Here is a 72,089-nt window from a genome sequence, read left to right on the forward strand (position 1 = left end):
ATGTACTTGCAATACTCCACAGCTACAAAGAGAAACTCTGCACACTTTCAAGGATAGTGTGGTCAAATACTACGTCAGTCTGTCACTTAGCATAAGGTTTTTGAGCATTAAGATGTTGACAGTCGCTCTAATATCTCATCTGCTTTAGAGTGCAATAGTTAGGAAACAAGATGTTTTCCATAAATGTATTTTCCAGGTAACTGGGTATCAACCTCAGCACTGATTTTTTCATTCCGATTGTTTAAAATTCTTTTTTTATGTTTATTTGTTTTGAGAGAGAAAGTGTGTGCAGGCATGCTCACACATACAAGCAAGGGAGGGGCACAGGGAGAGGGAAAGAGAGAATCCCAAGCAGGCTCCCCACTCAGAGCCGAGCCCACGCAAGACTCAATCTCACAACCACGAAATCATGACCTGAGCTGAAATTAAGAGTCGGTCGCTTAACCCACTGAGCCACTCAGACAGAGGGTTCACAGAGTTGTACACCCATCACCACAATCAATTTTAGAACATTTTCGTCACTTCAGAAAGAAACTCCATACCCATTAACGCTCTCTCCCCAACACTCTTCAAGCCCCAGACCTACATAACTGCTAATCTTTCCATTTCTATAGATTTGCCTATTCTGGACATGTCATATAAATCGAATCATGTATGTGGCCTTTTGTGACTGACTTCTTTCACTTAGTATGTTTTCAAGGTTCATCTGTGTTGTAGCATGTATCAGAACTTTATTCTTTTTATGGTCGGATAATATTCCATTGTACAGATATACATTATCTTTCTAGGTATCCTTCAATTTTGTCTTTCTATGTATCCTTCAATGGTTGTTTTGGCTGTTTCCACTTTTTGGCTATCGCAAATACTGCTGTTATGAACATTCGTGCATATATTTTTATATGGCCCTATATTTTCATTTCTTTTGGGTACCTACAAATGGAATGGCTGGGTCATGTGATAACTCCATGTTTAACCCTTTGAGAAACTGCCAGACAATTTTCCAAAGTTTCTGCACCGCTTCACATGCCTGACAGAGACGTGTGTGAGGGTCCCAGTCTCTCCCCATCGTCGCCAGTACTTGTTATCCGTCTTTTTATTTTAGCCATCCTGGTGGGTGTGAAGTGATTTCGAGTTGCATTTTCCTGGTGACAAATGATGTTGAGCGTCTCTTCATGTGCTTATTGGTCATTTGCATATCTTCTGGAGAAATGTATGTTCACATTCTTTGCCCATTTTTTAATTGGTTTATTTGTGTTTTTGTTATTGAGCTGTAAGAATTATGTAAATTAGTCTGTTCTTGATGACCTAGAACCCTGTTATGAGCATCAATGACTGAGGGTCACTGAGCATGGGTTATGGACCCCTGCAAGGCTGTCTGCCCTATTTTAAAGGGCAACATGGCATGGTCAGGAGGAACTAAAAGCAGTTACAAGAGCATGCCCTCATATATTTATGTTTCTTTTTTTCTTACTCTCTGCCATCACCCCTTATTCTCAAAGGAGATAAATAAAGAAATATTTATTATTACTCTAGGTAGAGGCTGAGGATGACTCAGTTTATCCCATGTATGAGGTGCCCATCTTTGAGACAGCATTCTGCTGTGTTTTGGTTAATGATAGTTGCCAGAAATTTGATTTCTGGAAGAATTAGGTGGCATTTTACATAGGCAGAGGTAAGAAATTGAATACGATGGGATTAATTAGGGCAGGGTTTGGGGGAGGTGAGTCTTCAGTGAAATCACTAAGGTAGTGATAATAACCTGGTAGAGAAGAGGAGATCCCTGCAGGAGGGACTTTGCAAGATGTGTATGGGAAATGCATCATGGGTGCAACAGATCTTGGTAACTATGGTGAGAAGCAATGAAGAGGAAGAATGTCCTTCAGAGTGGTGAAATTTGCCCGAATTCAGCCTTTGCACTCAGTAGTAATAATCGGTTCTGACAGGTCAATCATCCTCTTCTGCTAGTGTGAGGAAAAAAAAAAAAAGATCACTCCTCCCTGTTTCCGCTCACCAGCTTCCCCTCCTCTGCGGACCCCACCCTGCCCCCAGCTTGTGGCTAAACTGCCCAACTGCCAATTAAAACCCACACTTCTCAGCATGCCTTGCACAACCCAGAAGCCCCCATCCCCACCATTCATTCTGTTCATCAGCTGAAAGCAGCCGTAGCAAATCAGCTTCCAGATTCAGGGCGCCTACCACAGGGCCTTTCGCTCTCTGGGGGCCTCTCCTCACTACCTCCCCTGACTGTGGCTGAACCTGCTACCACTTGATAGCAAACCACACTTGACACAGGAACAGGGAGGAGAATGGGGCCCATTGCTCTGCGCCTCTACAAAATCAACAAAGTTGTGCTTCTTCTCCTCCCACAACAGGCTGCTTCTGAGCCTTCCGCCCTTCCTTCCTCTCTCCCAGGGTCTCAGGAGGCCTGGCAGGGCCCCCAGTGGTAGTCTTCTTTTTGACATGTAGAGCTTCTGGGGGTGGGTGCGTGTAAAATGAATTTGAGAGCTTTTGACTGGTGCTCTGTAGCAGTTTGTATGTGCTTTGCCCCACGCCAAGGTCTCTTGGGTCTCCAGAACCAGCACTTTCTTCTCTCTCTGGTGCTCCCTCCCTTCTAAGGAACCCGCTTCTTGTCCTACAGCTGACCTCCAGACCTGAACCCTCCCTGTTTGAGGAATCCCACCACCAATTTTTTTTTTTTTTTTTTTTGGATTCTTTTGCTTTCCTGAGCAGCCAGGACCTTGTCTCATGCTTAGGCCTTTCCTTCTCCTGGCATGCTAGATTGCCCTAGCTGTTGGGAAACACGGGCAGACTGTGGAGCAAGCCAGGCTTCAAATCCTGACATGAGTCCACCATTCTGAAATCTCTGAAAATCAAAGGTGTTTTTGTTTGTTTTGCTTTGTTTGTTTGTTTTTGGTGTCTTTTGTTTTGTTTTGTCTTATTTTGGTGAGTTTGGCACAAACTTACTGGGTTGCAAAACCTGACCTGAACTGACAAAACCCTATTTTGCTCACTTTATCGTTTGCCCACTTAGTATAAATATTCATGTTTGTTGAAAAAATATTAATTTGTTGATTTCGGGGTGTGGTTCTAGACCCTGTTGAAAGAATTAGCTAGCATATGCACTGTGTTACCCTTGTAAATCATGAAAGAGCATGATTTTTTGAGACACTTTTGGCCCCAGAATTTTAGGATGGGTTATTTTGGACCTGTACTATAATGCCACACAGAAGAGGACTGGATAATTGTAGACATCCAAGTGAGAGAACACCACAGAGCTGATCAAAATCACAGCCATGAAAACTTAAGGGTATAGGAAAATAATTGCAATGCATTGTTATAAATTATTTATGTAAATTTTTAAAAGAACACATGGAATCTGAACTTTATATTTATTTCTGAGAGAGAGAGAGAGAGAGAGAGAGAGAGAGAAGAGAGCGTGCACAAGCGGGGGAGGGGCAGAGAGAGAGGGAGACAAGGAATCCAAAGCAGGCTCCAGGCTATCAGTACAGAGCCCCATGCAGAGCTCAAAGCCATGAATTGGGAGATCATGACCTGAGCTGAAGTCAGTTGCTTAACTGAATGAGCCACCAGGTGCCCCTAAACTTTATATTTAAAAAAACATATTACTTATGCATAGAAGAAGCTTGGAATGCAACATACCATAATGTTAATAGAGAGTTGTCTCTGTATTGTGCCTCCATGGTTGATTTTCTTCTTTTTAGCGTTTCCAGTGTCTATGTAATGCTGTTATAGTCAGCAATTTTTTTAAAAAAAACCACTAACTTACTAAAAACAAGTTGGTACTAACACTTTTTACTTTGTGGCCTTGGGCAAGACATGTGACCAACCACATGACCCCAATTTTCTCTTCTGTAATTTAAGACTATTAGTACCTGCTTCACAGAGTTGTTGAGGGACAATGTATGTACCTAGGCAGGTGGCCATGATTTTTGGACCTCATGTCAAGGTCTGCTTTATCCTCCACCAGGCGTGGGCTGCCCATTGTTTTCTTACAATAGCACAGGGCAAGTTCCCCACACCTTGCCTGCTATGACTCCTTGTAAGCAGGGATGATCAATCAACAGTCCATTCAGGTCTGTCTGTCAGTTGCCTTGCCGTTGTTGTAGTCTTCTTCTTCTTCTCCTTTTTCTTCTTCTTCTTCTTCTTCTTCTTCTTCTTCTTCAAGTTTATTTATTTATTTTGAATGAAAAAAAGAGAGCAGGAGAGGGACAGAGAGGGGCCGAGAGAGAGGGAGATGGAATCCCAAGCAGGCCCCATGCTGTCAGCACAGAGCCCAATATGGGGCTTGAACTCACAAACTGTGAGATCATGACCTGAGCTGAACTTGGCTGCTTAACCGACTGAGCCACCCAGGTGCCCCACGTTGCCTTGACTTCTGCCACACGCAGAGGGTTTTCCACTCTGCCAAGTCTTATGCCAGTTGTGGACTCGATCCCATCTCTGTTCATCTCGACCTGATCCCTCTGCCAGGGAAAATAGATATATTTATATGACAACGCATGCTTTGCGAGAGATATTCAGCACTGACCCTTCCTTTCTTTCATTACCTTATTTCTTGAAAGAGCAGTTGTCCCTCCCTGTGTTTATTTTCATATGCCTAGGCACTAATTAACCAGCACCCTGGCTCCTGACCCCACCCCTCTACTTAAAAACTGCTGCTTTGAAGATCATTCATTCGCTAGTCCACGTACACATACAAGCACCTGATGTGTGTCAGCAGTGAATAAAAGTTCTTTCCTTCAGGGGCACCCAATCTAGTTGGAGAGGCAGACAAGTAGTGAGTACATTTATAAGATGTTAGCCAGTGACATGAATTTAAAAATGTTATGAAGAAAAATTAAAGTAAGGGAAAAGAAAGTGATGCAGGGGTGCCCTTTTAGATGCTATGTTCAAGGAAAGCCTCCTTGAGGAGGTGACATTTGAGCAGAGGCCTAAAGGAAATTAGGGAGTGTGGTGTTTGGCTATCTGGCGGAGGGAGAGGGCATTCCAGGCCTAGGAAAGAGCAAATGGCAAAAGCCCTGAGACAGAAGCCTGCTTGGCTCAAATGAGGAGCTATCAGGAGGACAATATGCTCTGCGTGGAGCAAATGAGGAGGAAAGTGTTAGGGTATGAAATCAGAAGGACAGAGAGGGGACCTGTAGGTTCACAGCCCTCCCAGGAGGGTAATCTGAAAGCCCTCCCTTGTGTAATCTGAAACTGGCCCCTGTACTCAGAGGGCAGGGAGAGACCTAAGAAAGGGCAGGCTGCTCAGGGTTGGTAGGTGGCAATGTTAATAATAGGTACGGGAACTTACATACAAGTCTTGTCCTGAGCAGCAGCAGCAAGATGAATGGATCCCTGCACCTGCCCTCCAATCTGAAAAGTTTATAAGGAGGACCCGACTGGGCACATAGATACCATGCAGGTGTTTTCAACATCACATCACCATCTCAAGGCTCTGTCCTTGGAGGAGACTCTGGGAGTGGGAAAGGAAAGTGGAACCCATATTCCAAAGGACAGGGGAGGGAAAGAGGAGCCTGTGAGTGCCTAGGTCCAGCTCATGGGTCTGTCAGTGATCATGTCTTTTTTGATCACATTCCCCAACAGAACCAGATCACGCAAGGCGTTGAGCCCATGATAAAGACTGAGATTTATTTTATTTTATTTTATTTTATTTTTTGTTATTTATTTTGAGAGAGAGAGAGGGAGAGAGAGAATCCCAAGCAGGCTCCACCCTGTCAGCACAGAGCCCAACGTGGAACTCGATCACGACCCAAGCCAAAATCAAGAGATGCTTAACCAACTGAACCACCCAGTTCCCCTGTAAGGACTCAGATTTATATTCATCAATTGTGAAAAAGGATTTCTCAATGACCAATAAGTGACTTTTCTTAAATCTTCAACCTCTCCAACTGCTCTAGAGCAAATGACACTTCAACCTTCATTCATTTAAGAAATTTTCTGTTGCTAGAGGCACCTGGGTGGCTCAGTAGGTTGAGCTTCTGACTTCGGCTCAGCTCGTGATCTCACAGTTCTTGAGTTCAAGCCCCATAATGGGCTTGCTGCTGTCACACTGTCAGCACAGAGCCCACATTGGATCCTCTGTCCCCTTCTCTCTGCCCCTCCCCCACTTGTGCTCTTTCCAAAAATAATAATAATAAACATTAAAAAAAATTCTGTTGCTAAAAAACAAAACAAAGAAACAAAGGTTCCCTGGATGGTTCAGCCCATTGGGCATCAGACTCAATTGGGCTGGGGTCATGATCTCACAGTTCATGGGATCGAGCCCTGCATTGGGCTCCATGATGGCAGCGCAGAGCCTGCTTGGAATTCTCTCTCTCTTTCTCTCTCTCTCTCTCTCCCCCCACCTCTCTCTATGCCCCTCCCTTGCTCTCTCTGTCCCTCTGAAAATAAATAAGCATTCAAACAAACAAACGGAAACAGACTCATGCAGAAAACAATCTGGTGGTTGTGAGAGGGAAGGGGTGGGGCGATGGGAAAAATAGGAGACGGGATTTAAAAGGTATAAGATACATCAAGGAGATGTAGTGCACAGCATTAGGGAATATAGTTAACAATATTGTAACAACTTCGTATGGTGACAGGTGGTAGCTAGTCTTCTCACAGTGATCACTTCTTAATGTATGTAGATATTGAATCACTATATCGTACCCCTGAAACTAATACAATATTGTATGTATTGTTCGCCAACAACACTTCAATAAAAAGAAAGAAAGAGAGAAAAACCTTTGCTGGGCACCCACTAGGTGCTAGACCAGGTATTGCTAGGGATGCATACCAATGTGAACAAACCATAGTCCCTGCCTGCCAGGACCCCTACCCCCGGAAAGGCAGAAGTGGAACAAGAACTGCCCATGTGCAGCACTGGACAGAAGAACCTTGATCAGACTCCTGCAGACGTGCAGAGAGATGCCATCACCTCTCCTACAGTCTCTCCTTGGCATGACTTTATCTCATGCATCACCTTCCTGATCTCTCCTCCGGTCTTTGACCCCACACCCAGTCCCATCTTGTAAGCATGCAGTTCAGACACTGCCTTTTCCACAAAGCTTCCTTTGGAGTCACCCAGTAGTCATGCACCTTTCTCCCATGACTCTCCCAGCACCTGTCTTTGCATGATTCATTCCCTCCCAACTCTGCCCTGAACTGAACCATGCCTATTGTGTGTGTCCCTCCCCATCAATGTCACAGTGCTAGCTGCACCTTGGCACTGACAGGATACTTCTGCAGGAATCTTGTCATCTTTGCACCACACGAAATCTTTGATCATATGTTGATACTGTCAGTATTTCTAGAAAAGGAAGAGGCAGGGGCAGGGTCCACACGGAGGTCAGTTACTGGAATTAGTGGCTGAGTGAGGCCATGGGCTCATTATCCTAGGAGAGCTTTGTGAGTTGTGTAAGTCCCCACCTCGTGGGCAACAAGGAGCAAGAGGAGCTGACCTGAGGATTTGAGACTCACCCCCTCCCCCAACGATTACAGCAGAGGAGTAAACAAGCCAAGAAGGACCTTCAGCCAAGCCACCCTCCCTCACCCTCAGTCGTTGCACTGAACCCTAAGCTTTTCCAGGACTGGCATCATGAGGGGTTGAGTGGTTCCACTGTGGGCGGTGGCCTCTCCTCTTTCCGTTTTTGACTTTTGGTTCTTAAAAACTACATTCCAAACGAGGGAAATGAAACTACTGAAGACTCTCCCCCAGCAGCCGGCTGATGTGGGGCAAGAGAACAATTCCCAGTTAAGGCCCCAAAGGAAATCCCCTCCCTGTCATGTGCCGAGGCCAGGAGAAGTGGGGGAGGCACCAGCTCATTGCTTGGCCAGGCCCAGCTACCAAGGTATAGGGCCAGATGGAAGGGCTGCCCTGTCTGTGGTTGGGGCAGAGAACCCAAGGTGGACTAGAAAACACCACAGGGAGATCTCGGTGGGGAGGCTTTGCAGAGGAGGGGAACCCAAGCAATGCCTTGGGGATGGGGAGGGTTGGGGTAGGCGGAGGAGAGGCCATTGCAAATAAGAGAAGCCTCTGACAGAGGGAATACAGAGTGGGGAACATTTGTTCTGTGTTTAGGGAAATTGTGAGCAGACCAGATTGGATGAACCCACTCTCTTCACTGAAAGGAAAGAAGGCTAAGAGGAAGAAGGTAGTCCCAGCCCCTGCTGTTGTCAAAACTCAGGAGGCCAAGAAGGTGGTCAATCTCCTGTTTGAGAAAAGGCCCACAAGTTTTGGCATCAGATAGGACATCCAGCCCAAAAGCGACCTCACCTGCTTCTTCAAATGGCCCCACTACATCTGGCTGCAGAGGCAAAGGCCTTTTCTCTAGAAACGTCTAAAAGTGCCTCTCATGGGGGTGCCTGGGTGGTTCAGTCTGTGGAGTGTCTGACTTTGGCTCAGGTCATGATGTCTCAGTTTGTGAGTTCAAGCCCCGCAGTGGGCTCTGTGCTGACAGCTCGGAGCCTGGAGCCTGCTTTGGATTTTGTGTCTCCCTCTCTCTCTGCCCCTCCCCCACTTGTGCTCTGTCTGTCTATCAAAAATAAATAAAATGTAACAAAAAAAATTTTTTTAAGTGCCTCTCATGATTAACCAGGTCACCCAGGCCTTGGACCGCCAAACAGCTATTCAACTGCTTAAGCTGGCCCACAAATACAGACCAGAGACAAAGCAAGAGAAGAAGCAGATATTGTTGGCCTGGGATGAGAAGAAAGCTGCCAGCAAAGGGCATGCCCCCCCTCGGTGGCCACCTGTCCTTCAAGCTGGGGTTAAAACTGTCACCACCTTAAGGGAAAATAAGTCTCTGCTGGTAGTGATTGCATATGATGTGGATCCCATTGAGTTGGTTGTCTTCCTGCCTGCCCTATGTCATAAGATGAGGGTCCCCCACTGCATTATCAAGGTGAAGGCCAGACTAGGGCATCTTGTCTACAGGAAGACCTGCACCAATGTTGCCTTCACACAGGATAACTTGGAAGACAAAGGTGCTCTGGCTAAGCTGATGGAAACCATTAGGACCAATTACAATGACAGAAATGATGACATTCACTGTCACTGAGGAGGTAACGTCCTGGGTCCAAAGTCGATGGCTCACATCGCCAAATTGGAAAAACCAAAGGCTAAAGAACTGGCCACCAAACCGGGCTGAGTGTGTGCTGTTGAATGTTCTGTACATCAAAGTCATAAAGAGTTCTCTTTCAAAAAAAAAAAAAAAAGACTGGTTGAAACCCACTTGTAGACACATGTTGAAGTGTGGGAGGTAACAATGACGAGAGGCTGGAGGCAAGATCAGGCTACAGGAGGCACCTGGACTTTCTCCCCCAGTTGACAAGTGTCCAGCTTCTTGCTTTCACCTCACATCTCCTCGGAAACCCTGGTGTCCTGCTTGACACTAAATTTGGCTTTGTTACAGTTGAGCAGGAGATGGGTACAAACTCACATATGGAGCAGGCTCAAAGAAAAAGGCTCAGAGTCCCCCAGACTGTCACCATCCCAAGGAGGGATGTGCTTGGCTAGGGCAGGGCTGGATGCACGGTTGAACTCCAGAGGAAGTACCCTGATCCCTTCTGCCTCGACCAGCCTGCTTGGGAAGGGGTCTAATCCTGGGCTCTGCAGCCAGGGCTACAGCCTTGCTGGCATGAAAAGTGATCTGTCTTCAGCTGCAAAGCAACATTGGTTTCAACTGGAAGTCTTAGGTCCTTCCAGCTCGCTCTAGAGCTGTTGGTGCAATTTGCCAACAGACTGGCCTGTCTCCACACATCCATGAAGACCACTGGTTTTGTAACCGTTTTTGTTTTTGTTTTTTGAGGGGGTGGCCACTGCCTTTCTTAAGAGAAATTCTGTGAAGAATCTCAAAGCATAAAACATTTAAAAGTGGAATTGTTTGGGATGAGGAGATAATGAAATGCCCGGAGTCCCACCAAGCAGTCCTTAGGCGCCTCTGAGGAACCCCTAAACTCACTGAACCTGGTTTTAAGGTAAGAAAGGCAATGGCAAGCCGTGAAAGTGCTTTAAGCAGGAAGTGAGATGATCGGATACACATTTTAGAAAGACGCCTGTGGCAACTGGGTGGAATCTACATCGGAGACAGAGAGCCCTGACAGAGAGACAGGAAGCTACTGAAATGATCCAGACAGGAATTGATGAATCTAGACCCAGGACAGTGGCAGAAAGGATGAAGAGTAAGTTTGGATTCCGCGTTAGAATCAGTACGAATGGGTGGCCAATTGGCTGTGAGGGGTAAAGTCTTCCCATGAACAGTGACAGCCAAACAGGGAGAGAAACTGGCTGGGACAAAGGATAAAAATTCAGTTTAGGATATATTGCGTTGCAGCCACTATGGGAGGAGTTGACTGACCAGCAGACAGTTAAAAACAAAAGTCTGGATCCTATTGGGAAGATCTTGGGAGAGAACGTTGGAGCTGGAGATTGTAATTCAGGAGTTATCAACATACAGGTTGACACAAAAGACACATGAGTAGAAAATGCATCCCACAAGAAGAAAAAGGCCTGGAAGAGAAACTTCGTTCTCTTCCATTTGACTTTTATTGAGTTTTTTCATTAATGTCATCATTATTACCATTATGAATGAATATTTTACGGAGCAAAGACAATTTTCTGGGTATTTGGAGAAGGAACGACTTACTCTTGTTCTCTTAGGATGGACATTCCAAGAATAATAATGCCATACAGAATCACAAATCAACAGGCTACAAGAGATGAGAGCCAACCCTCCAGGACACTTTAACCCTCTAGCTCTGATGGGAAAGAACAGAACTAAAGATCCCTTCCCTGACTCCTACTGTGGTTGCCTGCATTTCTCACTTGGGATGCAGCAGACACTATAAATATTTTGCCTTCTCCACTAGATTCAAGTTCCTCGAGAACAGGAGCAATGAGGTAATGCACAGAAAGCTCTCAGCGTAGTAGTGCCTGACAGCCGATGGTGGCTATTATTAGCTCAATTATTCTTTTGACCTCTTGGCAAGAGCTAGCAGGGAAATTTGTACATATAAGGAAAAAAACACTTAATCAATGCAACCTATGATCAAGAAGTTCATGGCACTTGATGGGGAACCTGGTGGCTCAGTCTTTGGCTCAGGTCATGATCTCACAGTTTATGAGTTTGAGTCTTTGGCTCAGGTCGTGATCTCGTGGTTCATGAGTTTGAGTCTCATGCTGGGCTCTGTGCTGAGAGCCTGCTTAGAAGTCTGTGTCTCCCTCTCTTTCTCTCTGCCCCTCCCCCTCTCACATTCTGTCTCTATCTCTCACAAAGTAAATAAACATTAAAAAAAAATTTTTTTTAAGTTCATGGTACTCAAAAGTTCACCACAAAACAATTTCTGTGTCTTTTTCTTTTTTTGATATGTGGGACACATAAAAGGAGATTATTAATAAACTATCTGAGTGGATGACTCTTCCAAAGGTGGACTCTCTCCTGATCGGAAAAAAATGCATATCCTACCCATATCCCAAGTCTGCTCCTGCTTGACCCTGGGCTATAACCATGGGGAAGAGTTTCTGGGTCAGCAGAGCTCATAGGAATTGGTTCACCACCCCTCAAAATCTCTAAGGCAAGAGAGTCAAAATGGATTAAAGACCTAAATGTGAGACCTGAAACCATAAAAATCATAGAAGAGAGCACAGGCAGTAGTTTCTCTGACACTGGCCATTGCAACGTTTTTCTAGATAGGTCCTTTGATGCAAGGGAAACAAAAGCAAAAATAAACTGTTAGGACTATGTCAAAATAAAAAGCTTCTGCCCAGCAAAGGAAACAAGCAACAAAACTAAAAGACAGCCTACTGAATGGGAGAAGATATTTGCAAATGACATCTGAAAAAAGGTTAATATCCAAAATATATAAAGAACTTACACACCTCAACCACCCAAATAATCCAATTAAAAATGGGCAGAAGACATGAACAGACATGTTCATCATTACTTATCAGGGAAATGCAAATCAAAATGACAATGAGATATCACTCATATCTGTCTGAATGGCTAAAATGAAAAACATACGAAACAACAAGTGCTGGCGAGGATGTGGAGAAAAAGGAACCTTTGTGCACTGTTCGTGGGAATGCAAACTGGTGCAGCCACTGTGGAAAATAGTACGGAGTTTCCTCAAGAAGTTAAAAATAGAACTACCCTATGAGCCAGCAAAATACTGGGTATTTACGCAAAGAATCCAAAAATACTAATTCAAAGGGATGTATGCTTCCTAATGTTTATAGACGCATTATTTACAATAGCCAAACTATGGATGCAGCCCAAGTGTCCATCAATTGCTGAATGGATAAAGATGTGGTATATATACCTAATGGACTATTACTCAGCCATAAAAAAGAGTGAAATCTTGCCATTTGCAACCACATGGATTAAGCTACAAAGTATAATGCTAAGCAAAATAAGTCAGAGAAAGACAAATACCATATGACTTCGCTCATATGTTAATTTAAGAAACAAAACAAATGAGCAAAGGGGAAAAAAAAGAGGGAGAAGCAAACCAAGAAAAACACTAACTATAGAGAACAAACTGATGGTTACCAGAGGGGAGGTGGGTGGGGGAATGGGTGAAAATAGGCAATGCGGATTAAGGAGTGCACTTGTGATCACAAGGGTGATTAAAATAAAACTAAAAAAAAAAAAAAAAAAAAAAAAAAAAAAGGCTTTAAGGCAAAAAAGCCTGGGTAACCTTGGTTAGCAGTCCTGGGAGACCCCCCAAAATAACCAGACTCGTGGCTAAAGTGCAGGCGGCCTGCGCGGGGTGGGGGGCCCTGCGCAGCCGCCCTCTCCCATCCCCCTGTCAGCACCGCAGGGCAGTTCCCTCTAAGATGCCTGCTCTTGCGAGTGCTGAGTCGCTGAGCAGCTTGCTCTCCATGTGACTTCAGTTTCCGTCCGTTCCTTCCGCAAGTGCTAAAATAATCTGATGCCCCAGGGAGAGGAGGCGGCCCAGCCCCGCTTTCGGCTGCTCTCGAGGAGTCCGAAGCCCCGGGAGAGGATGCACCCCGCGGAGCCGCCTGGGCCTGCGGGAGCCGTGAGTATTTCCTGCGGGACGGCCCTGCTGGGGTGGGCGAGCTGGCGCGCGGCTGGGTGGTAGGTCAGCGTCCGTGGCTCGCAGCTCGGGACTGACCGGGAAGTTGTGGCTTGCTGCATCCAAACGCCACCGCTTTTGTGCTCGGTTTGGGGGCCACAGCTCCGGGTAGGTGGAGAAACCTCCCTCTGGGAGCACTTACAGCCGAAAAAGGTGGTGTGGTGCAGTGAAAGCAATGAAGGCTTCGGATTCCTCCTTTGGGGGTTTGAGTCCTGGCCCTCTGGGGAGAACACTTGAGCCTCAGTTTCTTCATCTGTGAAATGGGAACACTAATGCTCCCTTCCTGGGCTGAGTGACTGGAGGAGGTGATAAGACTCTACTGTGAACACTCAACATGCTGAGTGCTTGGACGGATCTCCTTTCCTGTCCCACGACGTGGATTGAGAATCACCATTTCATAGATGAAGGCACTGAGACTCATTTACAGCGACACATATTTATGTATGTCTTACATGTGTCGGTGCCTTCAAGGTATTGGGGATAGAACTTGAATAAGACAGGCAAAGCCCATTCCCCAGAGTTTTTGTCCTTGGGAAATTCTGTAGGGTGTTGTTACTCGGACCCACAGCTAGTAAGTATCAGAGGGAACCTAGATCCCAGGCTTTTCTGGCCTCTTGTCCAGTGCTCTTCTGTAGTAGCCCTGGTGGCCTATCCATGTGGGCCAGATTATAGAGGTTCAGCTTGTATCCCTGTGCACTTAGGAGCTGTCATAAGTAAGGAGCCACTGACCAGGCTTTACCCCAGAGAGAAGGTGGCCACGTGCCCAGCTATGGCTGGAACTATAGGAGGCTGAGCAGGATCTTAAGAATGGAGCCCCTGGAGAGGGCTAGTCCTGAGTGGTGCACTTCCAGGGGACCCCACTGGAGGTTTCTTCCCTGATGGGTGCAGCCTATTGGAGTCTGATAGGAGAAACATTCAGTACACAGAGCCGGCCCTGCGAGCCCCCATGTTGTGCCCCCTTCACCTACTGGCTGTGCTGCAGTAGGCGCTGATGGTTTGCTGGGTTTTATAGCCCTGAGACTTATTTATTTTTCTTACACGCCCCATAGGTTTGTATATGTATGTCTGAGAGTTCCTAGGGTGATTAGAAAATCATGGGCCAAGAAAAAAAAAAATAGAACAAAACAAAACCTTGATTATTGCCTTTAGGTTAAAAGAAAACAAAACAAAAGTCTGTTTCACAAAGAGGGTGCTTCATCTAGTGGGCGCCCTTATAGGAACTTCATGAAAACCCATATAAACCTGATCCCACGTAGTGCTTAAACCATTCATTCAAGAGCAGGGACTTCCCAAACAGAAGGCAGGGCCTGGGGTCTTTGGCCTGAGGCCTTTTTAGGAATGCACTGGCCTCTGTCGCTGTATTGTTTCTTCCTCACAGAAGAGTGATGCCAGTACCCGTTACAATTTTCATTCTGACTGCAGTGTGCATCCACACCACAAAGTGTAAACTAGACTCTTGGATGGACAACTAGATGTACCTCACGCTATCCTCAGACCCACATTATAACCACAGAAGTTAGGGGACAGTGGGCTTTCAACCATGACTGAAAAACCTTATCTTGCTCAGGACATGCTATATGCTCAGTGATGCTTACTGACATGACTGGATATTAGTGACGAATCTTTTTTGCCTTTGATAGAACTTCTTTATTATACTCATTTCCCACCCCTCAAACTATTCTTCGCAACATCACTGATAAAATGTCATGTGCTCAATGTGTAGGGGCTTCTGGGCTAGGTGAGGGGATGATCTCTGAAAGCTCAGAGAGGAGAGGAGAGGGAAAAAGGACACTGGCACTTGGATCTTGTCAAGCTTCACAAGCAACTGTAAACCTGAGTTCAGCGGTCTTTTAGTTAGAAATGACAAAAACCTAACTCAGCCTGGCTTCAGGGAAAAAAAAAAATATTGTTTCAAATAAACAAAAAGTCTGTGTGAAATAGCTTCAGGCATGGCTGGGTCCAGGTGCTCAAACACTGCCAGCTTTGCCTTTTCCTGTTATTAGGCAGGTCCTAAAGTTGGTGGCAAAGATGATCCCATTCCTCCATGAATTCAAAGAACTACAGCTCCAAGCTTAGTTCCCACAAGTTTGGCATCTGAAGGCAAGAACAGAAAGCCTCTTTCCCAATAGTTCTAACAACAGTCCTTCTCTTGATTGTCATGGGCTTGTCATCTGTGAGGTACCCAATGTAAACCCATCACTGTGGTTAGGGAAATAGGGGGCTCTGATGGGCCTGGTCTGAGGCCTCGTGCATAGGCCCCTCCTTGGAGCCAGGGATTGAGGTCAAACCCAAACAAATGTGGGCTTCTTAAGAAAGGAAGGGGGTTTGTTGCATGACAATGGAAATGTACTTAACACTATTGAGTTTTACGTTTAAAAATGGTTAATGGGGCGCCTGGGTGGCTCAGTCAGTTGAGCGTCCAACTTCAGCTCAGGTCATAATCTCCCAGTTCATGGGTTCGAGCCCCGCATTGGGCCCTGTGCTGATAGCTCAAAGCCTGGAGCCTGCTTCAGATTCTGTGCCTCCCTCTCTCTGTCCCTCCCCACCCGATGAATAAAATTTAAAAAAATAATAAATAAAAATAAAAATGGTTAAGATGGTAAATTTTAGGCTATGAGTATTTTACAATTAAAAAGCAACAAAATAAAAAAGGAAGAAAAAGGAAGAGGTGGTTTCCTCAAAGGGGAATTGAGGAGATGTTACCAGAAGGAGAAATGAGTGTGGGTAGGAAAAACCAACTGATTTCCAGAGCAAATGGAGTCAGGTGCTGACACCAAAGCACATGTATCTTCTTGCTCTAATGCATGAGTGATTTCAGACCAACAAAGGGAATAAAGGAGGAAGTAGAACCCTGTCGTGTTCTCACCAACGAGGTAGGCATAAGGAGCAGAGCTAGCGCCTATGATGGGCTGAATGTGGCCACAAAGCCCTGTGAGGACACAGGGATGCCCCACATCCAGCCCCGACCCAGAAGGTCGCTGTAGTCAGGTGCTAGCTGTGTGCCCCAAGAAACTTTCTGCTGCCACCTCCAAGAAAAAAAAAGAATCAGGAGGGGATTTCTCCACAGAAGATAGCACTTGGGGCTCTGTCTTTTTCCCTTGACTCTGTCCTTTTACCTTTTTACCTTGGGGCTCTGTCTTCTCAAGCAGGACCTAAATGTCTGAGGCAGCCCAGCACCCACAGTGCCGGCAGGGGCTCATCTTGATGTGCACATCATGTTCTCCAGTAACTTCATGTCACTCCTTTCTAGATGTCAGGCTGGACACTGGTTCCTTCTGGTCCTTCCTGTTGTTACTCCTCGTCTAGACCAGCTATGGTCCCTTGGGTCTCTCCTGCCTTTCCAATGTCTCCTTGGGGGGTCCTACCAGATGCCAAGGCTGAGCTCTCTCTCTCAGGTCTTTCCTGGGTTGGCCCTGGGTCACCTCCTTCAGCTTTCAGACACGCTAATGGTCTCCTTATCACTGTCTAGGCTGACAGCTGTAGACCTCCTCGTGGGACTCTCCTGATGGCCTTTCTCTTCTAGGTTCTCCAGACTTTCCCCAATCCCTGAACTGAAGCTTCCATTATATTTAGTAATACTGGCTTCTTGTTTCCTTCTAAATTCCCAGGTTTTTCCCAGGCTTTGTAGCTCCTTTTGCAAACCTGTAAAGGCCTTCACCTTTGTCATAGTTACACTTCATGGCATTGACAGGTGACCCACAGAAGACCATGGCCCCATGAACACTCAGGGGTACTTACTATTCAGAATATCAAACACTGCATGGCAGAGGCACTGACCAATCGGAATGGACATTGTCATTAGAAGCAGAATCCTGGGGCCCATGTTGGGTCAGGTGTTAACCTCCCTGGCTGCTCGATCATGGTGGGGCCTGGCAGTTCCAAGAGAGGGGCCAGGCTCATGGGATACCTATTTGCCAACAAATACAAACCTGTGCAACCCAGCTGAACATTCACTCAACATATATTCGTCCCAGGCAGGTGCACATCCAGCACCTCCTACCTGGGCCAGAACTTGGGTTTTGGCTTGTTGAACAATTGATTTGGGTCTTTCTGAGCCTTGGACTTCTTATCTATAAAATGGAGATAATAAGCAGGGACTTGAACATAGATTTTCATTCCAGTATTCATAGCAGTCTTATTCACAGTGGCCAAAAGGTGGAAATAACCCAAATGTCCATTGATGGGTGAATGGATAAACAAAATGTGATCTATACATACAATGGAATATTATTCAGCTATAAAAAGGAATGACATTCTCATACATGCTATGACATGGAGGGACTAGAAACCTGATGCTAAATGAAATAAGCCAAGCACAAAAGGGCAGATATTACATGATTCCACTTACACAAGGTACCTAGGGTAGGCAAATGTATAGATAAAGAAAGGACTGTGGGAGTACCTGCGTGGCTCAGTCGGTTAAGCATCCGACTTTGGCTCAGGTCATGATCTCACGGTTTGTGAGTTCAAGCCCCGTGTCTGGTTCTGTGTTGACAGCTCAGAGCCTAGAACCTCCTTCAGGTTCTGTATCTCCCTCTCTCTCTGCCCCTCCTCCACTCATGCTGTCTCTGTCTCTCATAAATAAATAAACTTTAAAAAATTTTTTAAAAAGAAAAAGAAAAAGAAAAAAGAAAGAACTGTGGTTACCGGGAACTGAGGGGAGGGGGAATAGAGAGTTCCTGTTAAGTGGGTACCGAGTTTCCATTTGGGATGCTGGATAGGTCTGGAGAAGGATTATGGTGAGATCGCAGGGCAAAGTGAATGTATTTAATGCTACTGAGTTGTACACTCAAAAAGGTTTAAAATGGTAGCTTCTATGGGTATTTTACCACAGTGAAAATGGAGACAGCAATGCCTATTTTATAGAACTGTTGTGAAGTACTAAACGAGATCCAAGGTCGGTAAGAAGACTTTGCAACTTCATGCTGTTATTGCTATTATTATTCAATAGTGTTAAGTTATAATCCAATTGTTTTGGCTTTATCCAAGAATCCCCCAAGAATCATTGGTATTGGGCACCTAGGTTGTTTATTCAGTGAAGGTCTTGGTTTCGGCTCAGGTCATGATCTCACCGTCCGTGAGTTTGAGCCCTGCATGGGGCTCCACGCTGACATTATGGAGCCTGCTTGGGATTCCCTCTCCCTCTCTTTTTGCTCCTCCCCTGCTTGCGGATGCACTCTTTCTCTCTCAAAATAGATAAACTTGAGAAGAATATTATTTTAAAAATCATTGTTATTTTTGGCGGAGGGGATTTCTTCTCTTAAAATCACATTATTCCCATTCCTCTGTGAATTCAAATAAGTTGTAGTGAAAAAAAATCAGCCTTAGAACAGGCAGCCACCTTGTCAGTGCAATTTGGGGGATTTTGAGAAAGACAAAAATCATCTCCCCTACCGTCCTGAACCTACACCATGAAAACTTTATTATATTTCATCATAACTGATATAAAAGAGCCTTGTATTAAAGAGCATATCCATGTAAAGAGCTGTGAAGTATAAGATATCCATTAAAGAGCAGTGTATTAAAGGGATATCAGTCACTTACACTGCAGTGTAGACAGCTTTCCTCCTAATTCTGAGGACTCTAAAGCAGTGATTGTCAAATCTTTTTTTTTTTTTTTTAACAAGACAAACTTTTCTCCAAGTAGCTGACTTTGCAATCTCGATTAAATTAATTGGATTGATCTAGAAGGTTGAACAAGTAGTAGCTTCATTTTTTGTTAAATCGCTCGATATGCATTCTAAAGTTTTTAGGGGGAAGTATACTGATGACTGCAATCTATATCTTTTTTAAAAGTTTGTTTATTTATTTATTTACTTATTGAGAGAGCACAGGGGAGGGACAGAGAGAGGAAGAGAGAGGATCCCAAGCAGGCTCTGCACTGTCAGCACAGAGCCCAATGCAGGGCTCGAACTCACAAACCATGACATCATGACCTGAGCCGCAATCAAGAGTCCGACGCTTAACCCCAGTGAGCCACCTAGGCGCCCTGACTGCAGTCCATTTATAAATGCATCAAAAAATGAGATGACTTGAGCTCCTAGGTGGCTCAGTCAGTTAAGCATATGATTCTTGGTTTCAGCTCGGGTCATGATCTCACAACTCGTGAGTGCCAGGGCCATGTCGGGTTCTGTGCTGGCAGTGGGGAGCCTGTTTGGGATTCTCTGTCTCCCTTTCTCTTTGCCTCTGTCTCGCTTGTGCTCTCTCCGTCTCTCTCTCTCTCTCTCTCTCTCTCTCAAAAGTAAAAAAACAAAAGATCTTAAAAAAAATAAGATGGATTGAAGGCTGGATAGAAGGATAGGTAGATCGATAGCTATGTGATAAAAACAAATATAGTAAAATGTTAATAGCACAATCTGTGTGATGGGTATACCAGCAATCACTGTCAAATTCTTTCAACTTTGCTGTGTGTTAAAAATTTTCACAATAAAATATTGGGGAAATGTCAAATTACTCACAATACCTGGTAACTGCTCATTTTGCTTTTCATAAACATAAAAATCAAATAACAAAAATATCAAAAAACTTCAATAAGAGCTGTAACTCTATGATATATTATTATGTTATATGGATTATTGGATCATTGCTCAACTGAACTATTAGAATGAGATGAGGAGGTGACATATGCACTGGGCCTTGAAGGATGAATAGGAGTTTGGCAGCTGGAGAAGACCAGAAAAAGGACCTTTCCCACAAAGGAAACAGTGTGTGAAAATATACAATTTAGTCATGGATAGCAAGTATCCCGGGTGGCTGGGGCTTGTGGCATTGGGTTGAATTTTGCTGGATTCACAGACTAGGTTTGAATCGCAGCTCTGACATTCTCTAACTATATGGCCTGAACCTTTGTGAGCCTCAGTTTACCATGTGTAAAATGAAGATGATAGCATTTATCTGCTAGGATTTTGTGAGGATTATTATATGTAAAGCACCTGGCATAGCGCTTATCCCAAGGTGAACCCTCAATAAACATTAGCTATCGCAATTGAGAGCCTGGGAAGCAATTTGACAGCTTGAATACCACCCCATTAAGCTGGTCCGTTGTCTGGAATCTACATCATTTCTTTCCTCAGTTGGGCTCTTTTTCAAGGGAACCAAGGTTGGAGGGGCGGAGGCAATATAGTTCCACTCTGGGCCATAAGCCTTGGTTCTCACCTATAACCCCTTCCCTGCCTATAGTCTCCCACAGACTTTGGGTGCTCTCTCCTCTTCCGAACATCTCCAGATCCACACTCCACAGCTCAGACGGATGGGAGAATGTTCTGCCACTCTTCTGTTTTATTTATATCAGTATGAGCTCCCTGTTTGCACAGAGGAATTCTGCGTTTAATTCTGACATGACCTTCTCTTGCTAATGAAGTCTGCAACATTTCCTTATATTGACAAAGTTCTTCACACACATTCTCTCATTCGGTCCTGAAATAACCCTGTGAGGTCAGCAAGGCAGGTATTATTGTCACCTATGACCACATTGGAGTGTGAGAGAGAAACCTGTGATATTGAAAGGAAATGACAAGTTTGAAACTAATGCGTTGTTGGTAGGGTTCCTGTCCACAGAGATTACGTGGGTCTCTCCTAAACGAAGGTGACAACACATGCCCAGTACCACTAGCCATGTAAGAGCAAGGTGTTATGGCCCCAGTGGGAGCATATTTGCATTTTTTAAAACCTGTGGTCATGGAACAGGACAGAGCGAACTGACCTCCATTGGTTCTAAAGGGCTGACCCTGACCACATAGGGAAGCCGGCTGACTCATTTGTAGCCCTGAGGCCACAAAATCTGGCAGGATAGTGTTTAAGCAGCATTCCCTCCACACCGGCTGCCAGGAATTGGTTATAGGTAGAGCCCAAGAGAAGAAAAGCTGCTGTGGCCTCCAGCCTCCCTCCAGGCAGAGACAGAACCTAAGCCATTCCCAGATGAAGACCCTTCCCCCAAGAGTGGGTAAAGCTTGGCTGATCACGTGTGCTAGGCTGTGGTACAAACAAGAGATCTATCTGTATTTTAAACCAGTGCTTGGAAACCACTGCATGGTGTTCCCTGTGGCACCTTGTCCATATCATCCCATCTCTCTGGCCTGAGTGTTCTCATCTCTAAAATACTGGCGGGTAGTTCCTTCAGAAATGCTACAATTCTCCTGAAGAAAAAAAAAAAAGTCAGTTACTAGATTTGAACGAACATGCACGTGACAGAAGAGTCATGTGCAACAGAACTGTCCTTTCTCACATAAATTCTTGGGGCCACACATCCAAGGAGCATTCTAACAAATTCAAATGATACTCCTCGCTTATTTGTGCAGGGGATCACGAGTTCTAGAAGTGGGATCCGAGTTCTGGAAGCAAATGCAAGCGGAATTTGCACAACCAGCTGCTTACAAAGCAGTGAGCTCCCACCTTGGGTGTGTTTAATGCCACAGGCAGGTTGATTACCTGCCAAGGATGACACTTTAAAGATGACAAAGACTATTTTTGAACCTTCTTTTAAAACTTACCTTAATATAGTAGCAACCCTACCACACAGGCATTATGATTCCCATTTTACTGGGGAGGAAATCGAGGCCAAGAAATTGAGTGATGTACTGAAGGTCAGAGCCAGGCTTTGAACCTGTTCCATTTGTCCCCTTAGCCTGGACTCTTTCTTCACCCTTACAGTCACCTTTTTAGAAGCTGGACTAAGAACACACAGCCCAAAATCTAAATCCCTGAGGCCCTCAAAAAGAAAAAGAATTTCTATAAAACAACTTAGTTATTTTAGTTATTAGTCAATGATATTTTTCCTCCATTAACTCCAAATATCCCTTTAAGCACACTTACAATAATTTCAATTTTAAGCACCTATAAGAAATTCTCTATTTTTGTGATATTTGTTAGGCTCTGATTATAACATATATTTGAATTTCAATTAATAGTATATCGATTCTATTCTTTTAAAACTTGTCTTGGGGCACCTGGGTGGCTCAGTTGGTTAAGTGTCCGACTTTGGCTTACGTCATGATCTTGTGGCTTGTGAGTTCGAGCCCTGCATTGGGCTCCATGCTGCTTGGGGATTCTCTCTCTCTGCCCCTCCCCTGCTGTCTCTCTCTCTCTCTCAAAATAAATAAATAAACTTAAAAAAAACTTGTCTGGATATAGTAATTGAAGTTGATTGTTGGAGAATTAGAAAACACTAAGAAACAAAAATACAGATGTGGAAAAAGTAAATATTAGGTGCAGTTCTCTCCACTGTTGAGATTCAGCTGTGTACCCTTTCAAGTATTTTCCATGCACATGCACATGAGTGCAGATTCCTTTAGCACACTTGGGATTATACCATACATTCTGTTTTGCATCTTCCTTTTTTTCTTAATATTTTATTATGACCATCTTTCCATGTCGCTAAATATATTGCCACTGAAACATTTTTTATTGTATCATATAGTTGTATCATAATGTATTTAGCCAATCCTTTCATTGTTGGACTTATAGATGGTTTCCGCTTTTTAAAATATTATCACTAATATCTCACTGAATATCTCAGTAAAAATATCTTTGCATACATTATAATTCCTTAGGATAAACCCCTAAGAGGGGAATGATTGAATCAAAAATAATCTACATTTTCAACGTCTTTGATAAATTTTGTAAAATTGTCCTTCAGAAAAAGTGTGCCAATTTTCCCTCCCACCTTCAGGGTCTAAGATGATGCTGGGGGTGATGGGGACTCAAAAGCTATTGTGTTGCCTATGTTTTAACAAGTTCATTACTAAGAGAGAAAGCCAGAGAAGCAAATTGTGAGGTCTGAATTCACACATCACAGTTCTAAATGCCATGTTGCCCCAATCCTCAGTATGCAAGTTCTTTTTTAGATGTGTTCACCATCTGAACATTGATTCTATGCAAAATATAGGAATGTACTAATTCAACCAAAGATTACAGCTGGTTCTTCACTTTTATGACTCTTCTTTATTTTCTTTCACATATAATACCGAAACCAAATTTTAAAAAATCTTTGGATTTAAAAGTCCACTGTTTGGACATTTATCCAAAGATATAGAAATAAGTCAATAAAGGCATGTGACTGTTCAACATTATTAGCCATTGGGGAAATGCAAGTTAAAATCACAAAGAAGCCACCTCACACCTACTAGGATGGCCGGAATACAAACGACAGAAAATAACCAGTGTTGATGAGCATGAGAAGGAAATGGAACACTCCTGCCCTGCTGGTGGGAATATAAAGTGTGCAGAAACTGGAAAACATTCTGGCAGTTCTTCAACGTCAAACAGAATTACAATGTGACCCAGCAATTTCATTCCCAGTATGTATAGGCAAGAGAATTGAAAACATGGCCACACAAAGACTTGTACATGAATGTTCACAGATGCATTATTCATAATAGCCAAACGGTGGTAACAATTCAAATGTTCATCAGCTAATGAATTCATAAACGAATGTGGCAAGTTTGTCCGGACAATGAATATTATTCAGCCATAAAAAGGAAGGAAATACCGATTAATATGTGCTGCAACATGGATGAACTTCGAAAGCATTATTCTAACTGAGAGAAGACAGACACACATTGTATGATTCAATATACATAAAACATCCAGAATGTACAAATGCATAGAAATGGAAAGTAGACTAGTGTTTGCCAAGGGAGGGAGGAAGTGACTGCTAATGAGTAAAGGGTCTCATTTTGGGGTGTTGCAAATGTTCTGGAATTAAACAATGGTGATGGTTGCACAACGCTGCGAATATACTAAAAACCATTGGTGAATTACATAGTATGTGAATTATGTATCAATTTTTAAAGTATATCTGTGGCTTATTTGCAGGAAAAGAGAGCACAGAGTATCTTTAAACCTTTTTTAGACATGTTTGTTTGATAGCTAGTTATCAAAGTAATCCAAACTCACTGTTCAAAAGTTGAATAGTTTTTATCTTGAATTTATGTGTTTGTTTGCTTATTTATTTATTTATTTATTCATTCATTCATTAACTTACTTATTGCCTCAATCAGAAGGACTCCCCCCCCGCCCCCCCCCCGCCCCCCCGCCTTCTCATCTTGAATTTAAAGTTTGAATCAATGGGGCACCTGGCTGGCTTAGTCAGTTAGAGCATGTGACTCTTAATCTTGAGGTTGTGAGTTTGAGCCCCACATTGGATGTAGAGATTACTTGAAAATAAAATCTCAAACAAATCAAAACAACAACAAAAAACCAACATAAAGTTTGAGCCAAAATGTCATTCTTGCTTTTCTTTTTTTTTTTCCTTCCTTCCCTTTCTTCTTTCCTTTTCCAGACTACATTTTAAGCAATAAATATATCTTGCTAAACCATTTGCTTGGTGTCAGTACAATTTCTCCAAGCAAAAGTCTTGCAAATCAAGTTAGTTTTATGTGCAGATTCTTATAAAACAGAAATAATGTCTACAGTCATCTAACATGATGATTTGTCAGTACTCAAAATAAGTCAGTTTTCCTGTAACAAGAATCTAATTAGTTTTGGAGTGCACTTTTTAAAAAATTTATTTTGAAAGAGAGTGGGGGAGGGACAGAGAGAGAGAGAGAGAGAGAATCCCAAGTCAACTCCATGCTGTCAGTGCAGAACCCAACTGGAGGCTGGATCCCATTAACTGTGAGATCATGACCTGAGCAGAAATCAAGAGTTGGTCACTCAACTGACTGAGACACCCAGGTGCCCCTAGAGTGCACTTTTAAAAACCATTTGTGTTTTTGTGTGTTAATTTTTCATAACTTTTAGCTTTAAGTTTATTTATTTATTTTGAGAGAGACAAAGAGAGCGCACGTGCATGCAGGAGCATGCAAGTGGGGGAGGGGCAGAGAGAGACTCCCAAGCAGGCTCCACACTGTCAGCCGAACTCAATAGTCAGACGCTTAACCGACCAAGCCACCCAGGTGCCCCCATAACTTTTATCTTTGAAGCCGTTTCTAACTTACAGAAAAATTGCAACACAACTAAAAGAATGCCCATAAATTCTTCACCTCTGTTCACCAATTGTTAAACATTTTGTCATATTTGTTTTCTTTCCCTCTCTCTATTTATTAAATATATATATATATATATATATATATATATATCTGAATGATTTGAGAATAATGTTGCAGACATTATGCCCCTTTACTTCTAAATAATATAGTGGGTTTTTTTTCTAAATATAAGGATAGTCTCTTACATAAATGTAATCAAAATCCAGACATTTAACTGGATCTCCACCATAAAACTGTTATTTTCACCTTTGCAAAATTAGTAAGTAATCTGTAGAGAGATAGTTTAAGACTACTGTCTTGTTTCCCAACAAATTTTTGCTCTTCAGTTTTCCTTTTCCTTGATAAGTCTTGCCTATGGATTGCACTTGGAAAAATATATTGCTAGCTTTCAGATTTCAGCCACTGTCTCTAATTTTCAGGTAGCATCATGAACCTTGCATGCATCTATTGTCCAGTTTTGTCCTTTGGGTTTAAAACTTATTAAAGAGCAAGTCCTATTTTAGTTGGCTCCTTTTTGTTGGCAAGATGCAACCGTAGGGCCAGCCTTTGAGGGGTGTTGTGGGGTACTATCATGAGAAAACATGGAGGTTGGAAATGGATCTGACCCTGCAGAGAACCATCAGGAACCCTAGAGGCAGCCTCAGAGCCCATTCTCACCACCCAGCCTGGAGGGCCCATCCTCCTGTCATTCTTCCTATCCTCCCTTCTCTGATCTCTGTTGAGATGAATGTTGACTGTTTTCATTCTTTTCTGTTCACACACCTTGTCATCTGACTCATAGCTTCTGCTTCCTCACAGCAAGATCCCTCAAAAATTCAATTCTACCTTCTCTCTGTGGCTTTTAGTTCCAATTTCCACTGCCAATGACCTAATTGTCTCCCTTGTCTCTGCATTGGGATCACACATAGGGTGCTGGCTGCATGTAAGGATTGACCTCGTCTGGTCAGATGCTTCCCCAAGATTCTATTAGCTTGTTGGAGGTGGAGGTGGAGGGATAGGTAGAGATGGAGGTGAGGTCATGTGTCTCCCTTGAGGGCTGCCTCGCCAGAGGGACTGTAGGTGTGGTGGACAGAGCTATCGACCTGGACAGTGGAAGTTATATTAGTACATCAGGTCAGAACACGTGATCTACCACTCTAGGGCTCTTTTCAGATAGGAGAGAAGCAGCCTGGAAGCTCTTATTTGAATGTCAAATGTTCCAGTTTTCAGGATATCTTTAAGATTGGTGTGTATGTGCATTTTTAACTTAACAAATGTTTACTGAACACCTTTCTGAGAAGAATATTTGAAAAATATATGTTCCAGAAAATGCTGGGACAGAAAATTACCATAAGTCTCCCTCTCGCTTTAGGAACCCCAACATTTATTTCATTTTCCCTATTAATTTTTATTTTGAAAAATTTCAAACTCACCGGAAGGTTAAAAGAAAGTATCATGCTAAATTTATCAGTTGGTAATATTTTCTTTAATTTTCTTCCTTCCTCTCTCCCTCCCTTTCTCTCTCTTTCTCTCTCAGGCCATTTGAAAGTAGGTTATATAAGTTGTAGACATCATGAAACTTCACCCCTAAATACTTCAGCGTGCATTTCCCAAGAATAAGAGCACTTTACTACATGACCAAAAAATCATCACCGCACCTAAGAAAATCAGCAATAATTCGATAGTATCATTTGTACATAATACCATCTGAAAGCACATTATTCAGTACACATATTACCTCAGTTGTCTCAAATTTTTCTTTTAGAGATTTTTAAAAATCCAAAATCCACTCAAGGTACATGCATTACACTTGGTTATTATGCTCCTTTTTTTTTTTTATGTTTATTTATTTATTTTGAGAGACTGAGAGAGCGTGAGAGGGGGAAGGCAGAGAGAGAGGGAAAGAGAATCCCAAGCAGGTTCCACACTGCCAGCGCAGACCCCAATGTGGGGCTCAGCCTCATGAACTGCAAGATCATGACCTGAGCCGAAATCACGAATGGATGCTTAACCGACTGAGCCACCCAGAAGCCCATTAAGCTTCTTACTCACTTGTAATCAAACCTCCCCCTTTTCTCCTCCACTGCCTTTTTTTTTAATTAAAAAAGTTTTTTTAATGTTTATTTATTTTTGAGAGAGAGAGAGAGAGAGACAGACAGATCACAAGCAGGGGGAGGGGTAGAGAGAGACAGAGACACAGAATCTGAAGCAGGCTCCAGGCTCTGAGCTGTCAGCACAGAGCCCAGTGCGGGGCTTGAACTCACCCACTGTGAGATCATGATCTGAGCTGAAGTCGGATGCCACCCAGGCGCCACACCTCCACTGCCTTTCTTTCTGTTTCAAGACTTTGACTTCTTTGAAGGGCCCAAGCCAGTTGTCTTATAGGATGATGTATAGCCTGGATCTGTCTGATTGTCCCCTCATGACTGGGTCCAGGGCAAGCATTTTTGGCAAGCGTACTGCCAAGATGGGGCTCTGTGTTTCCCAGCGTGCCACATCTGGAGGCTCAGAGTTTCAGGTATTCTCACTATGGGAGATGCTAAGTTTGAACATTTGGTGAGGGCTCAAGTCACTTCAATTTTTTGCTACGATCAAAGAGACCAAAGCTGTTTGCCTGGGGCTTTCAAATACTTCTTGGTAGTAGGAATGATTTGAAGTGTTCACAGACTGGTGTTTCTGTTTTTTATTATCTATTCTCTGTGGTGTGTGACCAGCTGCCCTTCCCTCTCTCCCAGGACCCCAGGTGGGATTTGCTCTTTTCTTTTTAAACAAAAGCAGACTCCCTTCCTGTGGAACCCTCTAGCTAGCAACTGTACCTTTCTTCAAGGGTGTCAACGTCACACATTCACACCCCACGGCTCTGCCTCTAGAGATTTCCTCCCCTCAGGCCAGTCCATAAATACTTGTTTCTGAGACCGGTACCTCTGAGAGTTACTATCTTTCTCCAAAGTCCTCTTTCTTTAAAGCATTTTCAGCTATTTGATTACTTTGAGGAGGAAATTCTTAATGACATGCTAATGTATGTATCACATTCTTAACACTGATCACGCCTTTAGCAAAGAGCGTGCAGTGTGCAGTGGCAGCTCTGGGGGCAGCGGCTAGAGTAGCAGCGGTGACAGGAGGTGGGGAGGTGAGAGTGTGGGAGTGAGGTGATATTCGGGGTGCCCCTGAATGTTAGAAATCCAGCATCCTTGCCTGAAAATGAAGCGGAGCTCTCCCACATTCATGTCAGGGTTACTCCTTAGCATTCCCAAACTTTTCGTACGAGGAGATCTTTTTACGGACAAAAATACCTGTAGATTAGCCTTTACTTGTGGTTGTGTTTCACTCCCAGCTGGTTAAGATGTTACATCATGACAGAAAGCTACTTGAAATTAATAACACTTAAAAAAAAAAGTTTTATTTTTTTTTGATTAATACAGGAAAATCGACATGCATTTGGAAAACAAGCAGTGTACATATATGTTTAAGTGTTAGGGGGGTCTAATAATACTAAGTGTGCTGCTGCACCCCTGGATGATTTTGATTTTTGTGAGGACAGGGACATGGAAATTTCAGGACTTCCAGAAGCAGAGACCAGTCAAAAGATTTCACTCACCCTCTCCTTCTGTCCTTCATAAAAGCAAGCAATCTCCCACACGTCCCCTTGCTGAAGCCATTCTTTGGCCTGCATGCCGCCACCTTCTTCCACTAAAGCCGTCCTGAGCCCAGAACTGATGTGGTCACGGGGATGGATATGGAAAGCGCTCACCCAGCATACAGTCAAGCTGCTGCTGGCAGGATCGGGACACCCTGTCCAAAAGGAGTAAATGTTCCCACCCCTTTCAGCCCACAGGGCCACCTACTCAGTCTTCTTTGACCTTACTTGGCTCAGTGAAGCAGGACCTTTTCCCTCCTACCTTGTGGAAATAGAAAAAGCAAACAAGCACACTTTCTAAAACAAGGAGGAACTTTTACAGCTGATGTGCATTCTTCTTCCTCACTGTTCGTGTTCTCTTGCTGTAGAATACAGTCTCGATTCATGTTGTTTTTGTGAAGTGGATCGGTTTTCACCACTTATTTATGTTCATACTAGGTATGAACAGAGAAAAAATAGACAAAAAGCCATATTGTATTTCTGCCTGAAAAGGAACACTGTGTAGGGTAGCCTGGCTGGCTCAGTCAGAAGAGCACGAGACTCTTGATCTCAGGGTCGTAAGTTTGAGCCCCACATTTGGCACAGAGATTACTTAAAATAAATAAATAAACTTTTTTTAAAAAAAGGAACACTGTATGCACATGGGATTGATGTGGGTTGAGTCACAGTTTTCCATGATAGCCGATTAGAATGCATAGTCTCAAGACCATTGGTTGCATAGGGGATGCCGTTAAGCATCGGAGGTCCTGATATTTCAAGGACTTCTAAGAGAGGTTTGTGATGACTGGACACAAACAGAATAGTTAGAAGATAAAGAAGAAATGTAAATTCAATACTACGAGGACTTCACTCTAACAGAAGGGTAGGATTTATAATCTCAATATCTCCAACTCAAATGTGTTACAGACACAGTACAGTACTTACGTCCTGCTAGCACCTGAGTCAATAGTGCCTTGTCTTTGAAAGCTTTTCACTGATTAGAAGCTGACAATCTCTGGCATTAGCCATGATCAGGAAAACCATGACTGGATAAGACATAGAGAGACCTTATAGAAATTATTAACTGAATAAAAGAATGTAGGATTGTAGATTCTATATAGAAGAGAACCGGGCTTACCATTTGCTGCCTCTACACTTAGAAGGAACTCTTCAATTTTGTTACCTGGCTTAAGAAGATACGAGCTGAGTCTGTTAATGCCATCTGCCTCTCATGTCAGGATCTCAGCTTTCATATAGGGGAGTTTCCCAGTGGTCACCCAGACCAGGAGACGTCATACTTATTCAGACCCTACTTAGGGAATGATTTGCAGTTTCTTATGGCTCCATTTCCTCTGTGGCTCCTCAGTGGTCATAGTCCATGAAATGGAAACCATGAATCCAGGACCTTTTAATTATAGTGAAGGGAGGTTCCAGGTTACCTCATTTAAATTATTAATTTCAAACGGCGCCTGGGTAGCTCAGTCGGTTAAGCTTCTGACTTTGGCTCAGGTTATCATCTCACAGTTTACGAGTTGGAGCCCCGTTTCGGCCTCTATGCTGACAGCTCAGAGCCTGGAGCCTACTTTGGATTCTGTGTCTCCCTCTCTCTCTGCCCTCCCTCACTTGCGCTCTGTCTCTCTCTCTCTCTCTCTCTCTCAAAAATAAACATTAAAAAATTTTTTAAAGTATTAATGCCACACTCGTGTGTCCTCCATTATAATTATTTTCCTTTCACTTCCCTTTCTCTACCCAAAGTGTAGTTGAGGTGATTTGGCTTAAAAAATGGATGTATTTTCTAGAAGATGCCAGAGAGATTGGAGTGAAGTGGGACAGTTACTTATTTGCCACAAGCTTAGATGCTCTCTTATAGCTCACCCAACTAAGGTTAATTGTGAGGAGGGGAAGCAGTCCTGTGCACACAGCAGAGGGTTCATGCGATTTCCAGTGAGATTTGCCATCCAAACTCATCTTGTACTCTTTGCAGCTCCATGGCTCTGAGGAATCCTGCATACTCTTGGAATAGTGTTTCTCAACCTGACTGGTTGAGAGAGAATAAAAAGCCTTTTATTCTTTTCAGGGTCACTATATACCTTTTTTGTTTAGGACTGATCCAAAGCCATTCTCACTTACATCATTGTATCTGCCAGGGTCCAACCAGGAAACAGAAACACCCAGATTATTTGTTAAAGAGAAAATTTAGTGCAGGAAATTGGCTATGCATGAAGAGGCTAAGAAGCTAACCAGCAAATAGACAATCAACCCAGAGGTTAGCAGTTTCAGGAAGCTATGATCTTCACTAGTAGGGGAAGGATAAAGTAGGGAAAGGATGGTGTTACTAGAGTCTAGGAGTCACCAATAGAAGCTCAAGGACTTCTCAGTCCAAGGCAGGGAGAGATGGAAAGATTCAGTCCTCTTTCTGCTGTCTAACTTCCCATAGTTCCTCCCATTGACCAAACCAGCTGGAGGCCAGCTGACACCCAGAGCTTGGGAAATAGGCTTCAGAAGTCAGTTCCCTATGATACAGAGCAGGGTAAGGCATCTATCTGAGGACAAACAGCTCTCAACCAGCATAGTCTTCTGTTACTGGAATTAACCTTGTTCTGGAATTTATTAACATAGAATTTTTAATGCAATCTTCCTGCATACCTTTCACACACCAGTTGGCATAATGATATATTCATTCTTACATCCAGATTTTTCATTCTTTTCCCTTCTTTGTGTAACTTGAATTACCTTGGAGATGACACGTAACAGCCACTCAACCAGCTCAGTGGTGTTTGAAACTCATAAATAATAATTATGTCATTAACTACCTTCACAGTTAATGAAGCACTTTCACATATACTGGTTGATCTCATAAAAACTCTGAATAGTTATTATTATCCCCATTTTATGGATATCGGAGTCTTGGAGACTTTATATGAATTGCTTGGAGGCTTTATATGAATTGAAAAACAAATCCTGGAGCCAGAATTCAAACCCTGGTCTGTCTAGCTCTAAATCTGATAATTTTTCCACGCTGCCTCGTGAAAGAAGGAGTTGCCCAGAGGGAACAACAGTAGTTTTTCTGGGCTGGTTGGCTGATTTTAGGAGGAAGGAGAAAATATATTTTAAATTTGCAAAAATTTTCTCATTGACCCAGAAATTAAAATTATGCTCAGGGCATGACTTCGGGCCTATCTAACATTCCAGTCTAAAGAATTATATTCTCCCTGAAGAAATCACAATCTTTCCCTGTACATATCTAGATTTGGCATTTCAGTATAAATTGAAATGGCTGTTCTAGAAGGGTCATTGTCACAGCAGCATGTACCATCCCAAGCCTGACAGAGGAGGTGAGGGAGGAAGGCAGTGGGGAAAGTCCTTGGTTTCCATTTCCCTGTCTGTTTTCAATAAAATATAGGACACCCAGTGAAATTTGAATGTCAGGTAAACAATGAATTTCTTTAGTGTAATTATGTCCCAAATATTGCATGGGACATATTTGCACTAAAAGTTATTTATTGTTTATCTTACATTCAAATGGCATCTCGTAATTTGCTAAGTCTGGCAGCCTTATTTCCAGTTGGGCAGTGATCCCAAGGTTGTTTTGTGTGTGTGTGTGTGTGTGTGCGCGTGTGTGTGTCCTGTGCAGATCCTAAGGACAAAGCCCATATGGCTGTGCTTCTGCCATCTGTGCCCTGTACATGCCATGAGGTAGTACTTCCTGCACAGGTGCAGAAATGGAAGGAGGGCCGGGAAGGGGATTCCCAGTATCCAGCAAATACCAATGAATTCTCAACTGGAGGTTCCCTTTGTGGTAAGGAGCGCTGACCTGACCTGAAGTGAAGGTTAAAGTTAATTTACCTGGTTTCGCTTTGCTTTTCTGTTAGTCTTTCACTGGTGAGTATTAAAATCTGACCATGAAGTTAAAGTTAGCCTCAGAGATGTGTAAACTTATTCAAAGAAAGAGGAAGAGGAAGGGGCCCAAGATGGCCTGGGTGTGTGAGGCAGAAAGGTCTGTGGGTCCCATGGAATGGGCGAGGAGGTTCATTTCAGTGCTGGTGCTGCTGGCCTAGGAGAAGCCTAGGGAGCAGGCCCTGTGGTCCCTTCTGGGGAGATGTCAAGGCAAGGATGGAGCAGAAGAAATGCTGGGGCCAGGCACTTGCATCTGTTTGTGAGGAAGCAGAGCTGAGAAAGGAATGTCACTGGGCTCTAAGCCCTCCCAATAGGAGGGCAGTCAGTTCAACAGCACCCTCAGGGAGAGAAATTATGCTGGTTACTCATCCTGGAGCTCAGGGAAGGGGACCTCGGTGGGGGCTGCTCTCAGCCCTGCTACTAAGTTGATCTGGAACCTTAAATAAGCCCTTAGTGTCTCTGGGCCTTTGAATGTTCTCCTGTAAAAATGCAATGGCAGAGAATATAATATATTTCCATTATGGTTTTGCTTAGTTCTAAAATTATATTGGTATATGTATAATTTTAAGCCTTCTCATGGTTTCTGTTCTGTGTTCACTGGCCAGGTAAGAGGGCTGGCAACCACACCTCATCAATAATCCTTATTATACCTGAAGATTACTTTTCATTTGCCCCTTAGTTTTTTTCTCTTATTCAGGCAAACTATCAAAGTCCTTTTTTTGCAAAAGGTTGTATTCAAATGAGTCAAAACCAATGAGACCTACCCTCCGAAAAGCCTCATGTCAACACAGCAATTAGTAACTCTACAGGACCAGAAGCTACAATTAGTATTTCAATCCCGGTTCACCATTCTTTTGTTCATTCATTCATTCATTCATGCAGCAAATATTTACTGAGTTCAGGCAATGCATCAGGCAGATTTGAGCTTTGGGAGGAAAACTTCAACAGAACTACAAAATGTGGCAAACTCTGGGTGACCTGAGATCCGGTTCCTCAAGTCCTTTGCCTCTCTCTTCTGTTGGTGGGCTCTTAGAAGTTTCAGTATTCAGCCACCTGTCCATCAAGTGGTAGAGGCAAAACAAAAATAAGTTCTTGTCAACAGTTGTAGTGAAAGGTTGAAAGTGTTGGCTAACTTGAGGTATTTGAATGATCTGTGGGTTTCCACCTCCTGATAGCTGTGGGCCTCTAAGAACAGACATAGCTGGGAACTGGCTCCTTCTACCAAGAGTGCAAAGCAGCCCTCTGGGATGTCCTTCTCTTACTCACTTCTTCCTTGCCCTCTGTCCACAGTGCTGCACTTGAGATGGAGTTACTGCCCCTCTGGCTGTGCCTGGGTTTTCACTTCTTGACAGTGGAATGGAGGAATCAAAGTGGAATGGCCACAGCAGCTTCCCAAGGGGGCTGCGAGTTGGTGAGTTTTCCAGGAAACTCTGTCTGTTGGTTTTGTCCTGACAAGGTCTGGTCTATTGGAAGACTGATGTATTGTCAGTCAAAGAGGGCAGGGAATCAAAGAGTCTGAATCACTCTGTAGCTGCCTAGCATGAAGCCATGTGCAAGCTGCTCCTTAACCAAAGGTTCAGATGACACCTGAGAAAGACCAGGCAGTCCCTGCCCATCTTCCTCATACCCGCTGAAGCCAGGAGGCCCCAGAGACAGGCACAGGTTAGTCACCTGAAACAAGAGCACCCTGTTAAAAATCTGGATGATTGAGCTCTACTAATGGTATCAGAATCCCTGAGTAGGGTGTAGTAAAATTGGATAAGCCCTGACTCAGAGCTTGTATATGAGCCAATAGCAAATGCTCAAGCAGCTGTACTGCAGAGCAACATTCTTGATCACATTCAGGCTGAAGACGATCAAGGGAGTGGATATCTGAGCTTTTACAGTTTACCCTCTCCAGGGCTTTCAGCCTCTATCTGGAAACAGACCTGGCTCATAACAACTGGGCACATTTCTGGAAAATTTCCCCCTTGCCTATAAGTCAAAAGTCTGCTTGAGAAACATATATTTCATAAACATTCCTTGAGTCCTATTATATACTAGGTACTAGAAAGACAAATTGGATGTCGGGGTTAATACCTACAATCAGAATTGTATTCTTAAAGCTGATAAATTTTAAAAACCCAGTTGGTCATGGTTCTTAACCACCTTTAGTAACCTCTGACCACTATGCTGTAGTATAGTCTAGTACAGAGTGGGGGTTATGAGCCAGACCAGGTTTAAATCCCAGCTTGGGGCACCTGGGTGGCTAAGTCGGTTAAGCGTCTGACTTCAGTTCAGGTGGTGATCTCACAGTTTGTGGGTTTGAGCCCCGCGATGGGCTCTGTGCTAACAGCTCAGAGCCTGGAGCCTGCTTCAGATTCTGTGTCTCCCTCTCTCTCTGCCCCTCCCCTGCTCGTGCTCTGTCTCTCTGTGTCTCTCTCAAAAGTAAGTAAACATTAAAAAAAAATTAAATCCCAGCTTGCTAGCTGGTGACATTGGTGGGGGGGAGGCACTCTGTGTCTCAGTTTCCTCATCTGTAAAATATAGAATAGTGGCACCAACCAATAATACCATAACACTGCATTGCTATGATGATTAAATAAGCTAGTGTATATAAAGCACTCAGAACAGGGCCTTGTTTGTACTAAGAGCTATGTGTTTTATCTGTCATTATTGTTGTTAGTCTCTGTTACTACAGACTTCCATTAATTCCTTACAGAGGCTATTAAAAATTAACTTCAGGGCCGCCTGCGTGGCTCAGCTGGTGAAGCATCTAAATCTTGATTTTTGGCTCAGGTCATGATCTCATGGTTCATGGGATTGAGCCCCACATCGGGCTCCGTGCTGACAGCTCTCTCTCTCTCTCAAAATAAATAAATAAATAAATAAATAAATAAATATTTAAAAACAACATTTAAAGGTTAACTTCACAGTAGCTAAATCAAGAGGGAATCAGAAAGTATGAGTTCTTTGATAGCCTTTCAGGGTTCAGGCTAGACTGCCTGTCTGACCCTCTCCAGCCTGGTGGGCAAGAGCAGGGGTCAGCTGCCAGGGGGTTCAAAGAGTGGATCACCCATGGCTCTTGGAAGGCTGAGAGTTTGAGGGTCCAGGTATCTCCGGTGCCCCGCCTTGCCTAAGCCACATGTTATCATAAAGTGGACATGGTGAGATTTTCTTGGGCTCTGACAGCCACGTGGTCCTTTTGCAGCTCTTTGGTGGGGCCACAGGGAATTGCAGAGGTTGACCCCATGCTTACAGCAGCTGTGGTGAGACAGGGTCTCATGGCTTGAGGAAAGCCCCTCACCACAACATTCTCCAGAGAGTCCCTGTCAGGGGCAGACCAACACTTACACAAATAAAGAAATGCACCTTGTTTCTGCATGGAGGGATTCAATTTTGTAAAGATGTCAGTTATCCCCCAATTAACCCATAATTGTAATGTAATCCCTGTCAAAATTCCAAAGATTTTTGAGGGGAGGGGAAGTGTGAAAGGAAGTTGGCAAATTCACTCTGACGTTCATCTAGAAATTAAAAACAACTCAAACGTGCAACAACAGAGATTAATTAATCAGATCTTGCTAATCATTATAGCTAACATTTATTAAGCACTTATGTGCCAGGTTGTGTATTAAGTGTTTTTACGTAAACAATCACAAGGGAAAAAAAAAAGCCCTTATGAGAAAATTACAAGTATAATTTCCATGTTACAGGTGGAGTAATGAAGGTCCTGACTGGTCAGGTAACCAGCCCAAAGTCACCCATTTGATAAAAAGCAGAACCAAACTGGACTGACCCTAGAACTCTTGCCTTTGACCACCGTGCTATTCATGCAACAAACTGATATAGAGTTATATAACAGGATGTGATCAAATGTATTTTTATTGCCAAGACGCTATGTCTATACATATTATCAAAGGTGGTAAAAGTAGATCACTGGACAGTTTGCGGAGTATGGTCTCATTAAAAAACTTTTTTTTCAACAATCATTGACTTTGTCCTACTGACCAATCCTGGGAAAGGAATGTCATTATTCTTCTATCTGATCACTTAAAACTTTTTTCCTGGACACCTGACACCCTGTGACTGATTGTTTTTGCCAGTCTTGTAGAACATTGCGGTGCGTTAAAGCATCCTAAGGCCTGTGTGACCTCTGCTATGAGAACAGGGTCGTCCCATCCATCCTGCCTCCTTATGTTGCACAGTTGTGGTAGAACACATCCAGGAAGAGCACTGACTTGGGCATTAGAAGTTCTGGACTCCTGTCCCTGCAATGCCACTGGATCTTCGCTTCTCTCCAGACCCCACTTCTCTGTACAATTCAGGGTGATGTTGAGGACTAAAGTCCTTTTAAGCTGTAATATTTATCAACCCAGAATGTAGAGGAGCGTCCCAGGCAAAACTCCTTTGGGTGACATGAAGATGCCACAGCATGTTGGCTGTTTTGTGCTAACCCTGTTGGACACACAGGTGTTAGGGTAATAGCGATAACAATACAATAGCGACCGTTTACATTAACGGTGTTTGCTGTGTGTCAGGCTCTGTGCAGCCTCTCACCTAATCTCACTGCAATCCTCTGGGCTAGCTACTCTCTATCTTCATCTCCGTTTTTTCAGAGGCAATAACAAACTTAGGTTAAGTTACTTGCCCAAGGTCACGTAGGAAACAAATGGCAGAGGTGGGATTCAAACCTGGATTCAAACCGGCAGACAGCCCTGGTCCTCAGTCCTTCTCACAGTTGAAACCAAACTGCAAGCACAGTTGTCACCACGCAGAACCCACGACACAGGTGCTCAGATTTTCTCTGATGTGAGGTGTGTTTTAAATGAGGCCTGGAACTCAGCTCCTAGCTGACTATTTCAATGTGAAGGTAAAGAACAAAGAAAAGTTCCCTTTTGTTCCACATTTTCCTAGCCTTTTTTTTTTTTTTTTAATTATGATCTCTAGAGTCACTCTCAGAAGCTGCGGTAAAAGTCAAGTGAATGAGTCACATTTCTGTACATAAACTTGTCTGCCTCGGAGGCCCTCCTCCCTGCTGACCAGTGTCTGTCTGATCCTAGGTTGATGGAGTAGCCAATTGCCGAGGGCAGAACCTTGCATCAGTGCCCAGCGATCTCCCTCCCTACTCCCAGATGCTCATCCTGGATGCCAACCCGCTTAAGATCCTGTGGAACCATTCCCTCCAGCACTACCCTCTCCTGGAGAGCCTCAGTCTGCACAGGTGCCACCTGGAGCGCATCGGCCGCGGCGCCTTCCAAGGGCAGGCCCGTCTGCGCAGCCTGGAGCTGCCCGACAACTCCCTCTCAGAGAACTACAAGGAGACAGCGGCTGCCTTCCACCACCTGCAGGCCCTGCAGAGGCTGGACTTGTCAGGGAACTCCCTGACAGAAGACATGGTGGCCCTCATGCTCCAGAACCTCTCTTCGCTGGAGGCTGTGTCCCTGGCGAGGAACACCATCATGAGGCTCGACGACTCTGTCTTTGAGGGCCTGGGGCACCTCAGGGAGCTGGATTTGCAGAGAAACTACATCTTTGAGATTGAGGGTGGCGCTTTCGATGGCTTGACTGAGCTGAGACACCTCAACCTGGCCTATAACAACCTCCCTTGCATCGTGGACTTCAGCCTCACACAGCTACGGTTCCTCAACGTCAGCTACAACGTCCTGGAATGGTTCCTGGCGTCAGGGGGAGAGGCTGCCTTTGAGCTGGAGACGCTGGACCTCTCCCACAATCAGCTGCTCTTTTTCCCACTCTTGCCCCAGTGCAGCAAGTTGCACACGCTCCTGCTGCGGGACAACAACATGGGCTTCTACGGGGACCTGTACAACACCTCTTCGCCGCGGGAGATGGTGGCCCAGTTCCTCCTTGTGGATGGCAATGTGACCAACATCACCACTGTCAACCTCTGGGAAGAGTTTGCGTCCAGCGACCTTGCGGACCTACACTTCCTGGATATGAGCCAGAACCAGTTCCAATACCTGCCTGATGGATTCCTAAAGAAAATGCCTTCCCTCTCCCACCTGAACCTCAACCAGAATTGCCTGATGACGCTCCACATCCGAGAGCACGAGCCCCCAGGGGCGCTCACTGAGCTGGACCTGAGCCAGAACCAGCTGTCAGAGCTGCACTTGGCCCCGGGGCTCCCCGGCTGCCTGAGGAGCCTCCGGTCATTCAACTTGAGCTCCAATCAGCTCATGGGTATCCCCACTGGCCTTTTTGCTGATGCCAGTAACCTCACTACAATTGACATGAGCCACAATCAGATCTCACTTTGTCCCCAGCCGGCTGGCTTGGACCTCCCGGCCCCCCCAAGCTGTGTGGATTTTAGGAACGTGGCATCTTTGAGGAGCCTCTCTCTCAAGGGCTGCGGGCTGGGGGCATTACAAGACTGCTCGTTCCAGGGGACTGCCCTCACCCACTTAGACCTGTCTGGCAACTGGGGGGTTCTGAATGGGACCGTCGCCCCTCTCCGGGGTATCGCCCCCACGTTACAGGTCCTGTCTCTGAGGAATGTGGGCCTCAGTTCTAGCTTCAGGGAGTTGGACTTCTCTGGGTTTGGGAATCTGAGAGACTTGGATCTGTCAGGGAATTCTTTGACCAGTTTCCCACGGTTCAGGGGCAGCCTGGCCCTGCAGACCCTGGATCTCCGCCGAAACTCGCTCACAGCCCTTCCCCAGGGGGCCGTGTCTGAGCAGCTCACGAGAAGTCTGCGGACCATCTACCTCAGTCAGAATCCGTATGACTGCTGTGGGGTGGAGGGCTGGGGGTCCCTGCAGCGCCTGCACGCCATTGCCGATTCGGCCATGGTCACTTGCAACCTCTCCTCCAAGGTCATTCGCCTGATTGAGCTGCCCGGAGGCGTGCCTCAGGACTGCAAATGGGAGCGGGTGGACATGGGCCTGCTGTACCTTGTGCTCATTCTTCCCAGCTGCCTCACCCTGCTGGTGGCCTGCACCGTCATCTTCCTCACTTTCAAGAAGCCCCTGCTTCAGGTCATCAAGAGCCGCTGCCACTGGTCTTCCATATACTGACCTGGCCACGTGCCAAGGTTAGAAATGGGGTCTGTGCGTGGAAGAACCCTTTCTCTGCCAGATTTCCGGATCTGACGCAGAGAACAAATCCAGTGAATTGAAGTTTAGGTGAAAGTTTAAAATGTTTCCAGCCCTTAGTTGCCCCACGTTCTTCTTCCATCGTTGTGAATCATCCTCATCATCCTGGTAAAATATTTATTAAGTGATGTTCTGTGAAAATAAAACACGTGTCTCATAAATATTTTTTAAATCAAACTCGCCTTGTGTTTTTTCTTTCTTTAATGTTTTTTGGTAGTTTCACTTAGATTACTTTGCACTGTCCTTCCCTTGGTGACATCCATGGAGCTGGCTAGAAAGGGTGCCAGTTCAGGCAAAAACAACCCCAAGAGCATGTCCTGTGGGTGGTGAGAGACAGTGCCCTGGGGGTTCACCAGTTCACCAAGAACAAGAATTTCAGAGCAGAGCCGGGAGTCTGAGGTGAGAATTCTCACCTCTTGTCTTGGCTTGCATTGTCGCTGCAGCCAGAGCGGTCCTGTCTGAGTGCCCTGGGTTCACACCTGTGGTCTCTGCAGGCAGGCATGACCCTTTCTTGGAAAAAAGAGAACACCTGGGCCCTGAGTTCATTCGTGTAGTGAACTGAACACCAGGCGCAGCTCTTGTTTGAGCGAAAGTGAAGAGAAATGTAGAAAGGAGCGACTTCTGCTAACTTGTAGGCAGCCCCCACTCTTCACAAAAACCACAGACAACTACTCAGCCGACTTTGAGTATATGTGCACTCACTACATTCCTAGTTTCCTTCGCCTCCTTCCCTCAGTGAACAGGGAACGATTTCTGTGCTCCTCTGTGGGGAAAAGACAATGAAGACACAGGTCTTGCCCTTTAGGTAGTTTAGAATTTATGCTGTCCTTGCACTTTTTATCCCTGTTTATCAAATCATAAAGGGGCTACATGCAGGGGTGGGGGGGGTGGGGGGGAGAAGGTGGGGAGAGGATGGAAATCCCACGAGTTGATTACTATTACCGTGAAGACTACATGTCAGCAGAAATGTTTAGGCAAATCAGAGAGATAAAAACAGTGGTCTTAATTTGACAAAACAGAAACTTCCCTTGGCCGCTCTACAAGGGCAGAAAAGGCCATCCCAGTCAGGCTCCGCACCCAAGCACTGTGTCAGCCTGCGTTAGATGTTGCCGGTACTGCCCCTCCATCTCTCCTGCCAGTGTGCCTCTCTCCAGCCGGCACTGTCCCAGCCTCGAGCCTCGTATGTCCCTCAGGTCTCCTTGAAGCCTCCGTCCGGCGCTGTCCTGGGCGAGCCCCATCACCCCACGTCCATAAGACCAGCCGCCCCTAATTTCTTCCCGCATCAACACAAACACTTTTTCCCCGGGGTTCTGCTGTTTCCCAGGGTGACAACTAGCTAATTAGACAAATGAGTCTATCTGCGGCTTGTACATTTACGGTTTCTCTTGAGCTAATGTGTCACCCCTCCTATCAGTTCATGATCTTAGTTTCTTGCAACTGAAGATGACTCTGTCTGATTTAAGCAGCATGGGGGTTCAGTAAAGGGATACTGGGAAGCTCCGGACTCTCTGGGAAGGCTGAGGGACAGAGCTGGGAAATGGGCAGAGACCCGGATGCTACACAGCCATTCTGACTGCAGCCCAAATCATGCCACAGACAATAAATGTGAAGACATGACTGCGGCCACCCCTTTACTGCTGGGCACCACAGTTTGCCCTGCCACCACTGACCGCTCTGGACAGGGCCACTGCCACAGCTGCCACCCACTGCCCAAATACGTGGCCTCCCAAATTCTGCTCTCTTGTATCACTAGCTCCTGATGCACGGTCTGGAGCAAGTGGACCTGGTCGGTTGACCAGTCCCGGTATGCCCCTGCCCTGGTGGTAGAAAATGGGTTCTGCTTCCTATAAGTACTATACAGGGTGGAGTTCTCAAAACAGGAAGGGAAGTTCAATGTTGAGAAGACGGAAAAAAAAAAAAAAGACAAATGTGCACCACACCCTCAAGCAGCATGTACATTTTAGCAGAGGACTTCTTGAAGCAAATTCTTAGCATAAAGGAATGACTCAAGTAATGGAAACTTCACGGAGTCGTTCAGGCCAGCAAGGGAGATAGTCTGGGGTCTGGCAGGCCCTTTGAAGCCACTCAAGTCACACCGTGTAGCTCACCACCCACTTTACCTGTCCTTAGGGCCTAGTCTTGGAGAATGGCAAATTGCAAGGACGTTAGGACAGAGCTCTACTCCTGCCTGTGGTAGTAACTTCAGAAGGCTGTGGCCTTTTCTAAGTTGATTGGTCCATCGCTAGGGTCCAAAGGTGATTTCCTAGGTTTCTTTCAGTATGGTGAGAAGAATGACAACAGCAGGTGGATTTCCGCAGCCAGTCCTGAGCTATGATTCACCAGCAGATTCTGTATCTTTATCCTCCTTTGCCCACCTCTCCCTCCACCTGCAGAGAAGAGTATACTCTACTGTCCACTCTGGGTGGGTGATAGGCACGAGGACCCACAGATCCTGTTCTGAGCTCCCTGTTGGGACCAGAATGGTGTCTGCCTAAGGCCTCCCAGACAGCCAGATTGAGCACCAAGTGGTTCTTCCTCAGTGGATGGGAAGGGGGGGCCACCTCCAGCTGCTACATGCCAGAATAGACAGAATCAAAGATACATAATGTCAGAGATTGGACTATTAACATGAGTGATAGTAATTTGGACTTTGAAAACTCAGTCATAAAAAAAAAAAGCTTAAGATTTTTCTAGAGGCACAAAATGTTACTAGGAGAGGTCAACAGATTTTTTTTTTTTTTTTTTGAGGACCCTCATTGCAAAAAATTGGGTAAACTATAACCTTGTTTCATATCACTGGTCATCTTTGGTCATCATTGATCCATACAGAGCCCACTTTTGTTTGTTTAATGTGCCAGTTATCTTGCGTTTGCCCTTCCAGATCCACTCTCCACCCTTCTCTGTCCTGCCCCAGGAGGTGAACCTAATGGGCTTCCTTGCTCTCTGGTTTCCGATTGTACTTGGCTAAGAAGGAGCCTTGGCAGATCAGAGAAAAGGAAGATAGTGAGGTCAGGGTGTTCACTCTCCTGTCCATTCCCTATGGATTTGTCTCGAACTGGCTGCACTCAAAACCAAAGTTCATACTCCTCTGAAGGTGGTCCTTTCTACACAAACCTCTGCCTTGAGGTTCTAGGAGCCACCAGGGACGGGTAACAGGTTTGTTATTACCAGCCCCGTGTCATTGCATTATGTCTCAGGTTTGCCTTTCCCTCCCTGTCCCTTTGTTTTATTTTTTAATTTTTTAAATGTTTATTTATTTTTGAGAGAGAGAGAGAGAGAGACAAAATGTGAGTGGGGGAGGGGCAGAGAGAGAGGGAGACACAATGCTAAGCAGGCTCAAGTTGAGCCTGATGTGGGGCTCAAACTCATGAACCACAAGATCATGACCTGAGCTGAAGTCAGACACTTAACCAACTGAACCACCCAGGAGCCCCTCTGACGGAAATCCACTGTCCCTTTGTAAGCAGTCTCCTTATAAATCCTCCTTCAGTTACCCTTGTTTGAATGTGGTTCCCACATTTACCCATCTGGTTTCTGTTGGAACCCTGAGCAATGCAGTTTGTTATTTTATTTAGCAATACTGAAGTAAAGAAGTCTCAGTACTTGTGTCAGAAACCCACAGAAGGCTAAGGATGCAGCCTGTGGGTATAGAGGCCAATCCTTTGGAGACAGCTGTCCTTGTGATCTGTTGTGATTGGACATGAGGAAGAAGCTGGACATGAGGAAGATGGCATACCTCATCATTTTACAAATAAATTCAGATGTGGCCCAGATTGGAGATGAAGTTTCCAGCCTTGGAGACCTTCTTTCAAAAGTATGAGTAAGAATGCCTGGGTAGTTCAGTTGGTTAAGTGTCCGACTTCAGCTCAGGTCATGATCTCACGGTTCATGAGTTCAAGCCCTGAGTTGGGCTCTGTGCTGACAGCTCGGAGCCTGGAGCCTGCTTTGGATTCTGTGTCTCCCTCTCTCTCTGTCCCTCCCTTGTTTGCACTCTCTCTCTCTCTTTCAAAAATAAATAAACATTAAAAAAATAAATAAATAGGGGCGCCTGGGTGGCTCAGTTGGTTGTGTCCAATTTCAGCTCCGGTCATGATCTCACGGTTCATGAGTTCAAGCCCTGAGTTGGGCTCTGTGCTGACGGCTCAGAGCCTGGAGCCTGCCTCAGATTCTGTGTCTCCCTCTCTCTGTTCCTCCCCTGCCCGCTCTCTCTCCCTCCCTCCCTCTCTCCCTCTCAAAAAAAAAAAAAAATAAATAAATAAAAAAATTTTAATAAATAAGATAAAATAAAATAAAAAGTATGAGTATTGTGATGGCATGGAGCCAAAGAAAACAGACAATGGGACTAGGAAATAAGTGTTATAAAGAAAAGAAAACGGAAAATACTCCTCGCTAACTAGTCATCTTCTATTCCGTCGTTACCCACAATTACTAAGTGCTTATTTTGTGCTAAGCTTTTGTAAGGATAATTTCTCTTCATTTGGGAAAACCTCAGACTGAGAGCAGTTGAAGTTTTCCCAAGGTCACACTGAACTGTGGAAAGACATTATTAGCATTAAGTTGAAGAAGAGAAAAGAGCTTCGGCAACTTTGTCTTTATCAAGTTCACCGAACTAAGGACAGCACCCCACAGGTGGCTGGTGGCTACTGACCAGCACAGGTTGGCTGATTAAATGGCGGATGTGGGAGGTTCATATGGGGCATAGATGAGGAAGTCCACAGTGCTTGAAGACCTCCAAGTGCTCAGGCAGCTCTTGGTGTCAGCGTTCCCATGTGTGGTAGACAAGGGCCCCTGAACCCCAGAAAAGACAAACAGAGGAGAATTGCCACACTCAGGCCTCGACATTCCACATGGAGTCTCTCTCACATGATACTTATCAAGGGCTCTTAAAACATTTAGTGACTATTCCCAAGAGCTGCTTGTGTATTTTACACTTTTAACTGTCCCATCGTCATGTCAGTGCAATGACCGTCCTCAGCAGCCTTTTGGGCTGTTCTTGGTCCTGTGGACATTCCTCAGGTGCTCAGTCCTACACTCCTGCCACCTTCAGATCCCTTAATATGCCATATATGGAGGACTAGATTCCAAACTTCTATCCTATTTAAAACTCTTATCCCTGGACAAAACAGTCCCTCCCTTTGCTTATTTCAAGAATGTTTAGCTTATAAAGGGCAGCACATATCATTTTATGTATAAGAACATGCACAGCAATACTGATACCAATTGGGTCTGTATCACAATGATTAATCCCTAGTTACTTTAAGCAACAGTACCTCACATGTTGCTGAAACTGAGAGAAGTTTCTTCCATAATCTCACCATTTTAGGGGAGGTGGCATTAGCAGATCACAGTTTGAAAACAACCTTCCCCACAGATGTCCAAAAAACATTACCTAAGAGGAGGGTTTCGGGAAGGTATACAGCCAGACCAAATTGAAATGGGGATAAAATTGGCTTGAACACTGGACTGGCCTGAAAAGTGCAACCCCAAAGGGGCCTCTAAGCCTCCAAGGGAGAAGGGGGGCCAACGTGGGGAGGGTGCAGAGGAGCAGGAGGGTCATGCATTCTGGAGGGTGGGTGTGTTTCTTTCTTTTCCGGCTACTGTTATCGATGCGGTAAGCACATCCCTTCAGCTGAATGCCCTGGAGAGGAAGCCCCGAGCTTCCTGTTGTCTTACCAGTGCTGCAAAATGCAATGTAGAAATAAAGAAAAATGGGGAAAAGAGGAAGAAATGGGAAGCTCCTCTGGCTAGGTCAGGAATTTCCAGGAGGAAACCTAGCTCCTCTTTTCCTGGAAGGGTAGAGGAAAAGGCACATCCTAGACGTCAGCTGCTTCTCACATCAGTCGGGATCCAGCAAATAATCTCTCTATATAAAAAGGAACTTTATGAGGAACAACAGAATAGACAACAAAGTTGAAGATCTTGAAGGGAAGAATAAAGAAATGTGTATAGGGAGATACTGCCAGAAAAATATAGCCATCCCCTGCGTTAATGCCCTTAAAATCCCTCTGTTTGTGAGACTCTACTTCCAAAGTTTTACAGTGTTGGAAAGAATAGTTTTAATATCAGATTCCGTTTTGTTTTGCTGCAACAAGAACCTTAGCTATCTAGGACATACTTCGCGAGCTTTAGCTGAAATAACACCCAGGCCTCCAGGGTGGATTAAACAGGTGGGGACAACAGGTTGTCATACACCTATCTATCTATCCATCTATCTATCTATCATCTATTTGCTTATTTATATCATTAAATAACGTATCACTTAGCAAAATAGTCAACCCTTGCCAGTTTTATCCCCATGAAAATCTTTAGCCATGTACCTTCCCCAAGCCCTGCTCTTGGATAATGTTTTTTGGAGATCTGTGGGAAAGGCTGTTTTCAAACTGCGATTGGCTAATGCCACCTCCTCCAAGACTGGGATGATGCGAGGAACTTCTCTTAAACTTTTCCAGCCAACCCTGACTTTCCTGAACTAGATTTCTTTAACAATATTATCTTCCTCTATTGCCTGTGTTTCACATCACAGAACATCCTTCCTCTTAAAGAGATTAAAAACAACAAAAATTCCACTTTGATCAGAACAGTCGATTAGAAAAGGAAACTCCCTCCAGCTTTCTAACTTTTCAAAAATGTCATACTTTCCCCTTGAAATAGGAATAAGTTTTGCATCCCCAACTGCAAGTCCTACAGTTTTCCTAGCAGGCAAGTTAGGTGACACGTGGTGACAGAGGCAAAGGGGCACAGACATCTGCGTTGCTAACATCACGTTACTTTCTTTTTTTGTTACATCCAGTTTTGTTTCTAAAGACAAAGTTTTCCTACTTCTCTCTACTCTCTTTGACTAGAAGCTCCAACGGTATTTAAATGATCTTCTGGACTGACAGTTCTGAAAGATTATCAGATATTCTGCAATATGAATCACATCCCAGAGAAAAGACCTGATATATACATGTCAAGGGACAACCTGAAGTGCAGAGTAGGTGCCCAGCTCTCTCAGCTGGTTCTCCTTGGGAGTGGGGAGCATTGCAACAAAGACTAAGTTAATTTTTCCTTTCTTTTTCACTGTTGACACAAAAAACTGTCATGAATTGCAAAAATGGCTACAAATTCTGCTAAAGCATTAATTGAAACAAATACAATGCAAGTGGTTCCTTAAGAAAGGAAAGACTGTACGGATACAGGGATTGAAAGCTTCCATGATCATGATGTAGAAAAAAAAAAGGTGGAGCATCTGGGTGGCTCAGTGGGTTATGCATCTAACTCTTGATATTGGCTCAGGCTGTGGTCTCATGGTTGTGAGACTGAACGCCGCCTTGGGCTCTGCGCTGAGTGTGGAGCCTGATTGGAATTCTCTCTCTTCCTCTCTCTGCCCGTCTCCTGCTCGCACGTGTGCTCTCTCTCTCTCTCAAAATATATAAACATTAAAAAAAGAAGTTTCACATTACGTGGATTGGGTAGTAATGAAAACACAGTGCAACCCATGAGCATGACAAATTTTGAGCAAAATCAGTCTATTTAATGCATCTAGAGAAAGTAGTTGCCCAAGATAAGGCAAAGTCACACAGGCCTTTACCTAAGTTCCGGTTTCACGTGGATTTCAATGCCATTTGGATATGTGTATGAGGATAGACAGATGAAGAAATTGCATGTGAAGACAAAATAAAAGGGGTGGGAAATGGGCTAGATGGGCATTGAGGAAGGCACTTGTTGTGATGAGCACTGGGTGTTGTACGTAAGTGATGAATCACTGAATTCTATTCCTGAAACCAATATTATACTGTATGTTAACTAACTAGAATTTAAGTTAAAGGATAAAATAATTAAAAAAACAAACATAAAACAAAAACAAAACAAAAAACAAAAAATAGGAAGGTCCACAAATAGAAAAAGTGCGAGATCCCCATTTTATCAATATTAAAGGACAAAAGCTTAACAGAACAGTAGAAATTCAAAGTGTACAAAAAATATGAATAGTTCAGTGAAGATATTATCAATGGGACAAATTAATAACAAAAAAAGATGAAAAAGAGGGAAGAAAGTAAAAATATTCGATTTCATAAAGACAGTTTCATTCAGAAATGAAGGACGGTTTGCAAAAAGAATGTGTTCACAGGGGTGCCTGACTGGCTCAGTCAAAGGAGCATGGGACTCTTGATCTTGGGGTGGTGAGTTCAAGTCCCACATAGGATGTAGATTATTTAAATAAATAAATATTTTTTTTTAATCCTTAAAAAAAAAAAAAAAAAGACCGTGTTCACAAACAAGAAGCTGGTATTTGTGAAGTCACTCCCTGAATAGAATCCTGGAGAAAGGCATTCCTGCCACTATTCAGCTTTCTCTACGTTTGAGGGGCCCCAACGCCCTACCCACTTCCCGTAGGAGGTAGAACAACTTTGTACTTGAGTTTATTCAGACAAATGGTGAAATCTTTTGACAGCTGGATTTTATTTTCTTCTGATAGCTATTAACTTGAGTACTCCCCCTTTTTAGCATTTAAGATCTTGTATTATAGATACAATTCATTTCTCAGTCCTCAAAGGAAGAATATTGCTGATACTTGAATTATTTGAGAAGCTCAGCCTCTAGTCGCTGGCACTGAATTCCGTTGGGTCATCACTGAATTTATCATCTTTTCTCTTCCTGATTTATTTAATCTTCCCCCCCCGCCCCCCCCCCCCCCAAGTTTGTACCTCCTCACTTCCCTTCTTTCACTGTTAGGTGCTCTTCTTGGGTGTATTTTTGTGACTTCATGACCAAATTTTGCTTCTTTTGGGGGGACTTAACTTACCAGTGTTGATTTTTTTGTCCCATAATTGTAAGTATCTGAACCCTGGCAAAATGTTGGGCTTACTGTTTATTTTTGTATTTTGTTTGTAGCTTTAATCACTGAGTCATTTAGGGAAATGTGTTTCTGTTGCATGGTTACCAAGATAGTGACTGTCATGGCTCGTTTGTTAAGACTTAACTGATGCCTGAACTTTCATGTCCGTAAAGTTTGTTCATTTTTAGAGGACAATTGAAGTTTGAGTTGGTAGATGAAACTACTAGTTCTCATATTACTGGGTTTCAATATTAAATTCTAGGTCCTGCTTAATTTCTGGTGGCGGATGACAGTGCTTGCTCATCACCTCCTTTGAGATGACTGAGTATAGTCTCTTTTGGGGGCTTATAACAAATGAGGGAGGGTTGCTGTTTGAATGATCCTGCTCCTTTGAGTCCTCGATGACTAACAATTTCTACCTTTCATGGGACGTGGTCTTCTTCCTAATCCCAACCTATTCTCTTCTACATAAATGATTTTTAAACTAATCATTTGATGATAAATTTTTCCACTGTCAGTTCCTGAGCTCTGATAGTAGAAAGGCAGGACAGTCTCAGGTCTGGCTGTTGAATCTACTTTGAAGTTATTCATGATAGAGGAGCAGTACTAGGATAACAGAGGAGTTTTAAACTCGGAGTTATAGCTGAGGTTATAGTCCCAGCGTGGCTTCTAACTCCACGTGTCCCCTTAAATCACATATTTCTCTCCCAGACTTCACCTTCACCACCTACAAAATAAGGAGGTTGAACTAGATTGTCTCTATAGTGCCTTGCAAATCTAACATTCCATGGTTCTTAAGGAGCTTTCTGTTGGACTACGTGAATGAATCCTGCAACTATTATATTTGTAGATAAAATATTAATTTTTACAATAAAATTAGCAACAGTGGGGGTCAGCTTAGGTAAGAAATGGAGTGATACAAAGGTGCCTGGTTTGCTAATGGCCCAAAGATGATAATGAAGCAGCCTTAGCTTCTGCTACACACTTTTATCTAATGGCATGTAACTGTGAGCTTCCAGAATTTTGAGAACACATGGATTTTTTTTTTCTTGTTGTCTATGAGCCTTTTGGCCAATTTTGATCCAGTAACCCTTTGAGGCTGGTGTGTCTCAGGTCTACCTTTCTCCTCAGGGTTCCAGGATCCACCTAAGGGATACTGACCAGAAACTTCCTGCTTAATGCCCCTAAAATGGGCCGGAATTCCCCTCTGCACACAAACCAACTGACAGCAACTGAGGAGAACAGGGCAAGAGGAAGGTTAGAAGTTACCAAGCATGACAAGGGGTGCTCTGCTAGAGAACTGCCCACAGGTTTCTTGGTATCAGTCAACTGGAGTTTAAAAAAAAAAAACAACAAAAAACAAAAAAACCCCAGCTTCATCACCCCACTACCACATCCTTAAATTCCTAATTCCTAATAATTCCGAATCAGGGAATTATTGCTCAGTGTCTTCCCTATGATTTCAACATCATGGACCTTTTAGTTTTGCTAACTTTTAAGAATAGTCATTCATTTGCTTGGGGCTTACTTCAAGTTCAAATGCCCAGAGGAAATACCTCACTCCTTGTTCCATGCCCCTCAGTGTTCTACAGTGAAAGAATGGGCACAGATCCCCACGGCATTCATTTATTCAGCAAATATTTAGGGAGCCTCTGCTCTGTGCCAGGCATTACTTACTTCTTGGGATATATACAAAGCTATTTTTCTTCTCATTGGTTGTCATTTATAAATAATTTTCTTTGGGTGCCTGGGTGGCTCAGTCGGTTGGGCGGCCGGATTGGGCTCAGGTCCTGATCTCGCGGTCCGTGAGTTCCAGCCCCACGTTGGGCTCTGTGTTGACAACTCAGAGCCTGGAACCTGCTTCGGATTCTGTGCCCACCCCCGTCTTCCCCTTCCCCATTCGTGCTCTGTCTCTCTCTGTCTCTCAAAAATAAATGTGAAAAAAATAAATAAATACTTTTCTTCACTTCCCTCTCTTCAGCCCTCCACTGTTCTTGACTCTCATCAGAATCCATGAGAGCTGAGTCCTGAACTATTCTGGTGACTACAGGGCTGAGGTACTCCTTGCTATATTTGGGCAGTTACAAAAAGAGAGTATCACAAGTGTAGTATACAGTCTTTTCTGTGTCTTCAGTTTTCTTAATTTAATGTGCTCCTGAAAGATGAAAGAGTTTCTGTTCCTGTGCCAGCCATTTATTTGCCACATAATACAAATCTGCACAGTGGCCACTTCTTTACTCTTGATTCTAAAGCTGGGGGACATAGACATTAACCCATCACAGATCCAGTCATCCAAAAGATACTTTAGCCCAGGCTCTGAGACTCAGAATCTCAAAGAAACTAGGAAACAAGTAATATTGGCTTGAGCCCTGGTGCCAGCCAACTCCTCATTTATAGTAGTTTCATATCCATTCTTAACCCTTCCTGTTTTGCTCTGGATCTATTTGCACTAATATAAAGAAATGATTGAATACATGAATGAAGAAGAGGAGATAAGTATTCCCCACAGAAGAATTCTAAATAATGCATGTAGATATACACCACTCCAAAAGGCAAAACTCAGCCCCCTCTCATCCCCCTTGCTTTTGAGTGTGGGCTAGCATTAGTGACTGGCTTCTAAAGAAGATGGAGAGAGAAAAATAACAACTTTACAGTGGAGAGATGTGGTAGATATTACTTGAACCTGAGATGTGGTAGATATTACTTGAAGGGATCAAGGTTAACATCACCAGGCATGTCGTGTGGATATTATGCCTCCTCTGACATGATGTGATGCAATCGGCACTTCATCTCTGTGGCATTATTTCCAAAACCCATAACCTCAGTCTAAACATGAGAAAAACAGAAGACAAACCCAGTTTGAAGAACGTTCTACAAATATCTGACCAGTAGTCTTCAAAACGTCAAGGTCACGAAAAATAAGTAAAAACTAAGAAACTGATAACTAAACACAATGTATTATCCTGGGTTGGATCCTGGAACAGACAAAGGTCATTAATGAAAAAGTCTGGTGAAATATGAGTCTGGAGTTTAGCTAATAGTAACATAGCAATGTTGGTTTCTTAGTTTTGACAAGGGGAAACAAATTTGAAGGGATATGGGAACTTTCTGTGCTATCTTCACAACTTTTCTTGCAAATCTAAAATTATTCCAAAACAAAAAGTTTACTCAAAGAGTTTTCTAGAAAGACTGATTAAGAGGAAAAAAGCACAAATTAGCAATATTGGGAATGTAAAAAAAATACTGCTACAGATACTACAGCATTCAAAAGATAGTAAGATGAGAAAACGATCTTTGTGCAAAAAATGTAATGATTTAGGTGAAATCAGCAGTCCTTGAAAAATACAAGTAAATAAAATTGTTACAGAAGAAAGAAAAAATCTGAATAGTCCTATCAATTAAATCTGTAATTAAAATATTCCCACAAAGAAAATTCCATGTCTAGATGATTTCACCAGTGAGTTACTCAAAATGTTTATGAAAGATACAATGCAAATATTGTTTAAATACTTTCAGGGGCACCTAGGTGGCTGAGTGCAGGTTCAGCTTATCATGTTGGGGTCACCAATTGTGGGTTTGGCTTTCGGCTTTGTCCAGCAAAGCCCAGGACAACAGAAGGGATTACTCAAGACTCCATGCAAGTCAAGAGAGGTGAGAGGGAGGCTAAGGGAAGTCTCCCTGAGCTGCTCTCAAGCTCCCGTATTTATTAGGCATACATTATAGGGAAAACATTGCACAATGTTTTTGGTGACTACGTGCCAGTATGAATGTATAGAAAGTGTGCAAAACAACAACAACAACAAAAACCGAACAAGGTGTTCCCAAGACTACAAAAGAGCAGATACCAAAAGCAGGGTGGAGAGCAAGATAAGATATTCCATAGATAACATGGTCTAAGGAATTCTTGAGCACAGGCAGGACTCAGTCCCTAAATATGCATTAACTAGATACCGGTGAGCTGTTTTCAGCAGGGTCAGAAAGCAGTGTAATAGGCTCCTTATAATCTCCTTAACAAGGATATAGTTATTTGATTTCCCACAGTTCAGTCAGACTCTTGATTTCGACTCAGGCTATGATCTCATGATTCATGAGATGGAGCCCTGCATCTGGCTTTGGGCTGACAGTGCAGAACTTGCTTGGGATCTTCTCTCCCCCTCTTTTTCTGCCCCTCACGCACACTCTCGTGCATGTGCTCTCTCAAAATAAATAAACAAACTTAAAAAAATACTTTCAAAGAGTAAAAGAAAAGGGAATACTTCCCAATCTGTTTTATGATGCTAAGATAATCATGATAGCAAAAAAGGAAAATTACATTACATTACATAAAAGGAAATTTTTAAACAATAAATATATTTCATGAACCTAGATATAAATAGGCAAACCAAAATATTCACAAATAAAATCCAGCAATATACAAATAAATTATATCACATCTTAATCAGTAATGCCATGTTTATTTCAGTAATGCAAGATTAGTATAAAAGTTGCAATCAATTGATGTAAATTTTACATTAAAGATTAAAGGAGAATAACCATGTAACCATCTCAATATGCAAAAAAGTATTTGACAGTTAATGATAAAACACTCAGCAAGCCATTAATTGGAAAAAAAACTTTTAATCTAATAAATGGTATCTATCTACACAAAGCCTATGAGTATCATCACTCTTAATGCTGAAATATTGAACACTTTCCCCCTGACATCAGAGACATGAATGATTCAATATTGTATTGGAGGTTCTAGCAATTACCATAAAACAAAATAACAAAGGCATACAAATGAGAAATAAAGAAATAAAACTGTGATTATTCACAGTTGACATGATAATATACGTAGAAAATCTAAAAGAATCTGCAAATAAACTATTAGAATTCAAAAATGAATTAAGTAAAATTGCTAGATAGAAAAACAATCTGCAAAAACAGTTGTAGTTTTTTGTCTTATTATTTTGTTCTTATTATTTTAGAGACAGCACTGAAGAGGGGAGAGAGAGAGAGAGAGAGAGAGAGAGAGAGAGAATCTTAAGCAGGCTTCAGGTTCAGCTCAGAGCCTGATGCAGGGCTCAATCAGACAACTGTGAGATCATGATCTGAACTGAAACCAAAAGTTGGATGCTCAACTGACTGAGCCACCCAGGCACCCCCCAGCTGTATTCTTATATGCTTCTACAATCAATTAGAAAGTGAAAATCTTAAAGATGAAACTTATAATAACATAAAAACACCAAACACCTAGAAATAAATATAATGAAGGATGTGCAAAAGCCCTATACTAAAACCTACAAAACATTGTTAAGAGAAATTAAAGACAACATAGCAACGGAGAAATATACCATGTTCATGGATTGGAAGACTCATATTGTGAAGATGCTGCATCTCACCAAATTGATCTATAGATTTAGTGCTATCCCAATCAAAATCCCAGCAAGATTTTTTTGTAGAAATTGATGGAAAGATTCCAAAATTTATACAGAAATGCAAAAGACCTAGAAGGGTCAATATATATTCAAAAAGAACGAAGTTGGATGAGTTATACTACCATATTTCAAGAGTTAGTATAAATTACAATTAATCAAGACTGCATTGTATGGGGGTGAAGACAAACAAATTCATTCATAAGAGAGAATAGAGAATTCAGAAATAAACTTAACACATATACTCTCACTTGATGTATAACAAAGGCACCACTAAAATTTAATGGGGGAAAGATGATCTTGTCAATAAATGGGACTAGAGCAACTGGTCATTCTCACAGGAAAAAAAAAAAAAAGATCCTCTAACTCACATCATCTATAACATTTCATTTGAAATAGATCATAGACCTGAGTATTAAAACTAAAACAATAAAATTTCTAAAAGAAATGAAAGCATATCATTATGACCTTGGGGTAGGCAACGATTTTTTTAGGCAGAACACACAAGGCAATAAACAAAAGAAAAAAATTGATGCTTTAGATTGATTAAAATTAAGACTGTTTATCAAAGAAATGCAATTGAATGAAAATCTACTCTTATACTAGAGAGATTTTCACAATATGTATAGCCAACAAAAGACTCTTTATCAGAATCTAAAAAGAACTTCTACAAATCAACAAGGAAAAAACCCAACAATCTAATTTTTTTAATGCGCAAAAGACACAAAATTTTACAAAAGAGGATATCCAAATGAACAATGAACACATAAAAAAGTTGCTCAGATAAGGAAAGTGCAATTAAGTCCACAATAATTTACTAATTGTCATTCACTACAATGGCTCAAATTTTTAAGAGATTGATAATACCAACTATTGATGAGTATATGAAACAACTGAACTCTATCCTAGTGGGAATATAGGATAACTTTAGGAAATTGTAGAGTAGTATGTACTTATGTTAATTGTATGCCTATCCTACAACCCAGCTATTCCATTCTTAGTATACATCCAAGGAACATCTCCACCAAAAGACATGTGCAAGAACATTTCTAGCAGTTTTGCTTATAAGGGCTGAATACTGGCAACAAGCTAAAAGTGTATCCATAAAGGGCTCGATAAGCCAATTGTGATATATGCATGCAGTGGAATACCACACAGCAATATAAAAGAAGAATTACATACCACAGTGGATTATTCTCACCACCCAATTTTGAACAAAGAAACCAGATGCTGAAGAGTGCATACTGTCTAATTCAATTATATTTAAGAAAAGATGAAAACCATCTATGGTGGTAGTGGTCAGAGTAGTTGTAATCTTTGAGGGGATTGGGTATTGACAAGGAAGGGGCATAAGGGAGTTTCCTGGGGTTCTGGAGATGTGCTACACCTCCATATTGGTGGTATTACATATGTGTATATATGAAAATATTCACTGAACTGCACATTTAAAATTGATGCACCGTGCTAAACTTCAATAAAATAAAAAGAACTATGGAACAACAATAGTAACCAATCTAGACAATAACAACAATATGGACAAGAGATAATAAAAGTCAGGACCAATGCAGTAGATGTGGTGGATGTTTAGGTGGGTGGGGGGCAAGTGTCGTACTTTCTGAGTTGACGCTTCGGGATTTAGTAGTATCAACAGTAGCAGCAACTCCTTAGAAAGAAAGAACACTGTGGAAATAGCCATCTTATAATGAGTAGATATATTTATTTCCTTTTCCATCGTATCTTGTATTTTAAGGGAGAATATTGCTTTAAATAGTTTATTTTTTTTCAAAAAATGAATTGCCAAGTGTTACAACCCAGCTTAGGAAAACTTGCCAAAGGGGGCATGTTAATTACCTAACACACATGCAACTCCCTGTGTGAGAAAACAAAAACAAAAAAGGAGGTGTGGGGATCAGGCCTCTGTATAACAGAGGAGAGAAAGATGTTTCCTCTGGCAAGTGGTGAAAGCATGGCGTTAAGTATGTAGGTGACTGCACTTTTCCCTCTTGCAAAAAGGAAAGAGATGCAGATATATTTGTGGAGGGGATTTTTTTTTTTTTTCCAAAGCAGGGTGTAAACAAGAATATTGTGAACCAACCTAAGGCAATTGGGCTGTTTATCATTATTAGGGTCGCTTTGGTAGATAAGAGATGAGGTTCCTACAATGAAAACAAGTCTCAACCCACAATTGGCCACACACACATAATGTTCATTATCAAGCAGGTATAAAAGCAGTCTTAAAATTTGTTTCATGGACTTGATGAAGCCGCGGAGCTGTTCCTTTAAGTACCCCATTTCACTTGAAACATGTCAAATATTACTCTCCTGTGAGGATTCAGCTACCATCTTGTCAAACTCAAAGGGCCAGAACTCTTCTGAATCAGCAGCTGGATCACAGGACCACTTAGCAGACAAGCCCAGAGTGCCATTCTATGGAGTCTGGGCCACCAGCCTGTGACCCTGAGCTTGCAATGACAGAGACGCTCTTCAGTATTTCCAGAGAACCCACATCTACTTGGGACACGACTAATTTCAGCAGTGAAACATTTCTTTCTATTTTTTTTTTTTTTAAGTAGGCTTCACACCCAGCATGGAGCCCAGCGTGGGGCTTGAACCCACGACCCTGAGGTCAAGACCTGAGCTGAGATTAAGAGTCGGACACATAACCGACTGAGCCACCTAGGTGCCCCAGCAGTGAAATGTTTCTAACATCCATTATGCTAGTTGACAAAACCTCTGGTGTGGTCTGGACACAGAACTATTGGAAGCCTTTGATGACAGGCTTTGCTCACCACCCCCACCAGGGTATGTGTTCTTGTACAGGACATCCAGCCATTCCTAGCATGTAGTTCAGTTCTAATCCACACATTTATACCATTCTGCTGAAGTCTCTAAAGTAAATCATAGACAACAGAACAGAAAGGATTTCTTAACTGAGAACAGAAAGGCAAGTTTAGTGGAAGAGAACAAGGCACTCTCCGACATTGGGCACAGGGATGAAAGAATTATGAATGACAAAAATTAGGAATAAGTGAGAGAAAACAGGACACAAGAAGCAGGTATAGAAACATTGTTTAAAGTTTTCTTAATTTACTGCCTTTAATAAAAAGGGGTTGTAAACACTGGGGAAAAAATGTAGAAAACATAGCTACAAACTCAAGTGAATTCTAAAAGAGCCTCCTGAATGAATTACTGAAACTAGTGTTCAAATCCTACCTCTGCCACTCACACGATGCTAGGTTGCCTACTATTTACTTTGCTCTGCCTTAGTTCCTTAATCTGGATAATCCAAACAGAAATCCTTCCGGGAGGAAATTCTCTGAAAGTAAATCCAAACCCAGCAGAGTCAAACGTCTGATATTGGCACACTCCTGCCCCCTGGTGGTGATTTTTAAAACTATGTGGCTTGTGGTAAGGGCACAAATAAAACGCAAAAACAAAAATCATGAGATGTCTTCCTTGTAGTGCACACTAGCTTTTTGATTGTTAATTTTCTTGCTCCTTAGTGCTGTTTCCCTCCTAATACTGGTAGTCCAAACGCACACTGCAGGAAATTTCCGGAGTCATCCAATTAGCCCAGAGGAATTGTGGTATATTTGTTTTCATTTGTATATTTGCTTCTCCTTCAGATCACATGGATTTGTGAAGCACAGCCATGTCTTTGTGCCATTAGCATGGCCTTTTTAGGAGGTGTGACCACAGAATTAAACAAAACCATGGGAGATATACAGAATCCACCTGGAGATCATTTAAATATGTAAAATGGTTGTGGCCCTAGCAGGTAGAGAGAATATGAAAAAAATTCAAGATTTAATGAATCAATAAATTGATGAATTGAATTTAATTAAGAAGTGAAACAATTGAGTTATGGAACTTCACCCATCCTACTTTGGTGACAAAGTGAAAAGAAGTTCAAAAAATTACCAAGGCTTTTTTTTTTTTTTTTTAATGTTTATTTATTTTGAGAGAGAGCATGAGAGAATGAGTGGGGGAGGGGCAGAGAGAGAGAATCCCAAGCAGGCTTCGCACTGTCAGCGAGGAGCCCTACACAGGGCTCAAAACAGGGCTCAACGTGGGGCTTGACACAGGGCTCCATCTCAAGAACGATGAGATCATGACCTGAGCCGAAATCAAGAGTCAGACGCTTAACTGACTGAGCCACCCAAGCGCCCCGAATTATCAGGGCTTTTATTGTACTTAAGGGAATGGGATTATAAATCTGACCCCAATGGTAGAGCATATTTCTTTTTATTTATTTATTTTTTTTTAACATATTTCTTCTTTTTTTTTTTAAGTGTATTTATTTATTTTGAAAGAGAGAGAGAGAGACAGCACTAGCAGGGGAAGGGCAGAGAGAGAGAGAAAGAGAGAGAATCCCAAGCAGGCTCCACACTGTCAGTGCAGAGCCTGACTCTGGGCTCAAACTCAAAAACTGCGAGATCGTGACCTGGGCTGAAATCAAGAATTGGATGCTTAACCACTGAGCCACCCAGGTGCCCCGCAAATTTCTTTTTAAAAATATGTCGGGGCACCTGGGTGGCTCAGTCGGTTAAGCGTCCGACTTCAGCTCAGGTCACGATCTCACGGTCCGTGAGTTCGAGCCCCGTGTCGGGCTCTGGGCTGATGGCTCAGAGCCTGGAGCCTGCTTCGGATTCTGTGTCTCCCTCTCTCTCTGCCCCTCCCCTGTTCATGCTCTGTCTCTCTCTGTCTCAAAAATAAATAAACGTTAAAAAACTTTTTTAAATATGTATTTTCCTGCTTTACATGACTGTGAATGTGAGTTTGGAGTAAGAGGGGATGCAAAGACAGAAGGGAAAGGAGTAGGAGGAAGGTCTCAGAAATGGGGGTAGGGTGCTGGAAGGGGTGGGAGCAAAGACCTTGGCACTCTGGCCTTCTGGTTGACCAGTACTCCTGTCATCTCACCTGGATATCCCATCTTGGTCAGGACCTCATTGCTACCCTGAACATCTAGAGCTTTTATTGGCTAGACTTTCTTCCACCAGTGCTGATTCAGGCCTCGCCCTGGATAAGATTGTGATGTGGCTGAGGTATCTGGGTGTGATTCAAGAGTCCTGGAAGGAGAATTGAGAATTTTGGCCTCCAGCTCCAACTTGATGATTTGCCAAACCATAACCTCCTGAAGACTTGATTTCCTTATCTGTAAAATGGGTATATCTTTTTTTCTCTAGCTCATAAGAAGTTGTAAAGATCAAATGTGTAAAATACGTGGGCAAGTACTTATAAAAGGCAAGGCTCTTATCACTGTAAAGCAGCGGCATTAATAGCTAGTATGTGATAACCTGCTACCTCCAGCCTCCCCATATCAATTTTATGATATTCTCAGATTTTCCTTCCTGCCTGTCTTCCCCCTACCCCTCACACAGGCTGCTCTTTGTACATAATTGCCATCCATACCTAAATAGTATTAAATCAGAGATTTATACAATTAAATCTGAAGTAGTTACATCTTGTCCAGAAATATTTGGATATTAAACCTTATCTTTATTTGAGCAGTAAAAACATTTAGCCCTTGTCCAAGAAATGTTAATCAACAGTTTGTGGTAAGGAAGAGAAACAAGGTTTTCCTGTGCTCTGAAATCACTTATTTTATGCCTGAATTATCCTATCTAAGCTGGAATTCAGAGCGAACCTTTGGATCAGTATTTTAAAAGGACAGCTTTAGAGAACCTAAATTCCATTTTTTTCTATGCATATAGTTTGTTTTTTAGTTAGGATATTATTACACATACAGTTAACATGGTCCACTGAGAGATGTCCTGGTAAGAGGGCTTAGTGCACAAATTCTGGAGCCAGGTGACCTCAGTTCATATCCCAGCTCTTCCATTTATTACCTGTGTGGCCTTGGGTAGGCCATTTATTTTTTATTTTATTTTTTAACACTTGTCAGTGTTTTACTTTTATTTTCGGGGGGTAGAGGTGCAGAGAGAGAGGGAGCCGGCAGAGAGCCCGATGCAGGGCTTGACTCACAAACCGTGAGATCATGACCTGAACTGAAGTCGAACGCTTAACTGACTAAGACATTGGGTAGGTCATTTAAATGCTGTGTCTCAGGGGCACCTGGTGGCTCAGTTGGTTGGGCACCTGACTCTTAATTTTGGCTCAGGTCATGATCTGACAGTTTGTGGGATCAAGCCCCACGTTAGGCTCTGCACTGACAGTGCCCAGCCTGTTTGGAATTCTCTCTCTCTGCCCCTGCCCTGCTCTCTCTCTGTCAAAATAAATAAAATAAACATTAAAAACCCCCATAAATTTGTGTCTCAGTTTACTTATCAGTAAAATGGAGGAAATTGATAATACCTACCTCCATAGATTTATTGGGAAGATTACAGAAATCAATAGGTCTAAAATAGTTTCTGACCCTTCGTAAGCATTCGCTAGTATTTATTCTAAGTACATGTAAAATAATTCAAACTATTCAGAAATTCAATTTCAAAAATTAAAAATCGCACTTAGGCTTTCAAGCTCCCCACCTCCGGTGTTAACGTCGCTCCCCTTTACAGGAAACTGTTAACAGTTACCTTATGATCTTCTCTCAAGAGTTTTTACTGATACATTTTTTCAAATCATGGGATTATAATACACTCACTTTGGCAACTTGTTTTTCTCATTTCACTGTATAACCAGGAGATTTTTCCAGGTAACTATGTCCAACTCGACCTCCTTTTTCCTATGTGCTTCACACCATGCCACAGCATGGACTCTAAATTTATTTAACTAGTGTTATGTTACGTGATGCTATGTTATGATTTTTCGGTGCCTGCACAGGGACTTGAATAACCAATGTCTTTTTGAGGGGTGCTTATGGTGTTTCCACTTTTCCACTCTCAGGTTCACTTTTCATATATTCTTTACTTTTTGTAATTCAAAAACATCCAGCCGAAGCCCACGAGGCCTTCCTCATTTCACCATAGTAGCTCATTTCCTATTGAGCAAAACTTCTTCCTCAGGTCAGCTCTTGCCACACCCTGCAGGGGTGGGGGCTTTTCCACCGAAAGGAGAAGTGGAATCATCTATCCCGGGCTTTAGGAGTAAACACCCTCATTCCCTTAGTGGTGATGCCTGGGCCACACAGCAGCCCTGCCCCGGGGTGGGGGCTGCTGAACAGCTTAGCGGCCTGATAACAAAGTCAACGTCACTTCACCTCCAGTGCAGTTGGCTGCACTTAGTAAGTGATAACAGTCCTGGCCATAGACAGGATGTCTTTGTAGAAGAGATGTGTGTGCCAGGGTGAGCCTGTTTCCTTAGTGTCATCCCAACACATGTTCCTGTTTTCAGGGGTCATTGGCTATTGGTTTCTTGTCGGAAAGGCTCCTTCCTTTCCATTCTAAACAGACAAATCTCCCTCTGAGGATGAACTGAAATCGGACCCCTTTTTTGAACATTTCCCAGTTTCTGCAGACTACACTAATCCTTCCCTTCTCTGAATTTCTTCAGCAGGAAGACCTTCTTTGGCACCTGCATACCTCAGTCGGTTGAGCGTCCTCTGACTCTTGATTTTCGGTCATAATTCATGAGGTGGAGCCCCACATTGGGCTCTGAGCTGGCAGTGCGGAGCCTGCTTGAGATCCTCTCTCTTTCTCTCTGCCCCTCCTCCACTCATGCTTCTGCACGTGTACACTCTCTCTCACTCTCTCTCAAAATAAATAAATAAACTTAAAAAAAGCAACATGAAAACAACTTATCCAGTTAACCTCCCAACCAGTGTCCTTAGACTACTTTTAGGGACAGCTAGATCGTTACTTAACAAAGTCATCCTTCCTATTGCTGGAAGTTTTGATCCTCAGAAAATTCTTCCTTTCATTAAGGTGAGACTTGCTTCTTAAACTTGCACCACAGTGCCTAGATTTTCCCTCTGGAAACACTGCTACATTTTTCTGTACAAAAATTCTTTAAATAATATGCATTAAGGGGCGCCTGGGTGGCTCAGGAGGTTAAGCCTCCACCTTGGGCTCAGGTCATGATCTCATGGCTCTTGAGTTTGAGCCCCGCATCAGGCTCAATGCTAACAGCTCAAAGCCTGCAGCCCTGCTTCCGGTTCTGTGTCTCCCTCCTTTTCTCTCTACCCCTCCCCTGCTCATTCTCTCTCTCTCTCTCTCAAAAATAAACATTAAAATAAATAAATAAATAAACTACATTAAAAACAATCTTCTCTTTTGTAGGCAAAAACCCCATCACGTCTCCCCATAGATTCTCATGTGACATGGTCCAGTTTGTCAATGTCCCTTTTAAAATGAGGCTCCTGGGGGCGCCTGGGTGGCTCAGTCGGTTAAGCGTCCGACTTGGGCTCAGGTCACGATCTCGCGGTCCGTGAGTTCGAGCCCCGCGTCGGGCTCTGTGCTGACAGCTCAGAGCCTGGAGCCTGCTTCACATGCCGTGTCTCCCTCTCTCTGACCCTCCCCTGTTTATGCTCTGTCTCTCCCTGTCTCAAAAATAAATAAAACGTTAAAAAAAATTAAAAAAAAAATAAAATGAGGCTCCTGGGGGCACCTGGGTGGCTCAGTCTGTACTTTGGTTCAAGTCATGATCTCACAGTTGGTGAGATCGGCTTCTGTGCTCAGACCCTGGAGAGCCTGCTTCAGATTCTGTGTCTCTCTCTCTCTCTGCCCCTTCCCCACTCACACTCTGTCTCTCTGTCTCTCTCTCAAAAATTAATAAACATTAAAAAAGTAAAAATAAAATAAAATGAGGCTCCTGAAAGAGAACGTGGCTCCAGACAGGATTTGGCCAGACGGCATACAACAGTCCATTCCTTTCCTTGATCTGGACATTGAACCTCAATTAGTGCCGCATGGGATTACATTAGCTGCCTTGGCGCCCGCTGCAGTCTGTTCAGACTGAATCCACTGTCAATTAACCCCCCTCTGTTTCATGTTAATTGCTGTTAAGTGAATTCCATCCCAGCCTGTGCTCCTGCAGTTTATTTTTCTTAATGTAAGCTCTGGGCTCTACTTTGATCTCCATAATATTTCATCCTACTGGTATTAGTCCAGTCACTCAAAATATTATAAAATCATGATTCTGTTGCTCAGTGAGTTATTACTGCCCAGCCTCAGTTGCCTTGAATTTTAGTGTCACTTCTGTACATCTGGAAGACCACCCACATGTATCCACAGCTTAGGAGAGCAGCGGTAGAAGCAAGAGCCTTTTTTTTTTTTTCAGTTAAAAAAATTTTTTTTAATTGAGGTATAGTTGACACACAAAGTTACATTAGTTTCAGGTGTACAACATAGATATGACACGTTCGTATGTTATGCTGTGCTCACCACAAGTGTGGCTGTCATCTGTCACCACATCCGCTATTACAATAGCGTTGACTCTATTCCCTAGGCTGTACCTTTTCTTCCTGTGACTTATTCATTCCATTAACTGGAAGCCTGCGTCTCTCACTCCCCTTCACTCATTTTGCCCAACTCTCCACACCCCTCAGCTCTGGCAACCGTCAGTTTGTCTTCTGTATTTATGCGTCTGTTTCTGCTTTTAGTTTATTTTTTGTTTGTTCCTTTTGTTTCTTAGATTCCACATATAAGTGAAATCATATGATATTTGTTTTTGTCTGTCTTACTTATTTCACTTAGCATAATACCCTCTAGGTCTATCCATGCTGTCGCAAATGGCAAGATCATTCTTTTTTATAGCTAATACTCCATTGTATATCATGGCTAATATTCCACATCTTCTTTGTCCATTCATCTATTGGTGGACACTTGGGTTGCTTCCATATCTTGGCTATTGTAAACAATGCTGCAATTAACAGAGGGGTGCATGTATCTTTTCAAATTAATGTTTTTGTTTTCTTTGGGTAAATACCTGGTAGTGGAATTACTGGACCATACGGTATTCCTATTTTTAATTTTTTGAGGAAACTCCACACCGTTTTCCATAGTGGCTGCACCAGTTTACATTCCCACGAGCAGTGCATGAGGGCAAGAGATATTTTTTTAAACTTCCATTTATTGAATTCTTACTCCTTGCTATATTCTGTACTATGCACACACTATCTTATTTAATCCTCACACTCGTCCAGTGAAAAACAGGAATTAACATCTCATTTTACAAATGAGGAAATGGAGGGGAAGGGACAAAGATGAAAGTATTCTATTCTCTGACGGGTCTTTCTCACCCGTCATCAGTCTGAGAGACAACTAGGCACACAGGTGCTCCAACTTGCCCACACACCATGTCAGCCTCCCCACAAAAGGAGGCTTGGGTTCAGCCGTGGTTGAAAAGTTTTGGCCACAGAGAGGGAGGGCAGAAAAACGAACTCCTGGCTCCTTTTCCTTAGGGTGACATCTCAATAGCTTTTTGAAGAAGATGAAGTTGCACATAGGAATGGACAAAAATTAGAAACAACTAGGAAAAGAAAAAATTGGATTTAAAAAAAATTTTTTTTAATGTTTATTTATTTTTGACAGGGGGAGAGAGACAAAGCATGAGGGGGGGAGGGGCAGAGAGAGAAGGAGACACAATCTGAAGCAGGCTCCAGGCTCTGAGCAGTCAGCACAGAGCCAGACACGGGGCTCGAACCCACGGACTGTGAGACCATGACCTGAGCCGAAGTCAGACACTCAACTGACTGAGCCACCCAGGTGCCCCCAAAGTTGGATTTTAAAAACAAAGTCTATTGGGCATATAATGCTATAAAATGTGACGTGATCTTGGAAATTGTATTCATGGCTTCATCAGGCTGACAGAATTTTTTCCTCCTTGTTTTCCTTTCTACACTCTGTAACAGTGAATGATGGTTAAGGGAAGGATCAACCCCATACAGCCCTACTTTAATTTACTTGCACAGCATTTATGGTCTTTTTAAATTTTTTTTTTTTACAGCATTTATGGTCTTAAGATATGTTTCTTATTATTTCTCCCCACTGAAATGTGAGCTCAATGAATGCAGGGTTCTATCTGCCTTGTTCTCCTCTATATCACTATTACCTAGAATCTAAGTATGACATAGAAATCCTACCACTTAAAAAAAGATTATTTGGGGCACCTGGGTGTCTCAGTTGGTTAAGTGTCTACTCTTGATTTTGGCTCAGGTCATGATCTCATGGTTTGTGAGTTCGAGCCCCGCATCGGGCTATGCACTGACAATGCAGAGCCTGCCTGGGATTCTCTCTCTCTCTGTCTCTCTCTTTCTCTTTTTCTCAAAATAAATTAATAAACTAAAAAAAAAAATAAAAAAGATTATTTAAAAACAATGTAAAGGCTGAGCAAGTTTCACCCCAGCATTCACTCTACATGTGGGTGTAGGCAAAGTGCTTAAATTTTAAGAAAACATTACTGACATCCTTCCAGTGCTAAGCCAAGCTGCCTTTTGATAGGTAACACACACACACACACACACACACACACACACACACACTGCCCTCTAATGGTAGTGGGTTTTTTTGTTTTTAATTTTAGCAGCAATAGTTGAATATTCTAGTTCCCTTAAGATGGAAGTATGGCTGTGGGTAATGGCAGAGCCAAAGAGTGGCCTGGGAGGGACTTTAAGATGCACAATGCACTTGCTATATATGTTCAAGACAATTCTCCTGTCTACTACCCTTTTCCCAACCTTTCCAACCAGATTGCTTCCCCCAGCAGTCTTATTCTGGAGTCCGACAGGTTAACTTGGCAGTGCTCGGGTAGGCCTACCCAGAGGTCGAGTCAGGAAGACAGTGACACAGCTTGCTTGCTAGGGCCAGCTGGGACACAAAGTGGGGTGACACTTCATATGGCAGTTGTCCTTTATTTGTTTGACTTCTCAGTTTGGCCTCTTCATCTTTTGCCTGTTTCCTATTCCCAGCTCCTCTCATAGGTGGAAATGTCAAAAGTTGAAAGTTTAAAATATGTCAGCCCATGATACCAAAAGTTTGTCCCCCAAAGACTACAAAGATGTTAATCTTCTTATCACATGGGCTACCAGGTGTCAAAGTATGATTAAACAAATTTTTAAAAAGGGGGTGCAGTTGGTTAAGTGGCCGACTTCAGCTCAGGTCATGATCTTGCAGTTCGTGAGCTCAAGCCCCGCGTCAGGCTCTGTGCTGACAGCTCAGAGCCTAGAGCCTGCTTCAGGTTCTGCATCTCCCTCACTCTCTGCCCCTCCCCGCTCACTCTCTGTCTCTCAAAAAATGAATAAATGTTAAAAAACATTAAAAAAATTTTTTTTAATGGAGGTGCATGGCTGGCTGTCAGCGGAGCATGCACATCTCAGTCTTGGGGTTGTGAGTTTGAGCCCCACATTGGGTGTAGATATTACCTAAAAATTAAAAAAAATTATAAATAAATACATAAATAAATATTAAAAAAATTAAAAACATAATCCTCATAGCAATGTAAAATGAACACATGTTGGGGTGCCTGGGTGGCTCAGTCAGTTAAGTGTCCGACTTCAGCTCAGGTCATGATCTCACAGCATGTGAGTTTGAGCCCCGTGTCAGGCTCTGTGCTAACAGCTCAGAGCCTGGAGCCTGCTTGGGATTCTGTGTCTCCCTCTCTTTCTGCCCCTCCCCTGCTTGGCTCGGTCTCTCTCTTTCTCAAAAATAAACATTTTTAAAAATTTGTTAAATAAAATAAAATGAAATAAACACATGTCTAAGATTTATTAACTTATTGATGAAGGGGACCAATAAGATGGTAAATTAATTCAAAAAGTATTTTGAAGAACTAAGAATTTATAGGCTTCTACAAATTAATGTTAGAATAAGATTGCTAGGTTAACATCCTATAGGCAAATAAACCTATTGATTACTTTCTCTACTGGATGGAATTTTTTCATTTTTCATTTTTATTTTTTAATTTAATTTTAGAGAGAGAGCACAAGCAGGAGAGAGGGGCAGATGGAGAGAGAGAGAGAGAGAGAGAGAGAGAGGGAGAAACCCAAGCAGGCTCCATGATCAACTCAGAGCCGGATGCTAGATTCAAGGACAAGACCCTGGGATCATGACCTGAGCTGAAATCAAGAGTCAGATGTTCAACTGACTGAGCCACCCAGGCACCCCAGAAATTTTTAATTAACATGTAAGTGTACCATATCTGGGCTTTAATCAAACAGTAAACAGCCAAGTCAAACACAAATACATTATCTTAGAAAATTAAGAATCTTTGGGAAAGCTTTTAAACAAGGCTGGCAGTATATCGAAAAAGATGAGTGGCCCTGTCCTTTCCCTTATTTGTAAGTTTTAGATAATTTTTAATGCAAGTTTTTATATTTTTCATATATATATGTGTGTATTTTTAATATAAATTTTACATTTTTTATATAAAGTTCTTATATATTTCTCCTGTTTGTCTTTTCCCTGTTTTGGAGTGTGCTAGGACTTCTCATATAGTAAATAGTGGATATGAGAAGGAGAAAACATAAATCTCTCCAAACTTCTCTTGTTGTAAGTTGATAACTCATTTTAGGGAGAGAGTGTTTGTTGTTGAGTGGCAGAGATCAAGTGAGGGAAGAGATGAAAAGTTTTGGGTAAAATGAACTTTGAGGATTACAATAGATTTTAATGTATCCATTCTATTTTGTAGTTCATGATCAGAAATAATGAATACCTTCGAGCTTCTTGTCAGTGGAGAATGCATTAAATCAAAAATGTGAAAATTATGTAGTATTCAGTATTTAATAACAGGGAAGAAGGACAATGGGATTAACAAATATTCAACAGTGTGATGACAGATGCTTGACTCTGGTTAAAATTTCCTTTTAAGTATCAAAGCATATGGTTAAGGTCAAGAAGGCAGCCCTAATGGAACTTGATAACCTAAGAGTTCTTACCAGAAACTCACAAAGGCTCCTGCACCCATAATCATACATTAGGGTGTCCATATTTAGGTTAGGAACAAGGAGCATTCATTCAAAGAATATCCTGCCTGTGTTGAACATGCACTGTCAATTTTTTGTTTGTTTGCTTCCAGTGGAACAAGCATAAGAACTTTCTGGCTTAAAACAACAACAACAACAACAACAAAAACAAAAACAACACCTAATCTTTTATCACCTTTTTCCTCTGTACTTTTTCTCTCCCTCTTTCTATACATCTACTATTCACTCTGTCCTTTTACATTTTCTTCTTTAAATTATTGATGTTGTTGCCCTGAACCATAGTAAGCATTTTATACCTAACCAATGATTTTAGGATCTGCCTAATTTTCTTCTGCCCTCTGCCCCTCATCAGTCTTCCCAGGACCTTTCAACATGTGAGCTATGGCCCCTCCAACTCTGTAATTTCACACAAGTCCATAACTCTTTTGATTTTATGGACTTCCTTCTCTACCTGTTTTGGTCTGGAAAGTTCAAATGCTGGATCTCATCACTGCCAGCACTTGCTAAACTTCTGAGATCTCTTAACTCAGTACTTCACTTCTCTGACCCCATTGCTCTGTTTTCTCCCAAGCTCACCTGTCACTACTTGCCAAACCTGCCCTCTGATGCCACCCATTGTAGTACTTTTCATTGCTCAGCTCCTTTCCATTTGACTCAGTTTCCTTCTGCCTCCACAGGATTTCATCCAGCCTTAGATTCCAAGGTCCATGCTTTGTGTTCCCTTTGCCAGGTTCCTGGCCATAGTCAATCCTTTATGCTTTGCTGTCTGTTGTAGCAATCTCTTCCCAGAGATCTCTGGGCCTATCCTTGAAGCACAGGTGGTCCATATTGGGTCCAGAAATGAAAAAGCCTTGTTCCTTGTTAATGGGAGTTTTTTTTTTTACTGCAAAACCAGAAAAAATCAATTTAAATTGACTTTATTTTTTTAAGTTTATTTACTTAGATTGAGAGAGAGAGAGAGAGAGAGAGCACGTGAGCAGAGGAGGGGCAGAGGGACAAGGGGAGAGAAAATCCCAAGCAAGCTCTGTACTCTCAGCACAGAGCCTGATGCGGGGCTCAAACTCACAAACCATGAGATCATGACCTGAGCTGAAATCAAGAGTTGGACGCTTAATCGACTGAGTCACCCAGGTGCCCCAATTTAAATTGACTTAAAAAAATTATCATTTCATATAATAAAATGTCCAAAGGTAGGGCAGGCTCCAGGTGTAGTATGCCAGGGCTCTGGCCCCCATCTTTCTGTGATTCCCTTTGTTTTGCTCTCATTAAATGGCTAGTGTTATCCTCAGGCTGGCCACAAAAGGACTGCAGTATTTCCAGCTGTCACATCCAGATATAATCATGTCCAGGGAAAGAGAGGACTTTTCTTTTCTCCAACAGAGAACACCTTTTTCCAAGTCCTCTGGATCCTCTACACATGTTATTGCTATTACTGAGTAACATGCCCATCTCTAAACCAATCACAGACAAAGAAATGGGACCACTGGGATTTATTGAGACCAATCAAAATTTGCTTCTGGATCTGTGACTTATGTGGGAGGAATTATACCTGAACAAATAATATTGGGCCTCCACAGGCAATGAAGAAGGGGAAAGGGATAATGGGTAGGTAATCCACAATATCTGCTATAGTGCGAAATGGTGAACCACTGACAGAAGGACTTTATGGCCATAAAAGCTAAAGTTTTTGAGCTTGAAGATTGATTGTCAATTTAGCCATCAACACGCTCATGGTGCACGTGGGTAGCTCAGTCGGTTAAGCATCCGACTCTTGATCTCAGCTCAGGTCATAACCTCAGCGTTCTGAGTTCAAGCCCCGCATTGGGCTGTGCGCTGGGCATGAAGCCTACTTAAAAAAATAAATAAAAATAAAAACACTTTTGTAAATTTGACCACCAGAAGTAATTTTGTTTGTTTTTAGAAGAGAGGAAGTGAGGATGGGGAACATCATTTTGTAACTCCTAGATCGCAGATTTTTGTTCAACCTCCACATTCTACTTTCTCTATGTTGAACACAACCAACATTACCCTTCCATATGAACAAAAGTTCTTCTGCTCATTTTCACCCCATCTCCTCAATCTCTCCTCTAGCTCCTCCTCACTATAATCGGATGGCTCTGCCAGGTTCATTTTTTTTTTAAATATATGAAATTTATTGTCAAATTGGTTTCCATACAACACCCAGTGCTCATCCCAAAAGATGCCCTCTTCAATACCCATCACCCACCTTCCCTTCCCTCCCACCCCCCATCAGTCCTCAGTTTCTGCCAGGTTCATTAAAGAGAAGACCAAAATCATAAACCGTAGTCTGCTCTGTATCAGTCTTCTGGACTTCAGATCTTTTGTCTCTCTCTCTTTTTTTTTAAGTTTATTTATTTATTTTGAGAGAGACTGAGAACAGGCAGAGAGAGAGGGAGACAGACAGAGTCCCAAGCAGGCTCCACATTATCAGTGCACAGCCCCACGCAGGGCTTGAACTCACAAACTGTGAAATCATGACCCGAGCTGAAATCAAGAATCAGCCTCCACATTATCAGCGCACAGCCCCACGCAGGGCTTGAACTCACAAACTGTGAAATCATGACCCGAGCTGAAATCAAGAATCAGCCTCCACATTATCAGCGCACAGCCCCACGCAGGGCTTGAACTCACAAACTGAAATCATGACCCGAGCTGAAATCAAGAATCAGATGCTTAACTGACTGAGCTACCTGGGTGTCCCTACACACATCTTTAACTCTCTTACTCATTCTTAGAACAAATGATCTGTTGACATTGATTCTACTCTAGTTCCTATTTTTTAAGAGCTTTATTGAGGTAAAACTTACATACCTAAATATATATACACCATAAAATTCACCTGTTTTTAAGAGCACAAATCTGGGGCGCCTGGGTGGCTCAGTCGGTTAAGTGCCCGACTTTGCCTCAGGTCATGATCTCGCGGTTGGTGAGTTCAAGCCCTGCGTCGGGCTCTGTGCTGACAGCTCGGAGCCTGGAGCCTGTTTCAGATTCTGTGTCTCCCTCTCTCTCTCTGACCCTCCTCCGTTCATGCTCTGTCTCTCTCTGTCTCAAAAATAAATAAACGTTAAAAAAAAAATTAAAAAAAAAAGAGCACAAATCAATTATTTTTAGTGAATTTTTAGAATTGTGCAAACATCACAAAATCCAGTTTTAGAGTGTTTCCATCACTCCTATGATCCATCCACTGACCCACGTGCCATCAGTTCCCATTCCTCAGCTCTATCCCCACGCAGCCACTAATCTGCTTTCTGTCTCTATAGATAGCCTTCTTAGCTATTTCATGTAAATGGATCATATGATATGTAGTCTTTTGTGTCTGGCTTCTTTCATTTAGCATAATGTTTTATTGCTGGACAATATTCTATTGTGTAGATATTACATTTTTGTTTCTCCACTTGCCAAGTGATGGATATTTGGAGTGTTTCCCTTTTTTGGCTGTTCTGAACATTCGAGAACAATCTTTGGGTAGACATATGTCTTTATTTCTCTTACGTAGATACCAGGGGTGGAACTTCTGAGTAGTATAGTAAGTTTTTGTGTAGCTTTTTAAGAAACTGCCAAACTGTTTTCCAAAATGGCTGTACCATTTTACATTCCTGCCAACAATGTTCTAGTTTTTCTGTATCCTTACTAATGCCTGTAATTATTTGTCTTTTTTGATTATAGACATTCTGTGGGTATGAAGTAGTATCTCATTAGTTTTAATTTTCATTTCTTTGATGGTTGATGATGTTGAACATCATTTCAAGTGCTTATTAATCATATACATATCTTCTTTGGTAAAATGTCTGTGCAGGTCTTTTGTTCATTTTTAAATTGGGTTCTTTCTTTTATTATTGAGTTGTAAGAGTTCTTTTTATATGCTGGATACAAGTCCTTTTTCAGATTATGATCTGCAGATATTTTCTCTCAGTTTGTGGATTCTTTTTTCATGTTCTCAATTTTTTTTTGAGTATAGTTGAAAATGTTCTCAATATTGTCTTTAGAATACAAAATTTTAAAATGTTGATGAAGTCCAGTGTATCAATTTTTCCCTTTTATAAATCAGGCTTTTGGTGTCAAGTATAAGACCTCTTTGCCTGAACCTAGTGTCATGCACTAAATATTTATGTTCTCCCAAAATTCACATATTGAAGCCCCAACCCCCAAAGTGATGGTGTTACAAGGTAGGGCCTTTGGGAAGTAATTACAATTAGATGAAATCATAAGGGTGGAGCCCTTATGAACAGAATTAGCGCTCTTAAAATGAGTCCCAAGAGAGCTATGCTCTGCTCTCCACCATGAAAAGACACTACAAGAAGTGGATAGCTTACAACACAGAGGAGGATTCTTACCAAGAAACAAACCAGGCT

General features: G+C 42.8%; 2 protein-coding genes across 3 annotated transcripts; both read left to right on the top strand.

Moving 5' to 3' along the window:
• The first annotated feature begins 8,127 nt into the window (after nt 1–8,127).
• On the top strand, nt 8,128–9,206 carry LOC125921812 (60S ribosomal protein L7a-like). The gene is given in 1 exon segment (XM_049629499.1): nt 8,128–9,206. A coding segment is annotated over 1 exon segment (564 nt). The 5' UTR covers nt 8,128–8,588; the 3' UTR covers nt 9,153–9,206.
• Nucleotides 9,207–12,707: 3,501 nt separating this feature from the next.
• Nucleotides 12,708–40,453, top strand: NRROS (negative regulator of reactive oxygen species). 2 transcript variants are annotated; one of them, XM_049629477.1, is made up of 3 exons: nt 12,708–13,041; nt 33,868–33,988; nt 37,617–40,452. In XM_049629477.1, the coding sequence occupies exons 2-3, from the start codon at nt 33,881–33,883 to the stop codon at nt 39,585–39,587; spliced, it is 2,079 nt and encodes a 692-aa protein (XP_049485434.1). In that variant the 5' UTR covers nt 12,708–13,041; nt 33,868–33,880; the 3' UTR covers nt 39,588–40,452. The 2 variants fall into 2 exon arrangements, with proteins under 2 accessions (XP_049485434.1, XP_049485435.1); XM_049629478.1 differs by lacking the exon at nt 12,708–13,041 and having other exon boundaries at nt 25,175–33,988; nt 37,617–40,453.
• The last annotated feature ends 31,636 nt before the right edge of the window (nt 40,454–72,089 follow it).

The sequence above is a fragment of the Panthera uncia genome, chromosome C2 (genome assembly GCF_023721935.1).
Source record: "Panthera uncia isolate 11264 chromosome C2, Puncia_PCG_1.0, whole genome shotgun sequence".
NCBI lineage: Eukaryota > Metazoa > Chordata > Mammalia > Carnivora > Felidae > Panthera > Panthera uncia.

What these genes read in the sequence shown, in the direction of transcription:
- NRROS (XM_049629477.1), top strand. Translation starts at nt 33,881, where the DNA reads ATGGAGTTACTGCCCCTCTGGCTGTGCCTGGGTTTTCACTTCTTGACA. An exon ending in CCCAAGGGGGCTGCGAGTTG is followed by an intron (nt 33,989 to 37,616) that starts GTGAGTTTTCCA and finishes GTCTGATCCTAG; the next exon opens with GTTGATGGAGTAGCCAATTG.